Source organism: Amphiura filiformis, chromosome 9 (genome assembly GCF_039555335.1).
Source record: "Amphiura filiformis chromosome 9, Afil_fr2py, whole genome shotgun sequence".
Taxonomy (NCBI): Eukaryota; Metazoa; Echinodermata; class Ophiuroidea; order Amphilepidida; family Amphiuridae; genus Amphiura; species Amphiura filiformis.
This window is the reverse complement of record NC_092636.1, coordinates 19,617,087-19,689,175: the sequence shown is the minus strand read 5'-3', so window position 1 is coordinate 19,689,175 and position 72,089 is coordinate 19,617,087. Positions and strand designations below refer to the sequence as shown.

The 72,089-nt window shown below is 36.4% G+C and overlaps 1 protein-coding gene across 1 annotated transcript; it reads right to left on the bottom strand.

Annotated features, from left to right (window-relative positions):
• Positions 1-23,288: 23,288 nt before the first annotated feature.
• LOC140160727 (uncharacterized) lies at positions 23,289-71,512 on the bottom strand. The gene is made up of 31 exons (XM_072184027.1): positions 71,378-71,512; positions 68,769-68,861; positions 59,223-59,333; positions 58,580-58,797; positions 57,022-57,078; positions 56,008-56,164; positions 55,698-55,805; positions 54,872-55,089; positions 53,669-53,731; positions 52,855-53,014; positions 50,742-50,930; positions 48,949-49,140; positions 47,492-47,757; positions 46,854-47,000; positions 45,066-45,149; positions 44,438-44,569; positions 43,688-43,928; positions 43,155-43,294; positions 41,943-42,197; positions 40,649-41,245; positions 39,586-39,813; positions 36,698-36,871; positions 36,264-36,424; positions 34,775-35,444; positions 33,040-33,148; positions 31,751-31,986; positions 30,503-30,668; positions 29,059-29,763; positions 27,451-27,734; positions 25,314-25,575; positions 23,289-24,110 (listed from the first exon to the last, which is right to left on the bottom strand). The coding sequence occupies exons 1-31, from the start codon at positions 71,418-71,420 to the stop codon at positions 23,815-23,817; spliced, it is 6,762 nt and encodes a 2,253-aa protein (XP_072040128.1). The 5' UTR covers positions 71,421-71,512; the 3' UTR covers positions 23,289-23,814.
• Between the last annotated feature and the right edge of the window lie 577 nt (positions 71,513-72,089).

Sequence of the window (72,089 nt, the reverse complement as noted above, 5' to 3'; positions counted from 1 at the left end):
GACATTTTATAATTATGGATCTCTTTCCATGTCTTTGAATCGGGTTGCGATGAGTGTTTTGTACAACAGTCATGACAGATCTTTGTCATTGAATCATGCTATCACCATAGCTACAACGTTTAGGGACACAGTAGTTTGCAACAGGACTACCAGTACACATGGTATACATTACCTATTGCTTAACAGCGACCAAACGTATTGGAACATTGTTCAAAATTGGAATGTTTAGGAACACATTGAAGAATGCTTGTGCTAGTGCATCATTGTGTCATGAACATGTAGAGAAGTCTCTGTGAGGCAGATGGTCTAATACTGTCCTCCAATAAACTATGTTTTACAATGGACACTGCACTGATGCCTATGCATTTATTTGGAATCTTTTTTAAAGTCCCATTCAATGATTCCAGCAAAAGTATGAAAAAATTAAAATTGTTTATAAATCCCTTAAAAGTGAAGGATAAGTTGTTAAAATTTGTCATTAGGTTTTTCTGAAATGAAACATTTGGGCAAAAAACAAGAAAACAGCATTATTGACAAAGTTGAGCCCCATTGATTGAAATACATGTAGCTAATTTATATACGGTCAGTAATAAATAGATTCATGTAAAATGTCCTATTTTGTCTTTCATACATGGCTTTCGGTTGAACTACTAGCAGACTATGTCAGCACATCTATGACAATGACAAATGTACCAATATCTGAACTGTGAGGATTTTTCTGATCATCCGGATGAGCAAATCACTGAATGGGCCTTTAACACGGTGAAGAACGTACAGAGAGGCTATGCTCTGAAGTGGATCGTGTAATAAAGATACATGTAAGATAAAATGTAACAATGACCCTTCTGGACAACGTCCTCTGTAACCTGTGTTTCACAATGGACATTAACACCTATGCATCGCGCCATTCGGTGTCTTTATCAACACGGAGAAAAGGGAACTGGTGTAACATTGTGCTGTTTGGATTAGAAGTCATATTCTGAGGCAGATATTCAATTAAGACAAACACAGGATATTGTAAAACAACGACCTCCCTGTACAACGTCCCCTTGTAACCTGTGTTTCACAATTGACATTGACACCTATGCATCTTTTAAGAAAGTACTGGTGTAATATCGTGCCGTTCAAGAGTTGAGAAGTCAAGGTCTGAGACAAAGTATCTAATAATGTGCACGCGTACAATATTACAGTGACCTCCTTGGATAATGTCCCCCTATAACCTGTGCTTCATGATGGACATTGACATGATCAATGTGTGACAACACAAAGAATGCACTGGTGTAACATTGTGCCGATTGGTCATTATTACACCGTAACAATATCCACAAGACCAACTTCAAAAACTATATAATGATGCAGGGTTTTGTTTCCTCCAACTTGTCAAAAGTTTTATGCAACATGTTAACTGTGAATTTGGGCACTTAAAAGTTCCCATTCAAAAACACAAGAAGCTAACGACACTGACATAAGTAGATTGGGAAAGGTTGCACGTATTACCGCAAAGTTTTAGATTGAATAGTTGATTTGGAAGTTACTGTTAATGATTTAAGAATGAAAACGATTTATATATTATGCATTTCATACGTTCTCAGAATATTAAAAACATGTAATTTCATAGTTATACTATGTTTATGTGGTGGTTATATCAATGAACTTAACCTACCAGGATGGTTACCCCAAGTTGCAATTATTTCATCGTACACCAAACAATACAAATGGTATACGATTTTTTTTAATGAGAAACTTACTTCAGTAAAATGTACGTATAGGAGTAATTTATCAAAGAAAAGCAGTAATGGAAGAAAATGGAAATTGTGCGAGCGGCTGAGAGGGAGATAAAAAATTAATACAATATTGGTTATCCATACTAGTTTGTAGACATAAATAACCCTGAATTTCTGTTTCCTGTTGTTTCTCAAGCCAAATATCTAAAGCATAGCCTGACTGATATCCGGATATTCCAATTTACAGGTGCACTCATAAATTCTTACTATTCATTATAATCGCATCATGTAAGGAAATCCAAGGACTTTAGAGCCATCATGTATTCCCACGTCGAATTATTACTTAGCTTCGAAAACAATTCTAACATGCTTACGTGTCTGTTCCTGTTAGCTATTGAAATTGTGTTATTCATATTCGAGTAAAAAGCTTTCACCGCTTTCTTTATATGCTCAAATATATCTTTTGAAAGTTTTTGAAAATCTTGTTTATCAAATTCGAATAAAAAACCGGTTTTGAAAGAGAAAAATATGCTTATCGAATTAGATATATGTGATGCGATCAAGCAAAATCAGTAGGAACTTGGAAATACTGCTTTTGAGATAATAGCCAAACAAAGGAGATATTTTCTTTTGTTTCCTATTGTTTTGGAAACTCTTTAATTGCTCGTATCTTTGGAACTGGTTGTTCAATTTTAATGGGATTTTCTGCAAAATGCAGCTTTGTAAATGCTTTTAACTATCCTATAAGAAACTGAAAATTTAAAATTTCCGAGTTCCGACTGATTTTGCTTGATCGCATCACATATGGTACAGTTTTGACAATTGTGTTTAAAAATTGATTGTTTCCACCTGGGCCTCCTGGAAGAACAAGAGATTACTTCTATTATTCATGGAATGAATAACCCTGTTAAAGAAATCATTGAACGAGGATATTAAATTGCTCCATACCTTCTTCTAAGTTATCTTTTTTCCCGTCGCTACAAATCTATCATATTATTTATCCCCAGACAGAAATAAAACAACACGATGACAACCATTTGCGACTCATGTCGACATTAGAAAAAGATCAGTGAATTTATTTACCAAATGTTTTTTAACAAAGAAAACTGGAATCAGCCATTACACAAGCAGCCCAAAATTGGACAAGCGGTTGCTGGTACTATACTTTTCTGGTGGATACCTAAAAGTAGCAAAAGGGCAAAGCAAGCAAGAGACAACTAAGTTGACTCATAAAAAGCAAAAAATTGGACAAGCGATTGCCGGTACTATACTTTTCTGGTGGTTACCTAGAAGTAGCAAAAAAGGGCAAAGCAAGCAAGAGACAACTTTGTTGATGTGAATATACCTCATGACGAACTCCGCCGGGACATCCTGGAGTCCATGTAAGTTGACTCATAAAAAGCCCAGATAAATATTAAGGAGACAACTTTACCCTGTATGAAAATACGTGGTGAGCTCCATTCGTGATTACCTATAGAGCCGGTTGCTCACTAAAATGCCGCGGTCTTTGCATAAATGAGGCCTTCAAATATAAAGATAATTGATCAAAGCATGATCTCAATAAAAAAGCAAACATTGACTGGCTGAAACCTTCGTTTTCCATATAAATACATAGCATGCTCCACTAGACTACTGAAGCCATAATTGCTCTTCAGGAAGATTACCTGACAGAAAATAATGATTGTTTTGAAATAACTGGTTAAGTTAATGTAATAACTACACTATTACATTAAATATCAAAATTCGGACAGAAAAACTGCCTCTCACGCACTTCATGTATCAATTATACTATAAGTATCAAGTAACATTGCCATCATTTTGTGGTGAATATATCTGCTTGGTTGGCTTTGTTACTCGACTATTAATAAAAATAAATACCCACTCTACCTATTCACGAAGCCTCATCTATGACAATGATAATTCTACTAATACTGGAAAGTATTTCAGATTTTGTTTTAAATATAAATAATATCTTCAATCAATATATTCCCTGCCTCCACCATTAATGGGTGTGGTGGGTGGGAGAACATTTTTCACCGATCTTCCTCCAATGCTTATCGACAGAGAATGACATTCTCGCTCACAAGCATGGCGTCGAGCACGCAATACCGACAGTCGTGATTGGACCCTACAAACGCACCAACGAATCACGCCATTGGCCAAAGCTAGTTACCCGGGAAAAACCTGACCTTTGACCCGGCCTGAAACTTTCTTTCTGCAGGTGATAAATTGAGTTTCACCGCGATATACGCAATGAAACTGTATTATCACAATATATATTTTCATTGGGTGCTCTATGGATGTCTCTATTGCTTGATACATTATAACTGTACTCGTCCATAAATACAATTCTACTTCTATTTGAAATCTACGCTTAAATGGATTATGGATGTTTTTCTTTTCATTACAACGTGTTAGGGAACTTTTGAGTAGAAGACAAGAGTGGCGTTTATATTTACCGTCAATTTCAAAAGTTAGTCGTCTTCTCCTGAGTATAAGCCCAATCGCCATTCTAACTTCCGGTTTTTGAGAGCAGTTTTGGGACACTTTGACCTCTGACATATCGGGAAAATTTACGTAATTATTATTAATTTTCTTATTATTGTTATAATGTTGATCATTAAAATACTAAATAATTAATTTATAAATACTAATATTTTTTATATTTATTTTAATTATTGTAAAACATTTTAGATTATATTTTGTACGTACAAAAACCCAATATTTCTGAATTTTCTGAAAGGTCAAAGGACAAAGTGTCCTAAAACTGCAAAAACTGTCCTACAATGCATTGCAAACTTCCAATGCAGATTGGGCTTATTGACCTATGAATTACATTTTCACTCAACGTCTGTCATGATAAACTATTCAAATCACCGACAAATTTTTGGCCGGCGGCTGATTTGATTTTGTGCTAAAGGTGAGAGTGTGGCCAAACAGTCAAAAGGACTTCAAAGCAGGTAAAGCAACACAAAACCCTAAAATAAAGCAGGACACATCTGAGAAGTAGGGCGACTAAATAATTATTATAATTCTGAACCATTTCTAACAGTGTTCAACTACAGCAATATCATACTAAAAAACACTTACTCCTGTAAGAATAACAAACTCCGCCTGAAGCTTTGTTCCGGAAAATTTTGTTAAAAACAAAACAACCTATGACTGAACAGTCGTTTGTTTCAGTATTATAAAGGGCTACTAACTGTTGTGTAGACAAGAAAAGGGCATCACGAATGTATACAAAAACAACACCACACTTTAAGCTGTTCAAATAGTCTACCATGATGTTGAGCAGAATAAATATTATCCTATAAATAGTGTATGAGATTCATGTCTATGAAATTATCCGGCGATTATATATTCAAAGCAATTTCAGAATAAATCTTATAATGACAAAAGCGTGACGCAAGTTAAAGCTGTGCAGTGATACAAACAATAGTAAGGACAATACAAAAAGTGTAAAAGCGAAATGATGAAACAAAAGCAACTTTCAATCGACATAAAATATATAAACTCTTCAACAAAAAAAGTTTAGAAACTTTCCAAAACGGATTTATATCAGATATGTTTGAGACCTATTTCCATATTGTTTCATATCAATACAAACATTGTTCTTTCTTGTCAAAATGATACCAAATTTGTGACCATAACTTATTCCATGGTTGAGTAACTGTCTTTGAAAGACGAAACAAAATGAATAAGGAATATCACACTGTTTCATTAAAAACGGTTTCAAAGTGCTGCCAGCCTGATGTACCGGTCTTCTGCAGCCGTTGTTTTTCTTGGTTTTTCTGGGTCGGGTCTGTCTTTGACATCTCCGGTCTGACAAAACTTGGCTATTCATACTGCGGGAAACTACAAAAGTTGCCGTACTTTGATTCTGAGGTATGCAAGGCTCAAGCCGACCAATAGCTCGAGCCTTATCCAGATCTGATAATCAAACCATGGTTGATTAAAACGTTCTTGAAAATAACCACTATGAAGACGTGACCAGAGAGATTGGCTTGCGCTGATCCATTTGAATGATCCAGATGTAGAACTGTTAATCCCACCCTAGCACTTTTCATTCAACATGATGTATTGAAAACAACTTTTTATTCATTCTTTTATTCATGTATTAAACCACTCGTTCATTCATTCAAAGCAATAAGATAAGCGCAGACAATGGTCAGTTTGACACATTTTCTTTGAGACCTCTCTGTCTTTCAAAGAAAGTTACTCAGCCGTGGAATAAGTTATTGTCACAAATAATGAGGTGTCATTGTTGACAAGAACATAGGAGCATTTCTGTTTCAGAATTGTGATTTCTGGTGGAATGTGTGAAAATGAATTTTACTTTAAAGATGTCCCACGTTCGATACAGATGCTGTTTGTGCTTGATTGTCGGGGATTATGTATTGCTATATTGCAACAGGTGATTTTGTACCCTGGTACTGTGTTCGTTGAATCATGCTACAAGAAAGATGTTCAGTGATCGACTCCGACGTTCGTAGCAAGATTTTCGGTATACAAACACAACACCGCACACATAAACTAAAAACTGTTTACATCGTCTGCAATGTTGTTGAGCAGAATAAATATTATCCTATGAATAGTGTATAAGTTTAATGTCTATCCTGCGATGGAATATTATAAAACGATTAAAGATAAATATTGACTGAAGTTGTAATGTGATATAAACAATGGTAAACCCAGCTAACACACTACGTATTCACGACATTCGCGGACGTAACACTTAGGTTTTCATCTACGTTGTAAATACGTAAATCTGTGAACTCGTATTCGTGTTGTGACTACGTTATTTTCGACGTTGACTTTTGGACGTTAATATAACGTCATTATGACGTTGTAATGACGTTGTTTCGACGTTGATGCAATGTGCTGATAATCACCTTTCTGTATAGGTAATAAGCTAGTATATTTCGTGTACCAGTTGGTTATAACAAAAATTAGTATCATATTAAATATATTAAATGTATAAACTTTGAAAGTTACATGAATTTGAAGAGCAGAGCTTCGAAATCTAGCTAAGTCAGGTGATGTGAAATTCTGCTGCGTGACCCCCTCTGCGTGGTAGAATTATATTCATAAAACATTGAATTTAACAGATATCATGGGCAGCCAACCACGATTTATCAGCATTTAAAATATATGTTAATTAACAACGATAAATAATAAAGAGTACAAATGGCAATTAACTAGTAAACAAGCCTGAAATCTTAAAATGTTGCCACGTGTTTTCCCGAACACATGATATGTCTACATGTGACCACTATTCAGATTTACCGTAAATATTTGGAGTATGCTGTATACACTGTGCATTTCTTTACCTTCGTATAAAATCAATAATTCATGCTGGGAGCCAAGTAACATTGTCTGCTCACTGCAGATTGGTATTTTATTTTACTTGCGAGCATAATAGAAATACATAAGACGAATCATGGCGCCATGATGGAAGGTCAGGTCGGGTATCAAAGGTTATTATAACTTAAATACTACTTGTATTTCCCACCTTGCCTCTGTCACATATTTCCTTCATGTTATTGACAGCAAGTCCTAATTTTGACTTTGCTATTGCAAAATGTCATTTCATATCAAATTAGTAGACTTTCTTTGAAAAAACATATCTCTGGTGCCTGATGGGAATACCCGTCCGCCATTTCATTAAACTGGATCGTTTTCGCCTGGTTTGTGCCCAGATGTATTGGGGCGCGCTATACTCTCATTGAACAGGCAAAGTTCGCAAAACTAACAACGTTGTTATTTGCCAAACTCAATTAACATGATCCAAGGGGTCGAACATGAATTATTCATAACGAGCTATAACGGATCGACAACTGGCCTCACTTTCTAGCTAGTAAACCAGCTGAATTTTTCATAGATTTTGCGTTGCTAATAGAACAACCGTGAATTTAGTGTCACCCCCTTGGTGAAACTCAGAGTATAGACTTCTATTCCTGAAGTTCTTAACTTGAATTTTCATAAGCTCTCCCTTTTTGGGATTGAACATCATTGTTGCCGGATGTTAATATAATATCATAATCAAGTTGTCTCGACGTATAAAGCACGTGGTTAAAACGTGGTTAAAAAGTCATGAACTGACCCAGATACAACGTCATCTACGGACGTCGTTAGTACGCAAATTTATGACGTTGTTTCGACGTATAAAGCACGTAATTACAACGCCGTATAAATGTCACGGTCTGACCCCGATACAACGTAATCTACGGACGTCAACATTACGTTAATTTGTGAACTCGTATTCGCGTTGTGATAACGTTATTATCGGACGTAGCTGTAACGTCGTAGTGACGTTGTTTTCGACGTTCACAACTTGACGTCGAAACAACGTCAAAATGACGTTACATTAACGTCCGTGAATAACGTTGTCATTACACGAATACGAGTTCACAGATTTACGTACTTACAACGTCCATATGTTACGTTTATTCCACTTTATATAACTTTTAGACGACGTTTTAACAACGTAAAATTGTTAGCTGGGAAGGTAGTACAACATGTGTGCAAAGAAAAGGTTGTGTCTTTGCATGTGTCTGAATTTGATTGCAATGCGTGAATTGTACCACCGTTCTGTGTTCATTAAATCATGCTAAAGGTTGAGGGACACCGTAGTTTGCAACGAGATTTTCAGTACACGTGGTCACTGGGTTCACATAGTACACAAGGGGTACGGTGGCGCAGCGGTATTAGACTTTTTCGTAGTCCACTTGCCCATTGTGCATACTCTGGATATTGCATTTATGCTTTAAACTCCGATTTAATTAATTTGTGCACAATTGATAGATTTTCACAACTGATCATCTTTTCAGTCACCGTACTCCCTCTGTTTGTTAGGTTCCCAAGTGGACAACTGACTTTGGATTGCGGTTTACATGCTTAACACGGCTGTCTATGAGCTTCTATGAATGAGATTGTCAGATTTCTGGCCTACTAAAACTGTCCATGATGTAAATGCATTTTAACTGGATCTGGCTTGTGATTGGTCGCCCAGATCTCGTTATGTTTTTAATTCTTCGGGCACCCACCATTACCATTAATAACTACATGGTACACAACTATGCGGCCTTTGTGTTAGCGGGAACATGAGCGCGTCTTGTACCATGCTTGTATTTCCAGGCTTTGTGTGTGCGGTTAAATTGGATTGATAAACAAGTATGATTGACAGTGTTGTGTTAGGGATCAAAGTTCCGTTTAAAATGCAATGTCCATAGTCGATTTTTAACTGGGCCTTTCGCGATTAATAAACTCATTCTGGTAGATTCTAAAATCAGAATTGTTCAGTATTGAAGTGCTAATATAATTATGGCATTATGATGTTGCATTCAATAATATAAGCCTACGTATACTTAACTTTTACTGTCACTAATATAATTATATAAACTTTTTCATAACAATTTTATACTAGTATTTTGATGTAATAAATATCAGTATAATTTCGAGTTCAACTGAATGCTTTCATCATGATTAATAACATGTTTTATTTATCAAAAATCGACTATGGCATAGTCTACAGCGGTATGGGATCTGCCTTGTAATCGGTGGATTGCGAGTTCGAGCCCAGGTGGTGCCATCGAGGCAAGACGCTTTACCTTCTTACCTCTTTCTCTACCCAGGGGTGAAATGGGGAGCTGTTATTAATATTATCCATTGAGCGTGGCCTAAAGGTATAAACATTGCCTTGGGCATTGTATGGCAGATAATATATTCTTACGACAGCGGAATAAATGTAAAGCGCTTTGATACATTACAACCAGACACAGAGTAACATTTTCTAAAATTAAATTAAAGAGGGATTTTTTGCATGCCATTGTTTGAATGTTTTTGAACACAGTCACGGTGAACAACGCGTGTACTATGGTGCAAAATTGTGTCATGAACATGTTACAGAGTCAGTGTGTGAGACAGAATATCGAATATTTTACCCTATAACTTGTCTTAAACAATATACTTTGCATTTTTCAAAATCTGTATTAAAAATCATGGCCATAATTGTCGAGAAGTTATGTTCTGAGGCGGAAAATGTAATAAAGACAAATGCGAGACAAAATGTAACAATGACCCTCCTGGACGACGCCCCCTGTAACCTGCGTTTCACAATTGACAGTGACACCTATGCACCAGTTGGTGTCTTTATCAACACGGAGAAGAGCGTACTGGTGTAACATTGTACCGTTAAAGGTACACGACGTATTGTTAGTAGAAGCAACCAAAAATCGATTTTCGTAATTTAAATCAATATATTATTGAAAAATAACTCTTTGACGTTTTGCAAAGTTCATTCTACAAATCATATACTTTAAAAACGTACTTGATGTATTGTTGTTAATGAGTTGTGTACATTTTACAAAAGTGTTGTTGTTTCAGTCCTCTTTACAACATAACTCAAGAACTACAGGACGTACAAAAGTATATCTGTGATATTTGAATTCTTCTACACACTCGCTATGAAATGATAAATGCAATTTTAGCCCAAACTCTCTACCATTCGCAAGATGCTGAGAAATCGCAACCGTTTAAAAAAGTTGCTAACCTTAAACGGTTGAAAAGTCATGTTCTGAGGCAGAATATTCCATCAATATAAACGCAAGACAAAATGTATACAGCAAAGATATCGAATTGCTATTTTAATTCCCTAAAAAGGCGAAGACATTGTATATTTATATATTTATTATTGATTTATGCTTTTGATCATATTCCAATTCAATCCATGACATTTCAGTCGTATTTATTATACTTTTTTGCAAATGGCCTTGTGAAAATTGAGTATGTTACGGTGCTATGACTCGATTAGATAAGATCAGTCTATAGGTGTCAGTGTGCATTGTGAATCACAGGTTAAGCTAGGTTACAATGGGACGTTGTCCAGGGAGGTAATTTAAGATATTGTTTTGCGTTTGGCTATATAAACTATTCTGCCTTGGACTCTATAAAGACTTTCAATGATGCGTAGGTGTCAATGGCCATACAAGAGGACGTTATCCAGGTAGGTAGTTGTTAAAAGATGTGGGACAATGGGGACAACAAACAAACAGTGGATGTGTGTGTGATCAATTTGTGTTGTTTCCTATCGGACTTGTCATTTACATGCAATCTTACTTGACTTGATGCAATCGCATCAGGTAATTCTTATTTGAAGTTTACATACAGATAAGGCGTATGTTGATGCGATCTGATTGTGATGATTCACCATTGCAGCGAAATTACAGCGCTTTGAGTCCTCTAAGATCTGGAGAAAGGCGCTTTATAAATCCAAAATTTATTTTATTTATTTATTTATTTATGTTAATGTTCGCATAAGAGCTCTTCAATCTGCAGTTAACAAATCAGCGATCACAGACCATTATTATTCTAGAATAGAAAAATACCACATCATAGACTGGGAGGAGCCTAAGATTTAGGCAGAGAGACACACATATAAACGTTGGATCACAGAGGCAGTAAAAATCAAACAGCAAGGCACCGCCATGAATGGAGATGAGGAGCAATATACACTAGTGATAATCTGACTCGCGTATTTGACGATCACCTGAAGAAGAAAACAACTGGCAACCACGTTGTTGAGCACTTATTGATAAACAGAAAGCCGCCAGAGCAACATAATCAGTATTGAAAAAGAAATCTGACTAGATTTCGAAACGTCGTCAGTAAGTGCTGCTTTACTGGACTAGAATTGTGAATTTCGTGTTTAAATTTCAAATATTAAAGTGTTTATTCGTTCAATGACACAAATATTTTCATTAGGTGAAATATAAAAGGTTCCATTAGAACCTCGTTTTGGAAAAGTCTATATTTCACCTCATAACAATATTCTTACCATTGTACTCATAAACATTCAATATTTGTTTACCATTGTCTAGGAGCTTAAGGAACAAGTCATATATACCATTATTATTCATATTATTCTAGCTAAGAGCTTAATGCAGATAAAAGTGATGATTTCAACGTCTCATGATGATGAATGAATAAAGAAGTATGAACGGTATAAAATGTTGTTCAACGATGTTTTAATATAACAAAAATAAATTCAGACGTTTCGTACGATTGCTTGTACTTTATCAATCCGACAAAATAGAGACTGTCTGCGAGAGCGGTAAACAAACGGAGAAACACGATAAACAGCGTAAAAGTACGCAAATTAAGAGGAGGGCGAAAGAAAGAAAGAAAGAAAGAAAGAAAGAAAGAAAGAAAGAAAGAAAGAAAGAAAGAAAGAAAGAAAGAAAGAAAGAAAGAAAGAAAGAAAGAAAGAAAGAAAGAAAGAAAGAAAGAAAGAAAGAAAGAAAGAAAGAAAGAAAGAAAGAAAGAAAGAAAGAAAGAAAGAAAGAAAGAAAGAAAGAAAGAAAGAAAGGAAGGAAGGAAGGAAAGAAATAAAGAAATAAAGTTTTTGTGGTGAGTCTTTGAAGACCTCTTTGAAATCCCAGCATTCCTGGACTGCGATAAAATGGTTGAAGTGTATACGAGAGAACATTGATCAAGGTATTTGGAGATTTGCTAGCTATGTGAGGCACTTACGCGCCAAAAAAGTATTTTTGGAAGGAGGTTGAAGCGCTGGGTTAGCGAACTTGTATGCAGTTCAAGACGCTCATCTTTCACTGTTTGTATTAATGTATTTGCATTTCAGATATAACTTTTGTTTGTTGGCGCTGAAGCAAGAGTACCTCGCCGTCTTACCTAACTAATCCATAAAAATTAATGAGTATCTGCATCTTTTATTTAATAATCTTTTATGTATTTTATTTATGGTTTTTTGCGCTTAATCATGTTCCAATCAATATTCAAGTAAATGACATTTGAAATTATATCTATCATATCATTTATACCGGTGGATATTGTTACAGTGAATAAATGACTTGATCAGATAATAACAGCATTATAGGTTCTGATTGAAAGTATTTTTGAGAACTGGTTCTTCTTGGTTGAACTGGGTGGTAAGAAGAGGAGATGGCGAAGACTCCCGAATGGTCAACCACAGGGAAGCGTGCTTGCATCATTATTCTTCAACATATAAACTAACGACCAACCAAGAATTGAAGGTACATGCCGCTTCATCTATGCAGATGACCTTGGTGTAGGTGCCCAAGACAGCGACTTCAGTGCTGTTGAAGAAAGACTCGCAAATGCTCTCAACGAACTGACACCATATGAAGAGATCCCCCTTTGTGCAGCTCCTTCGAGGACGCGAGTGGTGCTTGCCAACTGCAACCCGAGAAATCGGGCGACAGCTGAGCGTCGCCTGGTATGGTGCTTCCCTTAAAGACTGCGATAGCCCACTGTGTCTAAGAGTCACCCTTGACTTTTCGCGGACCCATGTTGAGATGGCAAAAGCTTAAGTTTGCAAGAAACAACATTGTCAGCAAACTTGCTTGAATAATATGTTGTGCCAGGCCAGACACTTTACTATCAACTGCCTTAGCCATTTGATACTCATCTGTCGAGTATGCATGGCGAGACCTCAGTACCACCTGTTGCCTTGTCGCTGGATGTCTTGGACCAACATCGACTGACAGCCTATGCGTGCTCTTTGTTGTGGCACCAACAGGTTTCCATCGCGGTGAAGTAAAAACAGCACGTCTTCGCCTGGTCATAGATTAGCGATATCTCCTATTCGGCCATGACCCTGCAAAGAGTCGGTTGAAGTCTAGGAGGGTCTAGTTGGCCCGGGTGCTGAGGCTGAAGGTGCCAGAGCATGGAGGTAAATATCAGGTGAAATTCTTTTTATCTAGGTTTGCAGCTCCATTGTTGTTGCAGTTAAAAAGATCTCAAGTGCTATTTACCTGCCTGTGGCACAGTTGCCTTATGGGAAGAGAGGCCGTCCAATCTTCCGTCAACAACATCCATGCCGTGCCAAAGAAGAACTTCCCCTTGGTGCCGACTCAAGCTGGGCTGAATGGAAATACCTCCATGTACCGAATGTTGGTGCTGGCCGATATGAAGTGAATCTCAAGAAGTGGGAATCTAAACACCGAAGATGTAACCTGCGAAAGTGGCACTGAACCACAAACCATGGAGCACTTATTTAGACGTCCTCTATTGGAGCAAGAATGCAAAGCTGAGGACCGTGCAGAGAACTGTGTTTTTCCTGCGCTGGCTGAAAACAATATTGTAACATGATATAATTATTAAACGTGGGAGTACAAGATGGCCCTTAGGATAGATTACCTTACAAGATATGAATAAACTTATACATGTATAAGCTTGTTTGGTTGGAAATAGAAAAGACATGATTCCGATCAAGGAAAGGGTAATGGTGAGCAAATTTATCTCGTGTCCTAATTACTAAAAGTAATTTCAAATGGCTAATAAATGAAAGCCCTTGATATTATGATAAGATCTTGAGATGCATCTCATTCGATTGATAAGTAAACAACTTTCTTGCAACGCGCTAATGTAGTCATTGAACAAATATCTAAAAATACACTGTTCTCGCAATTAGAGAGAAATTAACTGCAAATATCATTAACTTATCTTGGAATAAATGTGACGTGTCATGTCAAAAACAGACACTTTTGGGCAGGTTATTAATTTTGGAGTTTTTACATATCCTAAATATAGAGGTATTTAGCTCCACAACGCCGTTTTCTCCAATGTAATAGGACATTTCTAAGTAGTAGATAAAGGGTGAGAAACAGACCATTACCATAGATAATCGGTGTCTTGTTGAGGTATGGTGAGCATGTTAGTCGCTCGGAAGGCGAGACCCCGAAGGGTCGAGCCTTCGAGCGACTAACATGCGAACCATACCTCAACAAGACACCGACTATCTATGGTAATGGTATGTGTGTAACCGTTTATCTTACATATATGGTGAGCCAAAATAAACGAATTTGTTGTTATGGTTTATTCATTTTCCAAAAGACAAACTGGAAAAGCTGATATGATTATTTTGTGTAAGTTTAGGGTTTTCCAAAATAAAAACACACCGAGACAGTGTAATATTCTTCCCGTGTGTCCTGCGTTTGAGTCTACGAGTCTTATCTAGTGTCAATTGAAAGTGATTTAATCAAATCAATACAGCATTGATTTTAACCGGAGATTCTATTCAATTCACTTGTGGTCATGTCCCACTCGATTATACATATTCGTAATATTAATAATGAATATGTAAATAGTTCAAAGGTCAAAGTGGGTGTGTTTTACCTAGACATGGCGGTAACTCATTTAACACCATAGAATTTATATTTATCTTTAATATACTTATAGAACAAATGTCCTGAACCAAATCAACGCATATTCCTGGGTACCTTCCTCGACCTTTTTTGGTTGGGGTTAGGCCGCAGATTGTTGTAGTTCTTCTACATCTGGTCTTGTGGCCTGTAATGTACTGCATTTTAGGTGCAAAATATCCTTGGTTGAACTTAATTTGTAAGACCTCATGGCTCTTGTTTTGTTACCTACTTTGTCGGAATCTGCGTTAGTTGGGAGAGGGGGACAAAGGTAGATTGACATCCTCGTCCTAATTATACAGGCTTTAAGACATAATACAAACTAATTTGCATTATTCAATAAAGGTGTTCTTGGTGTCATTCAATACACACAAGTATTGTTTACCATCTTCATTTAAATCTAATATGCATAAACTTGCATAATAATTTATGCTGATCGTGTAAAATATATTAAACTTTGATGCATTTTAAGTTTGTTGAAATGTCCAAAAAGTCAAATAATGTGGCCAGTGTTTCTAAATATGAACATGTATTTCTCTTGTTCAAAATTTATTGACCTGACCAAGATTATCTTGACCTGTCCAGATTATCTTGACCTGTCCAGATTATCTTGACCTGTCCACATTACTTGATATAATCGACAGTTGACCAGACTTTGAACAAAAGAAATACAATAGATAATGGAACAAAAGAAGAGGGCTAGACGTATATCTGAAGATATTGAGTTCGTAAGTTATGGTATTACAAAATAGGAATGACTTGCAAAATGTCTGAAAAAATACAAGATGCTAGTTATATTCCGATCTGAAACTATCGGACAATATTTTTAACATTATTAGCATTACAAATTTGCACACAAAAAAACAAACAAATTATGACAAATCAACCCCGGGTAGGTTTTTGGTTATTTCTCCATTTGCGATCCTGTCCAAAAGTATCTGCTTTCGACATACCACGTCACAAATATCTAAAAATACACTGTTCTCGCAATCAGAGCTAAATTAACTGCAAATATCATCAACTTATCTTATCTTTCTTAACAGAAATGGTATTGGCTAATATTTAATCATTTTTATTACAAGCAAACTCAAATGTTTATACTTGAATTATAATGAATCTCTTTAATATATTCCCATTAGTACGGTTTGTACGCAAAATCTAGGTCGGTAGATCCAGGAAAAAGAAAGTAGTTTATCAAATCAAAAAAGCTTTACACAAACATTATTAAGCCATTTTTCCCCTGTTGCGAATCAAAATCAATTTCGAAATGTCTATTTATACAGACTTTTTGACGTCTTACGTGAATCTTCTGAACATTGTATAAAATATCCGGTTGAAAAGTAGGACGGCGTCACATAACAAGAACTTTTCGCGTGAATTAATGGACGGTTCCAGAAAATAGATATTATTCACATTTCCAAAAAACTTTTCAAGTTTTGAAAAGGTCGAACGTGACACCTATGCAAAATATTTTGTGTTTGTAATATAATAATCCAATCAGTTGCGATGAAACAAACTAAAAAAATATCTGCTGGAAACAAATTTGGGATTTATTGTAAAATGTCCTCTAAGATTTGGCATACTTATGCAAACTTAACACCTCTTCAAAATGCTTGTATTTTTTCCTACCTCTTTCAAAGGAAACAATATGTTGCTTCTCCAAATAATGGCTCTCAGAGAAGCTCACATGTTTCTTTGTTATTTTCAAGTTCTGACCCAGATATACCCATATTATCTACTCGAATTTCAAGCTTCTCTCGATGGTAAACGAGGACACTTTACTTCAGAACTCCTCTCTTTTAAACTAATCTTATGCATTTAACTTTATACTAGTACTTGGTAACTTTTAGTATTTAATCATTTTAATATATAACGACACAAGTTGTTAAATATCAAATCACTTTACAGTAAGTTATTAATGGCCCAAAATATATTGAAACAATGTATAAATACAACTTTGGAGCATTACTTTCAGCTAAAATTTTATGTTCATTTATATAACAGAACAAATTTTATTCATAATATTTTACTAATAGATATTAATTTTATGACTACCTTTTCAAAGATGAAACTTGATACTGATTTCATTCACTCTCTAGTCCTCTCTCCCGCAATTTCCATTTTGTCTATTAATGTTTAATTTTTCTCCTATATATGAATTGCGTCTCGACCTATATTCTATTAAAGTATCTTTCTCATTTCTCAATTCATCTGGCTATAATCATAATGTACAAGATGGAATAATGCAAACTTTTGAGAGCCGTACTGGTAAAGACTTTTCGCCAGTTGTTACACCATGGAGATATTTATATACCTCCATGGTTACACATGCTTCTAGAACTTTAGTCACCAGCTTCTTTTGTTATGCATAGTCGCGCTAAAAGTCGATCGATACATGTTGAAATCAGCACAATTCAGAGATACTCCCTTTTGCTATAAAATTAATTTTTTCGTTCAAATATAAATCAATATTTTTTTTCTTCAGAAATGTCAGTTAAAAACATAGTGCTTGGATATACATTTAAAAAAATCCTGGTGTTAAAATTAGGCATGAAATTGTGTCTGTTAGTGTAAGATTTTTTATTTTTATAGGCCGTAACTTCGCCTGCGAGCTTTTTTCGGATTTCATTTTTAGTAAAGAAAGACATTTCCCACCTCTGTAATGCACATCGTGTGGGTCTATATATTATAGTTTTGCCAGAATATCCGTTTTGGTTTCACCTTTTTTCACTTGTGACTGCCAAAGTGTCCAACTCAGTACTTCATTTCTAATATAACTAGCAGAACTAATCGATATTTTCAATTGTGGCTTGCAAAATCATCCATCCATGGGTATATTCTTGAGTTGATTTTGACAACATTGGTAGTCGGAATTGAAAAATGGTGCAATCAAAACCGAAATTCTGACAAAACTATGATATTATAGCTCACAGTGATGTGCGTTAGAAAGTTGGCAAAAATCTTTCATTAGCGAACTATATTACTTTGACAAGCTAAAAGGTTGATCAAAAAAAAAAGCTCGCGCCCAAGCTGAAGCCTATCAAAATCAAAAATCTTACACTAAATGACTGAATTTCACGCCTTTAACACTAGGATTGGGGGAAAAATAGAGTATCAAGCATTATAGTTTTTCATGACATTTACTGAAAAAATGAAAATTATTGTTTTTTATTTGGCCGAAAAAACTAGCGTTTCTGTGGCTTTGGATTTTTACTAGTGTAGTGTCAGTGTATACCTCCGTGGTATAATAGTTTTATGTCCCCACATCAAATTCGTATGCCTGGCTCGAATCTTTCTGATGATGATATAATAATATCATGCTGAATGTGATGGGACGAGGCTATTGTCAGTGTTTCTTCATTAACCACCTACTTCTGTATCAACAATTCAAACGTCGCTTTTGGCAATCGTCTTGCTTAGGCCAAGTAAAATAAAAAACATGTATATCGTCCATTCCCTCGCCGATTTTTGGAGATTTTCAAATATATTTTTAATTTTTCCTATTTGCTTCCTTACTTTGTTTTTAGAATTGTTGTGATGAAAAGACATGTTTAGAAGTTCTTGGTTATCATTTCTAAACACATTGCAAACACTTTCTTCAAGCTAGGGGTAGGGCCTTGGGGAAATAACAAAATTATTAGGGGCCTCCCCGATTTTATGATGTGTTGACAAACATTTTGCAATTGCAATTTTACACAGAAATTAATAGTAAAAAAATAACATAATAACAAATAATAAGGACCTCCCTCACCGATTTTTGAACAAGTCCGGACGATATACATGTTATTTTTTTTTACTTGGCCTTACATATTGCATATTTGCATGTTATATCCTTGTGGGAAATGTCTAGTCATTTTCCCAACGTCTAACCTAATTGAACCAGCAATACTGGCAAGTCATACAAATGTAGGTACCGATATTCATATTTTCCATTGTCTAGGAGCTTAAGGCTATAACTGAAAAAAAAATACAGATGTGAAAATGAATGGCAAACGGATCCTACATACGTAGTTCTATAGTAAATAATAGAATACACCTGTTGGTGTTACTCAATTTCCATGGGAAATGAGTGAGAATTGCTCAGTTTGAGTTTAAGTAGATTCTTGAACACTAACGTTCCTGCAATCTTATTGGTTCTTACCTGTGTGGTATGGCACGATATCAATTGGTTATTTGAACCAATCGGAGGCGCACTGGGTAGTTCCATGTAAAGTGTAGGATTCAATTTGATTAAAATGTGTAATACTTATAATATTTTTATTTGAATTGAAGTGTTTAAGAATGAGAATAAAGGTATTGTTTTTAGACGCTGTCGTGCATCTATCGTCTCATATAACACGAGCGATATCATTATTTTGGCGTAAAAATAACTTAAGGCTACATGCTCTTTTTGGTTGAAATTTTTGGCGGGAAATAATCCCGCCAAAACATTAAAGTAATCTTTTCCCACAACTAAATATCATAGTCAGGAAGTTAGATCATAATTTTCATTATACTTAGTTGCAATTATCCCAGAAAATTCTTGATTTCTTTGTACAGAGTCTTGAATTGTCGATGTTTTTGATCAAAAACATCACTCGGAGTATTTTGATCCTCGAGATTTTAATGCCTCGAGTTTCAAATTAGCCCCAAATCATAAGTTATTATATGCACGTGTAGCAAACACCAATGGGAATAATTGGACGTTGTTTGCGGAGCCTAGCCTAAATTTGGTTCGATTTTATTTCACAATAATTCTAAGGTGAGAATTTTGACCTGACGTTTCCTTTTTGGATTTCCAATTTAAATTCATTGATATGTGATACAGTAACACGGATGTGTGTGGTCCTCCCCAGGTTTTGACATGAATTACAAAGGACGTCGTGAGTGACCCAGCGTTTTCATTTTATTATTACAAAATTAATCGTCGTTTATCACGAGTCCTAAGAGTCGTACCAGTTCAATTCATCAAAATTAATTTGTATTAAATGAAAAACAAACAGACAAGTAGAGTCATATGTCTTTCTATGACTGTATTCCTACCAAAATCGGATTTTCAATAAATAAATCTGTGCAGCTCCCCAAATTCCATTGGGTGAAGGAAGTTTTTGATAACCAAACAACTAATCACCGATTTTTGCGATACAGGAGGAAACCGGAGATCCCGGAGAAAACCTGCGAGAGCGAGCATGGAATCGGGATAAACCAAGTGCACATGAGTCCTTGGGCCGCGCCGGGGCTTGAACCTGGGACCTCAGTGGTGCAAAGCGAGGGAACTACCGCTGCGCTAACTCGCCCTCAATACACTAGAAACGTGTTGATATGTATATCTTTGAAAATCGCCGAATGTTAACCACAGTCACCGTGGCACAGTAGGCATCTTTAGCATTCATAGTGCAATTGGCAGTGGTTCGAACCCTGGTGAAAATTTTAGTATTTTTTATTCTTTTTACTAATGCGCTGTGCCGTTTTTCAAACACGCCCCTGAATGAAATTGATGGGCAAGTACCCTTAAAATAATGATGTCGCCCGTGTTATATGAGACGATAGATGTATTCCAGCTGCTAAAAACAATACCTTTATTCTCTAATTATTGTGATAACGGTGCAAACTTTTCTGCTGTTTATCATCATGATCATTCACTGTTTGAATATGCATTTCAAATATGTGCCACGATCAAGGGAAATGAGTCAGATGTCGCTAATATTGATTTTGAGATATTAACGAAGAAAGTGTTAAAATGCTTTTGTTTATATTGTTTTCAGCGATTGATAAATTGATGTAACTTTGCAAAGAAAAGTTGTATCAACATGGGGTTTTCACCGGGGGTTTTCAGTCTCTGAAAGCTCTAAATGTCCTCATTAGAAACATGAGAAAAACTAATTTTCCGGTCGACATGTGACTCATTCCCCTTGATCATGTCACATATGCAACTTTCGTTTGTTGATACTGTTCAAAGTACTATAATGAAAGACAAAGATAAAATACTAAATCGCGTCTTACGTCACTAGTGCGCAGAACGGCATTTTTGGTCTAGTTGCCAGAATTTTGGACGTGAACTAGTCTTTTTATCTCTGACTTTCATTTATGATTACCTCGCTTTATTATTTCCAAGTTGAATAACTTAATACACACAAATAGTCTCGTGAAGTATGACATCTTTTATTTAATCTGTTCCGGTAATATGTACACCTTTTATTCAAGGAAAATAAACTTTAACATTCATTATCTCTGTACTTTTCAGAATCCCGTCTTTATTCATTTGTAATTAAAATATATACCTGAATTGAAAATTTAGGACAGTGATACAATCTAATATCGGTGTATTCATCACCGTTATAAACATTCTATGGATGGCCGACATCATAAAAAGACGCATAATATAATACGCCTAATTTTGGACATCTCAGATATCTGATCACCCCAAGTTGATATTAGCTATATAAGCTGTATTTTTTTGTAAGGGTGACAATTTTTATTTCCACAGACAACTTGACCTTTTGAGGTTATCTATGAACTTTCGTACTTAATGTGAACTTCGACGTACGTAATGCGAAAATTCTACCACCAGCGGTGATCGGTTTTTTGTTTGTTTGTTTTTTAGCTTCCTGGTGTTTTTTCTGATCGCGTGGCTCGGCGGAGTCTGAAAACCGGAGGGGTAATGACATGGGCACTAGCATAACTGCCTTGGGATTTCATTGGTCAATTATTGAATACGCTTAAGATGATTGGCTGTTAGCTAGTGATTTCCGGTCCTGTGATTCTACCGCATAATTTTTTGGACATCCAAGATTGCATTTACACTTCCAGGGTTGCATCTTGGACGTCCAAGGCTAGGCGTATAATCGTTGGCATCTTTTGATGCTGTCGGCCATCGATACCATTTTGAAAAATACGCATAGCTGACAGTGTCTATTGTAAACCACAAGATACGGGGACGTTGTAGGAAGTATAAGTGGTTTTAAAAAAAAATTTAATCTGTTTTATATCTGATCTGTTTCAAAAATAGGCATTCTGGTAAATCGGGCTCACTTTTAGTAGGTAGTAAACTGTGCTTCATTGAAGTAAGACATGCTCTGAGCTTATCTTGTTTGCTACTGAGTTCTATTTGAACTTGCCTTCAGTTTTTGACTTGAATTTGTTTTTAAATTACAGCATGTAGTTTTCGTTGTTTGCTTTTATATTTTGTTGTCTGTCCCTGAAGAAGAGCAGTTTATCTGCTCGAAACGTCGGTTGTTTTTTGTCTGTTTAGTGTTTGACTGCTATGTACACAGTGATTTTCATCACTTCCAGTGTACTGTTTTCCTGACACTTTTGTGGGCTCTGGAATTGGCAATTTTGGGCCATCGAACTTTGCTTGTTTTGTGCCTACTCTGGATGTTTGGTTTAGCGTGTCTGTTTATATGCACAGTGATTTTCATCACTTGTTCTAGTGCAATTTTGTATTACCATTGATCCTTGTTGTTTTTGCAGGTTTAGCACTTTTGTGAGCCTTGGAACTGGTAATTTTTGGCTATCGAACTTTGCTTACTTCCTATGCCTACATTTGCTGGTTTTGCCCCCCCCTGCATATTGTCTAGTCTGTATTTTACTTGTTTCCCCACGTCAAGTTGGTTTACCTTGCTCGTTTTCCTTTCTCACTTTTATAGTCATACAATCTTAGTGTCCAGTAATACTTATTTTACAATTTATTTACAGAGAATTACCTTGAAATTTTTTTTTCCATATGATTCCAACCAATAGTTTGATATCGTTTGATATTGTGCTAAATATTAAATTATTAAATATTTTATAAGAATATTTTGCATTTTAGTCAATTCCAATTAAAATCCACACTACCCCTGTGGAAGAGTTTGGAAGTACCTTCCACAGGGGGAGTATGTTTTTCAAATGTAATTAGCCAAGATTAATTATTTTGAAACCCATGCTCACCCTGTATGATGGCCTCACTATCTTTCACAACTGGAGTATTTCAAATGGAAGTTACCCAATCGTCTATTCTATTCAAAACTAATACTCCCTCTGTGGTAGACTTTAGCTAATTCTTCCACAGATGGAGTAAGGATTTTAAATGGAATAGCCCATTGTGTACATGTGATGCCTTTAAAACTTCTTCATTGCAATAAACCAAAATCAATTTAAACTTGGTATATCTTTACCCATGAATTAGAAGTTCCTAAAATGAAATAAAATAAAATTATAAATTAAAATACCACCAACCTACTTGTTGATGACAACGTTTGAAACTAGCAAGTACAATTTAGCTAAGCTTCCACGTCACTTTTTAACATATCAATGTTCCTTCCCCAGGGGGGGCACTCAACTTTGGAGGTGACGCGTATGTAGGGCTGTTAAGACCCCTTTTTCAGCATCGCTGTCACCCAAAGACCCATATTTTTTACGAACACATGCTCTGTCACCCGAAGACCCCCATTTTTCCAATTGATCTGTCACCTAAAGACCCTTACAAGTTCAATAATTTAAACAGCAACTTTCATTTATCACTTATTTTGAAAAAACAAAGAAATTTGAAGCCATTTAGAACTAGAAATTTGATTCGGTTCTCACCCAAAGGATTCCCTTTAAAAAAGGTCATTTTCGAACCCAATGACCCCATATTTTTTACATTTTGCTCTCACTGAATGCCAAAAATCATGCTCTCACCCAAAGACCCATATTTTTTACATTTTGCTCTCACCGAATGCCCCTTAGTGCGAAAGTGCCAGCCATACACCTATATCCATTTCAAATTGAAGTGCCTCCCCCCCCCCCTCCGGGGTTCCTTCATATCCTATTCCAATTCTAAATTATACATTTCCTATACTTTGTGTACGAACAATACAAAACATACAGATATCTTTATGTTACAATAAAAACTACAAAAGCAAATCAACCTTTTTCATATTTACATAATTAGATTCAGTAATTTACTAAATACGTTCTACCGTCTTTTCCATCTTTTCCAAGGATTCCATAGCCCTGGTGAACATAAGGTCAACGCTTTTAGGGTCAGGTGACGGAGTCCACTCTCGCAAATCCTCAAGATAATCAAGTTGCTGCTGCAGTGGCGGGTCGTGCACACCGTGATATGCAGGTGGCGGGGACCTGGATGGTAATGGCATGGCGTCAAAGTCAGCTCCCCATGCAACTTTCACTTCTGGAATATCAATATGTACTGAACCAAGTTTCTCCGTTGATTTGAATTTATAGGCGTCACTTCGTTTTCCTGGTGCAATGAAATAAAAAGTAAGACACTGTCATTATGGAAGACGCCACGCCATATTCTTGTTGGGCCAATTTACAAGAATATCACGATTATTCTTTCCTATAAATTATTAGTTTTAATATAATAAAATAATACGTTCGATTGGCTAGAATCACGCATAGGTTAATCTTTGGGTTCAATTGCAAAATCCAATCATTTTTCTCAGACATCGAGTATTGACACTTAAAGGTGAATCCTACACACGGGCGTTTACCTTATCATGATAAGGTGTTAAGAGTTGTGGAATTGTGAGGGCTTCTCAACTCAAGACGATGAAGTTAAAATAACATCGGAATGACTGCTTATGTTATTTTTATAAATTATCCAAAGACGAACGGGACATCCACCTTTTGTTAATGCGAGATGTAAATCACGTGATGTGCTAACGCCTGAGACAATATTATCTTCTTTATTAAGTTATTGCCAATAATTTGCAGAGACCTCCCGAGGCTACATTAAAGCCTTAATGTACGATCTTTTTTCAGAATATACCTTTATTTTTTTCAAAACCGTTTTTTTTTTTTGGCATATTTGTAATACTTACACATGTTTCAACTTAAATCTATGAGCAAACTGTCAAATTCGCCCTATTTGTAGTAAAACGGGATGATTTTCTGTTGGTCCGACATATTATCATAATTTCCAGATTATGATAATATGTCAGAACGCAGTCGCAAATCGTAGTCTCCTACGAAGCCAGTTTGGTTACGCTCCCTCCACATGTAGAGGGAGCGTAACCAAACTGGCTGCGTATGAGACTAACTCTGAGGCCGCACTCGCCGTCCAAAACCAAAAAGTGCGAGATATTTCGAGTGCTAGAGGTGAACTTTATGATGTTGTTTCTTTGCAAATTCCCAATGTTTTTCGCGTCCAAATGTATTGGGAACTTTCATAATGATTGCATATTATTATTTAGGAAGAAAAAAGAAAAATCTAAAAATTGAAAAAGATCGTACATTAAGGCTTTAAAGATGATTCTAAAAAGAATTTAAATTCTTTAAAGGAACTCGACAAATTCAGATGCAAATTTTGAAGTCTTTGAACAACAATTAAAACACATTTTCCTTACAAGGAACGCATCAGTATTTTTTAACCGGTTTGTTTTATTTTGATTATATTGTGTTATTTAGCATCCGGTTCAAAAGCACTTCCAAATAGTCTTACTGTTATGGAGAATACCTCTGCAAGGAAACAGCTCTCTGAACTGGCGCTTCAATTCGCTACCAATGACTTTTTCTAAACGCACGCCGTCCATGGCAGCCGCATCTTCTTTCTGAGTTTCGGTGAAAGCATCACACACAATGGCGACGAATATACGACACAGGATAAACCCGATGACTACGCAATATATGATGAAGAACGTTTGACTAAATATCGCCATTGAACCAGAGTATCGGTGAACTCGGAATTGACCCAGAAGAAGAACCTAAGAACGTAAGATTAAAATAGGATTTGAAATTACGCTCCCACAGAATCCTCTTTCTTCCGCCACAGAGAGGTACACTGCTGCCCAGCTACTTCATTGGTACTTTAAGAGTAGGCCCTCGCATGTACTCTAGAGTAGACAAATCGGAATGTGTTCTGCACTGGTAGTCTAGAGCAGTCACAAAGTAGCTGTATGGGCAGCGGCGTACCTCTGGGGTCAGTAACAATAGGAATCTGGTATTGTACTTGGTGTTTTAGGGCGGTAAACATTTTCGAATTTAGCGAATGTCATCTCAGCTGACACGACACTCCCTTTATAGTGTATGAGGTTGCCTCCTCAGATGGGGTGTTTCCCGTGGGAGGGGGGGCAAAGTTGCACTTTTACCATAGGTAGTTGACATCAGGGGCTCATAAAAACGCCTGATAGCAATTGAATCGGAGTAGCTTTTGGCGGGAAAAGGTCATCGAACTTTACACAGGGTCAAATTGATCAAATTGTGTTAATAACCATTTAATTGTAGGCCTATTCCTCTAGTCACAAGGATTCAGAAAATGTATAGTTTGACCTATCTAGGACGTACCGATCTTGAGTTATAACCGAAAAGGTCAAAGGTCATGTTTTTGGCTCTATGGGGGTCAAAAAACATCAAGGTGCTCCGATTTTGACAAAAGAGGTGTCAAATTGTTCGTTTTGATAAAACAATTCAAATAAGAATATCATTGCACCATCTAGGATGTTTCGTTACCTAGGTAACGCAACAAAATAGGTCAAGTACAAATTCGGAGCACTTTGATGTTTTTTACTCCCATAGAGCCAAAAACGTGATCTTTGACCTTTTCGGTTATAAATCAAGAACGGTACGTCCTTGATAGGTCAAACTATACATTTTCGGAATCCTTGAAATATACCCTGTATAAAGTTCGATGACCATTTCCGCCAAAAGCTACTCCGGTTCAAATGCTATCAGGCGTTTTTATCTAGCCCATGATGTCAACTACCTATGGTAAAAGTGCAGCTTTGTTCCCCCCCCCCCCTCTCAAGTGGTACCTCCCAATCCCCCGAGCTCACACACTATTTGGACTTCTCTAAGGAAAGATAAAATTCTACTCATGAAGTCAAATAGTTGATGTTATTAAAAGTTGTTCAGTTTTGTTGTTGAATTTTTTTTTTTTTTTTTTTTTTGTAATTACAGTATTCGAAACATTCACACTTTTTCACAAATGCATCTCTTTTAGAATACAAAATGAATACAATGTCAACATAATACGGGAACTATTATACAGCGCCAACAGTAACCAAAACAATTTTGAAACGTTCTTGGCTTGATGGCGCCAGCCCATCAGTATGATTGTGCTACAAACTTCAGGTTACTTGTGAATGTGATATTATTTGTGTACAAAAGAAAAAAATACTGATATGATAATTTCTAGTAAGTTTTATTCGATATATGAAATTTTCATCATGGGTCGGTTAATTCCTCGTTTCTTTGTAATGCATGAATGAATTTCAAATTGATTTTGAGCATGACATCCATGGCTTCCCAAACTGTGGTTCGGAAGAACTGCATCCTCGGGTTGCGGACGTTTACTATAAGAGTAAAAAGTAATAATTATAATAAACAAAAGAAGACATTTGGGTCCACTTTCATATTCTTGGAAGCACACACATAAATAGGCACACCACCTATAGTTTAGTAAGTAACAACATTTGTATGTTGTGGGTCCCATTTTATTTTATTTTTTTCTCAAGACATTTGGGTCACCTCAAAAAAATGTTTGGGAAGTGCTACAGTGATCTAAAGAAAAATTGGTATTCAAATTGATATAAACTCATGGGCCGGTATTCAACTAATATATATATAATGTTGCACTTTACCAGTAAAGTTTCGGTGGTTTTCAAGACGGTGCTATAATCTTCTACTTCCGACCCAAGCACAAGTGCGTTGACTGCCACAAACGCGAACAGAAAAATGAAGAAGTATATTCCAAAGGCCATCAAATCCAAACTTGCATAGGTCATGGTACGTTTGAATTGTGTGAAACGTTTATCAAACGATAGCAGAATGTTGACCTTAAGTGTTGAAAGAAAACCTGCCAGCCCCAAGATGACACTAAACACTTCGTCCATGACAGCGATGGGATGAAAATTAACGTAATCTCCTGCAAAATTACACGAAATAGGTGTTTACAAATTGCAATATGAAGATCGCAGAAATAAAATTGAACCGGTCACATAATTGTTTTTAAACACGACGTCCAGGTGGTCTTAATGGCAAGCTGGGTATCGGGATGTGCGGCATTTTAAAAGAGTTAGTTTCGAAGTACAAATTTCATAAAAGTGCTTTAGAGAGGGACATTTTTCAAACTTTGGCACTATTAGTATACCGTAGAATTCCGTCTACAAGCATATATGCCTCTAAACGAGGTATTTTTTGACGAAAGAGACGAAAGGCAAAAACCTTCACAAACACATTACAATAAATTAGTCTTACAATAATACGTGTTTGTACAGTCGCCTATATCAGTAATATAGTTGTTCAAACTCCAAATAATGTTTTTGTGGAGAGTTTCTGCCTCTCGTCTCTTGCATTAAAAAAAAACCCGTTTAGAGGCATATATGCTTGTAGACAAGGTTTTACGGTATGGTGTAATATTTTTTCAATTTCATTTTCAAGAGAAATACGTTAAAAATCCGAAGAATTTGTCTATTTTTCATCACATTTGGTATATATTTTCGAGCAAGTTCTTGGTGTACCGGCCACATATCCCCCACCCAATCCAAAATTCGTGAACCCTTGAGCACTTGCAAAAGTGATTAGGGCAGCAGTGACATTATACGAGTAGGACGGGTTCCTTACGTGATTTGTATGCAAATTAGACTGAACCTGAACAGGCTTATCCAAATAATGATAATCTGGAGACCCACCCCAGTGTGATAAACCGATGTCGATTCCACGTTGGCATATCAACTCGTCAATCACTAACCTGATTTTAACGTGATTACAAACTACAAGCTGATTTAGAAAAAAAAAGTAAACTCCACAAACATAAGTTTACTTCTTTTTGAAGCAGCTTGTATGCATGGCCCGCATGCATGGTTGAAATCAGGTTGGTGATCAACGTCGATTCGACACATTAATTATGTCGAATTTTAACTCAAACACCATTTTAAACAAATTTTTTCTTCGTTTCAACCGGATTTAAACTTTTACCTATGAGCTGCGGTGAAATTATTCTATAGTTGATTATAAAACTGTCAAATCCGACCGTCATTTCAACCGTTCAAATTTCAACATCAATTCAACGTTGATTTATCAGTATAATGAAAGACAGAGATAAAAAAAGACTAGTTCGCGTCTGAAAATGCCGTACTGCGCAGGTCAGCAACCAATCACGGCGCGCCTTTGCCATGACGTCAGACGCGATTTGGTCTTTTTATCTCTGTCTTTCATTATAACTGGGAGCAGATGATCATGTGTCTTACCTTCTTCCTGAGCATCTTGCAAAGCTAGGCTAGTTGAATCAGCAGACACTTTGCGTATCATGTAAGCCAATAATACCGTAATGCTGCTTATAATGATGCACAATTCCAACCAGTTGCTGACGGAAAACAGGTACTTCTTCCCAGATCGCTTCATATCATCAATTTCCCGTATAACGAAATACAGTAGCGATAACACAAACAGTACGAAAGTTAGTGTAGTCGTAATAGCTGCAATATCTTCAGCACTGGTGTAGGCATACAGACGAAACGTTTGAACAACCGGATAAGGCTCGATATTACCAACAGCAGAAAACTCCAGAACGTAACTGACGTAACTAAACAGATTCACGTTGGCGTTATAGACTGTGAACTCCACAAATACGGCGATGGTATATTCATCCAACCAGTTATTGTCTTTGAGAATCTGCAGTTGGCTTTCTGCGTTTTCTTGGGTAAAATCCCACTGTGCAATGTACCCACCGCCAGCGTATGTTGTTCCTGTTTTTCCAAAGAAGGTTGGATTGACAAGAGTAGCCGCTGAATAGTAGCTCCAAGGGCAATAACTTTCGTCCGATTTAGAACATGTCTTGTTGGTCCAATCCATCCAACCCGTTCCGAATTCTGCCTTTTCCTCTACTTTAAAGGCATATGGTGGTTTACAATGTACGCTTAGCATGGTGGCAACATTCATATGTTTGCACGATTCTGTAAGATGTATAGATATATTATTTTGATTACAGCATTCTACATTTTCATTGTCTTTATCTGTCAAATTGGCAAATAACTCTAGAGATAAGTAATTATTATGTGGGCTTTGGTATACCAGATTGGTAAACAATCAAGAACACAGGGCTCGCAGGTTTTTGCCGAATGAGGAAAGAACACGGTTTTAACCGCTTGGCAACAACAATTTACTAAGTTACGATTGTTTTAATTGCTCAAGTGCATTTAACCGTAATGTGGCATATATCAGATGCTCAAGTGCATTTAACCGTAATGTGGCATATATCAGATTCAAAACATTTTCATTTTAGTAACTTGATAAGACAAAAATTATGTTGAATGATTCATTAAAAGTTGTGTGTTGCTGTTTATGAGCTTTCCTTGTAATTTTTTAATATTTGAGTGACTATATGTGAGTTTTTGCCATTTTTTGTCATTTTTGCCGGTTTAAACCAGGCAAAAACTGGCAAAAACAGGTTTTTGCCACAGGGAAACGGCAAAAACCGAACCCTGCAAGAACACTATATTTTCATATTGGTGTTTGCAATTGTTGGATTTAATATTGTAAAGATAGACCACTATTGGCAGAACTTATGCATGACTTGCTTCATTCAATACACAGTGTCGGCAATCGCAAAGTTTAAATCACTCGTGACTTCCAGTATATCCCGATACATGAAGATTAATATTTCTTTAATAGAATGAATACAATGGTAATTACCGTCATGTTGAAGCCTCAACTGCCTAAACCGTACCGGTCCCGTGAGAAACATTGTCCCCTTTTCAACTAATCTTTCTTCGTCTATCACAGGCAACGTATCGCTTGGAAATACGGCGGGTAGAAGAATATCGTTCGTCCACTCCCAAAAGCCTTCTGTGTTTCGAATCTTTTGGTTAAACAATACATGATATAAACCGAGTTAGAATACATTTCTACACAGGCTGAGGCCTGTAAAGACTTACAACTAATCGAGTACCAATATAGAAGAGCCACGCAGGGCATCAAAGAAAGATAACACTGAGGAAAACAGCCTTAAGAAGATCGTAAAAACACGCAATTTTCACAAAAATGTTGGCTAAATAATCTGCAAACTTATAATTTTTTACAAGGTCATATCTTAAAATCCTGTCCATCAAAATGAACCAAAATTACACACATGTTTACTCAAAAACTTTACTTTTAACACATGTCAGTAACCAAGCAGTTATCCAACTGACACAACAGTCAAATGCACTGACATGGAACAGCTTCCTGGACCATCTTCACATCCCAATAATTGGCACCCAGCACAAGAAATCCGTGAGAATGATTACAAGATCCTTTCACACATAATAATTCCCAAAGAGTAAGTGGAATAGTGTGGAACAAGACCTGCTTCATGAAAAAAATGTATGAAAAGCAGAAAGCAGCACCGTTTCATCATCTGTACAGATTCTCACAGATTTGTTGTGCTGGGTGAAAGTGGTCCAGGAAGCTCTCCCATGTCAGTGCATTTTACTGTTGTGTCAGTCGAACAACTGCTTGGTTACTGACATGTGTTTTAAGTAGAGTATTGAAGTAATCCTGTGTGTAATTTTGGTTCATTTTGATGGACTGGATTTTAAGATATGACCTTGTGATTCACAAGTTGTAAAAAATTATAAGTTTCTTTTTGAGCTGAGTTTATAAGTAAATTATTATTAAAATCTAAATGTCACATTTGAAATTATACTAGTACCTTTTCATAAGAGCAACAAAGATTATGGTTAAGGCCGCCCTTACCCCGGGTGAGATCGTAAGTCAATTATTTCTTGTTAAAATAAGCACAAAATAATCGAATGGGGGATTGCATCCTCACTTCAGTAGATGATGGCTCACCATGGGCTAGTCATCGAGTATTCGTCGGGAAACCAAGAGCTTAGAGTATTAAAGTTGAGAATATATAATATTTGAAGATGTTGAAGACAAATAAAACAAAAAACGATTCACCTCTGTAAATTCCTCCTCTGCCCCTTGAAACACACCCTGCACAGTCTCAGTCATGTAAAACGAATCCACACTTCGATGTTGTAGAATGATGATAATAGTTATTATCACAAATGTGATATGTGACACAATTTGACGAAACAGAGAAGCAGTTGCTGTCTTCTTTTCCCATTCTTCTAGATGCTCCTCCACTTTATTGTTAGAATCTTTAATATTTGATTTCACCGCTAACCCTGCTCCTGTTTATGTTGAAAACACATGTGTTTTATTAAAAAATTGTTCTATTATATTGCCTGTTAAAATTTCTTTATTTCTTTATAGTGTGATTCACTACAATAACAAACCTCCAAGATGTGTTTTCGTTCATAAAACGAAGCCGTATTAAATTTACTCTTTACAAAAATATTTTTTTAAGATATTTAAAAATATTGCCTGAAGTGTGTAACTCGACTATTCTATTAACATTGAACGGAACTCTTTGAATTTGATTGCCACTCTTTGCCATATCTAAACACTCCCTCTGTGCTTCTCCAAATTGTCCTATTTCTCAATTTTTATCCCCTTTTTAGTCATTTTAATGAGACTTGACTGTTTGCCGTCCCCAATTTATCCCTGAAAATATTTGGTGGGGGAAGTTTTCCCCCACCCGGCTACGCCGCTAGCTGCTCCCACCCCTTACGCAGACTCTCTTGGCAAATCCTCATTACATCCTTGCGCACCTATCTTGGGGAATTATCTTCCTGAGTCAATCGTCAAGTACAGCACTATTACTTCATTCTAAGTCGCAGTTTAGCCACTGTATTTTGTAGTCAATTTTTAACCCTTTTCTGGTCCTTTATTTGTGTGTAACTTTCTGTGTCTTATAGGGATTGCTTTAATTTAGTGATCTCTAAGCCACTATTAGGTTTTGCCTGGCTTCGGCCTAATGTTAAAATAATTAAGCAAATAAATAAATAAAACGTTTTGCTATAGAGATTGATTAAGTATTATTCGTTTTTATTAGATAAGGTACAAAAAGGCAAAAATTATGACGCTGCAATTCAATACAAAATACCCATCTGATTGCTCTTTTGTTTGGCTACAATCCCCTTTATATGGTGTCATATGGTGCGACATTCCTCCCAGCACCATACATTGGTACCCATTTATATTCCCAAGTAGAGAGGGACAATAGTCTTGCCTGATTGCATAACACTTCGAGCCAGTAACATAAGCTAAAGCCCCTACCGCTGCACCACGGTGATTTCTTAATAATTATCAAACTAAGATAGGATAAATTAATAAACTGTTACCTGATGAAGCGTCTAATTCATCTTGGTATACAACAGCTTCTGGTTCGTGAAAATTAGCTTTCTTCTTACATTTGATGATCATTAGTATGATTAAGGCAGCTCCAAATGCCTGCATAAACATAAGACACCGGTATATCGAGATAACTTTTTCAATGCATTCATTAATCGTCAAGTGTAATGTTGTTTAATACAGACGAATCCATTATAACTATAAACTGGCTCTTTGTATTATGCTGACTGCAGAGGGTGACGTTATACATACAACAAAAGAATAAGGTACTAGTTATGTTCACTATTATATATTTTCAACAAAGCCAAATATAGGGTCCACAACTTATAATAAGTTCCCCCTGAATAATGTTTTGAATAAATCGAAAAATATTTGATGAAATGCAAACCCGTAAAAAGGTATGAGTATCCTTATTTGTTTTACACATATGGACCAAAGTATAGCGTCACGCGTCATTGCTTTCAATCACAATGGGTTATTATGTAAAAGAAAAGACCGTTTTTAACAGTGTTAAAAGTTGCATCTGAGTCCATAGGAGTCAACTCTCATACAATACACTGAGTAAGTCTGGAATATTCATGTGTTTGTTAAAGAAAACTTAGTCTTTGGTATTCTTCATTTTCAAAAAGTAAGCAGGTGTTTAAATTTTTTTTAAATGATAAATGGCTGAATTGGGCGGGATATGTACTGCAGTGAGAAAAAGACCAAACATCGCCAGTAGTTCATCACATCTGAAAAGTCACATTTTGCCGCGTTTGCCGGATTTCCTTCGCGGTCGAGCAATATGTTTACTGGATGAAAATGTACCAGTGAAAACATTGCTCGTCGTATGGGAGTTGCCCTTAATGCGATTCGAAAATTGAAAACAAAATTTCAGGTGACAGTAGAAGTGAAAAAAAAGCAGAGAGCACCTCGTCGACATGCCACGTCTGTTCGTTAGGAGATGTCAATAGTAAATCTGGCTGAAAACCAGCAACGGATCCAACTTTCATAAATAGCATGCGCCGACGTTGTAATGCTCATGTTAACAGTATAGGAGGACACATTCCCTACTGAACATTTTAGACGTTAGGTTTATTTCCATTACAAACACATGAACAGGTCTGACATACTGTATTGTTTGAAGTTTGACTCCTATGGACTCAGGTGCAACTTTTAAAACTGACTCTTTTTTACATAATGAACCACTGTGACCGAACGCAATGAGGTGTAACACTACAATTGGTCGAGATTTGTAAAACAAATCAGGTTACTCATAACTATTTAAAATTTTACATTTCATTAAATATTTTCGATTTCTTGCAAAAAGCATTAGGGGAACTTATAAGTTGTGTACCCTATATGTCAAATTTAAAACCGACCACCAATACCCTTTACCACCGAGATTTCATTTGTTGAAATTGGTTGAGAATTAAAGGAGCGGTGATCAAAAACCCAAGGAAATAAAGAAATCAAAATGTATTTTAATTTTCTAATCCTTGGGAGGTTTCGGCGCTAGTTCTCGTGTTCGAGAACGCTTTGTATACAAATCAATAGGGCGTCCAATGAGGCAAACTGCCACTTTTGAATTTGCATCTTGCGATTTTGGATCACGGCGTCTTTATTATTGACCGATTTGAACGAATGAGATCTTAAATATGAGTTAAAGGATGCAGCTGTTGGCTGCTTATTATAAATATAACATAGCTGTCTTAGTTATTTTAACCATTTATAAGTCTACTATACCTTAACAGGTTCAAAGACTAGCAGCGATTCCAAAAATGAAGTCAACATCGACATGAGCCATGATTTGGATTTCTCGTGGCCCCACATCAAACTGTATAATACCACAAAGAAAGCTGACAAGACGATAGAAAGGAACACCAATGTCCAAGCCACATATTTCATGATAGGCGGAGCTCTGCAATGTCTTTTAAAGTTGCCTTTTAAAGTGTCTTTCGTAATCACGGCCAGTTCTTCGTGTCCCTCATACGACATCTGTACGCTCTTAAAGAGGGCTACCAAAATGAAATTCACTGGCATGATAATCAGGATGCTTATGGTACCAATATAGACTTGTTGAAAGTCAATTTCAAATGGTCCCAAACGCACACTTCCGCCTTCTGGTAACTCTTCCTGTTCGTCGTCCGTTCGGTAAAACATTGCGTTTGTAATCATGAACAGGAATAAGAAGGTCAGACAAACGGATAAGCGTTGCACGCGAGAAAAACTGCTTGGTGTTGGCCGCGTGAAGAGGGACACCCATAAATTATCGTCAGCGAAAGTTCCTCGAAGAATACGGAAGAAATCGCCTTGTATTTTGGCGGCATCTCCCTCACTTGCTGGCTTCAGTGAACGGAATATTTTGCCTTCACCTTTGTTCGTGGCAAGCCAATCACCACATATGAAGGCCCACCTGAAGTAGATAAAAAGATAATGTTTTAATATTGGTTATTAACCCAGTTCAGTTTAAGAACAATTATTATCCGACCATAATATCAACTGATATAAAGATAACAGGTATGGTCTACTGACCACATGGAAAAGTAAACCATTTGAGCTGCAATGTCGTTAGTTTGTCATTTAGCATCATTGCACGTCTGAAAAGGGCGAATTATGAACACAATGAACACGTTCAAAACCAAGACTTTGAATTTCAAACAAATTCTGGGTCTTACGTTTAAGAGGTAAACATCTCAAAAAAAGTAACTAACCCCCCTTAAATAATGACCATTATTCAAAACGGGTGATTGTATTTACAATCTGTAAAACGCGTTGAAGCAGAATTTTGACACCTCATTTGTAGCAATTGACTAAATATTGACGTCACAGCGTACATTTAAATCAATGTAGCCCAAGATTTGAAAGTAAATTCTATTGATTTTGCATTCAGTGTAATGGAAGGAAATCTGTGTAATGATATCTGAGTGTTTTTGTATTGGAAAAAATTGTAAGTGCAACTTTCAAATCTGAACCTCACTACATTAAATTGATCGGTGTTTTATTGTTTTCTGGGCTGTCGTATCAAATGAGGTGTCAAACTGCGCAGAAATAAATTCTGCTTCCAACACATTTTACAGATTTGTAATACAATAGCCGCTTTTTGAATAATGGCCATTATTTAAGAGGGGTTAGTTACTTTTTTTGAGATGTTTATTTCATTTATATGGATGGGTGTCTTTTCCTTTTTACTGATATCGTGCAGTACTGCCATATCACATTATAATTCTCTTACTTTTCTCCAGTTTGAAGGTCAGATATGAGCACCCAGTCCAGATACCAGGAAGCAAATGCTGCTTCTCCTGTGTTGTCATGCCATATGAGTAAACTTTCCAGTTCACCAATAGATCGAGGCAGTTTTAACACATAATGATTCAGAGAACCGTCATCGTGGTGCTGGCAATTAAAGAACAACATATTTTATTAGAATCATTAGACACAACGTTACATCATGGTCATTAGCAACAACTTTTCTGCGTATATTAGCTCTATCAACGTGCATTATTTCAATGAGTCATGAAAAAACGAAGGAGGAGGAGTCCTGGAGGAGAAGGATGAGGAGGAAAGAGAGAGAAGAAGAAGACCAAGATGACGACCACGGCGATGACGAAACAGAAGAAGAGCACAACAAGAATCAATTAAATATGATTTATGTAATAATATACTTACTAAGAATCCATCGGTATCACAAAGCAGTCTCTGCCCTGTACTACCACGTTTGCCAACCATATCAAATCTTACGGTGGATCTAGTGCCTGCATTTGTTGCAAATCCAGTGTGTACAGAGACTGTATAAAAATAGCCCTTGCCATGCGTGTTATCCACCAGGGGATGTGCAGACCACTGATGAGAAAGAGAAAAGAAGATTTCACGCTTTTAAAATCAGTCTATATTTCAACATAGGTAAACTAATGGATAACAAGATCAGAAGTAACATATGGTCATCAAAGTACCCTGCAATTGTTGTTTTAATTGTCTTGCATATGGCTCGTAGTGAGGGTTTCTGATCATGCAAGGGTGCATGAATACAATATTTCATATACACGAAACTTTCCAACACTTAAAACAAAAGCAACAACTTAAAGACACTAACTTACCTAATTTACCAAATGAAGTAGTCAATAGCTTAAGAATTTAGTTTTACGTATTTTGATACTTCATTCAGTACGATGCGATTTATCTTTCCAAATTATCTAATTTGAATTTTTTTTAAAGATCGCATTTCAAAGGTGACAAATTTACAGACTTTTCTTACGACGAGTGAGTGTTGATCTGTCATACTATATTAAAAAGCCCATAGGAATCACCATGAAGGAGGAAACGGCCCAAATTAGTCAGTTTTAAGATGCTCTCTCTTTCCATTCAATTCGGGACAACTTGAGGAAATAAAGACCATTAGCCAAATGAGGTATCAAAATACGCAGAAGAAAATTACCCACCTAATGATTACTTTATTTGTGCGCAGTATAGTACAAGAAAGTGGCTCTTATATCCTCCCATTTCAAACTCTACGTAGACTTCTAAGGGATTATTCCTCAGAAAAGTGCAAAATGTGTGTATACTATTACTAGTAAGCCCTTGAATGTAACAAGATAAATCTAAATCACAAATGACACCTTATTTCGCGCCATGATATATCACATTAAGCAGGTTTCAATGTGCATGGACCCATATTTCTTTGTAAGGCCTCGTATCCATAGGCTGTTCCCTTGGTGACATCCCGCTATCTCTAAGGTCCGCTATCTCTAAGGTACGCTATCTCTAAGGTTCGCTATCACTAACGTGCAAAGTCTATGGAGATCAGAATCCCGCTATCTCTGGTTCGCTATACCTAAAAAAAGGTCCGCTACTTCTAAGGTTCGATATCACTAATTTAGAATAAGGTTCGCTAGTTCTAAGGTTCGATATCACTAATTATAAATAAGGTTCGCTATCACTAATTTAAAATGAGGTTCGCTATCACTAATTTTGAATAAGGTCCGCTATCACTAATTTATTGAAGGTTCGCTATCTCTAAGGTTCGTTATCACTAATTCCAATAAAGGTCCGCTATACCTAAGGTTCTGCTATCACTAATTTTGTTTCAGGTTCGCTATCCCTAATTAATTAAGGTTCGCTATCTCTAAGGTTCGTTATTACTAATTTCGATTAAGGTTCGCTATACCTAAGGTTCGTTATCACTAATCTTAAATAAGGTCACTATCTCTAATTTTAAATAAGGTCCGCTATCTCTAATTTCAAATAAGGTCCGCTATCTCTAATTTTAAATAAGGACCGCTATAGCGAACCTTATTTGAAATTAGAGATAGCGAACCTTATTTAAAATTAGAGATAGCGAACCTTATTTAAAATTAGAGATAGCGAACCTTATTTGAAATTAGTGATAGCGAACCTTAGAGATAGCGAACCTTAGAGATAGCGAACCTTAGAGATAGCGGACCTTATTTAAAATTAGAGATAGCGAACCTTAGGGATACCGGGATTGTTAAAATTAGAGATAGCGGACCTTATTTTAAATTAGTGATAGCGAACCTTAGAGATAGCGAACCTTCAATAAATTAGTGATAGCGGACCTTATTTAAAATTAGAGATAGCGAACCTTATTTAAAATTAGTGATATCGAACCTTAGAAATACCGAACCTTTTTCAAAATTAGTGATATCGAACCTTAGGTATAGCGAACCTTTTTCGTAATTAGTGATAACGAACCTTAGAGATAGCGAACCTTAGAGATAGCGAACCTTAGAGATAGCGAACCGTAACCGTTCCCTTGTGGCGTGTGCCCTTGTTCCGTGTTTACTTTTTCCCATGTGACCTGCCACACAGACAACGAACCTTTGTTTTGCTTAGTGGCCGTATCCATAGGTTGTCTGTGTGGCAGGTCACATGGGAAAAAGTAAACACGGAACAAGGGCACACGCCACAAGGGAACAGCCTATGGATAAGAGGCCTATGGCACAGGGTCAAATTTGGTCCTGTAGCGTTATCGATGCCCCGGTACCGATGAGTCTTTCTATTGAGCACTGAACATTAGCTTAGTGCTTTTGTTTTGTATTTAAATGAAAAATGGTAACACAGCACAAATGTTAATCATACTCAATACAATTTATTATATCACCAGGGTATGATAGGAAGTCACCGATATCGCTATGTGACCACTTTCGACGAGGTGCCTAAGGCCTAAGAGGGAATTGAAATCCCGATTATAGTATGTCATGTAATACTCGGCCGTCTTCGACCTTTTTATCATTTTTGAGAAAATTGGTACATGCCTCAAAGTAGCTTAACTAGTAAGATATTAATTAATTTAATTATGTCGTATTTGAAAACCTTGAAAATCACATAACAAATATTTGAAAATCACATAACGACGTATTTGCCGATCACCTATACTGCACAAGCCCAGTATGTTGTATCTGCAATTTGAATAATTTGCCGTTTCACATAGTGACGTATTTGCACGACGTATTTGAGCGACTTTGTCATTGCACGGTAAAATTGCTGTTTTGTCAGCAAATACGTCAGTATGTGATACGGCCGACGTATTGTCCTCTTACCTTAAGCATATCATCTTTATCCTTCTTCCTTAACCATATGAGCATAAGAACGTAGAAAGCCAGTAAGCAGATAATGGCAGTGAACACTGTGTGGTTTTCAGCGAGATTAGCATTGGCAAATACATAGGCGAAATCAATCTTGTTAACTGGCACGTAGAATGATGATGCAAATGACGTCATGTGGTTACAAATGCATTTAGTGTTGGTGAGAGTAGAGGCTGGGTTAACCTTAGTGAAAAATAAACATTAGACACAATTTTTAGTGATACCAATTCTAAGTACAAGTGCAAGCAAGCATTTTTCTCGTATTTTTCTACAAGGGGAATGTTGCATCGGTTCTAGAGTGAGTGAAGAAACATTAATCCAATATAATACGTTAGGCGATGTTTCCCTTCAGATGCGAACAATACGATCAGACGGAACTCACGGAAGGATTATACCAGTTGTCCAGACTAAGTAATTTCTTAAAGTAAGCCCAAAACTACCTTTCTGCACAAATGTTTACAATATGTCAAGGAATTACCATGCTTGAGTGGTCACGATAATCCCATTTGAAATATTGATCGATCGATATTGCCCAATTATGTCGACGCAATTACACGGATTTAGAGTTTCTCTACCGGAAGTCAATTTGTGCCGAAATTCCTTCCCACAATGCATTAAGCGTTTTGCATAACAACAGATACAGTTTGGAGGTTAATCTATATTCTTTGTTATGCAATACGCATATTGCATTGTGGGAAAGAATTTCGGCACAAATTGACTTCCGGTAGAGAAACCCTAAATCCGCGTATTACGCACCATGTGTGACCGTTATCACTATTCCTCCTAGCTAGTAGTATAACTGATAGCAACAGTCCTTGAAGGTTCTTCTTGTCAACTATACCCTTCGACAATAATATTTCACGCACCAAGTATTATTGGGTAGATTGCTGTTCAGTGATTATTATTCTTGAGGAAGGCAAGGGATTCAAATCATTGCGTCTGACCCAAAAGCGTATCTAAACGGGAGCCGCCCCTTATTGTTTCTGATTAACTTTTTGAATTTAACTCGAGAACCTACCTTACATCCTTTACCATCCCATTGCTTGGTGCTGATATCTCGAAACATACACGAGTGTACGTAAGTTTCGAAAGTAACATTCAATGGATCTTGATCTTCAACAACAGCAGTTGATGTCATCTCAAGCTCATTTGTAATATTACTTATCCAACATTTAACCACTTTTATCCCGAGGTAATGGGTTGGTGGATTTGTTCGATCGCCCATAGGTAAATCGGTAAATGTGACCTCATGCGCAGTTCCATCTGCCATGAACATTTTCTTTTCATGATGTCTCGTCATAGAAGGAGAACTGGTCTTCCTGGAAAACACCCAAATACAACTACCATCTTGCTCTTCGCTGTTCAGTAAAATAACAACTGCAGACGCACCTGGTTTGGTCAGCTTGAAACTGATAATCATCATATCAATGTCCGATGGGAATCCTTTCTTACTCTCCTCAGCTTTTAGTATTTGTGTACGTTGAAAGCCAACATCAATATTGACATCAGCATCTTTAATGGAAATGACCCTTCCATTTTCATCACGTGCTTCTATGGATTGACACGATGAGTAGCTGCAGCTTTGTGGATAGGGGTTCCTATTGCGACTTACAATCTATGTAAATAAAAAATTGAGATAATTGGGAATACAAGTCATTAGAGAATGAATTTGGAGATAACCTTCTGATAATTCTGAGCAGCAAGACCTTCCCTCTAAGCTTTTAATCCGATAAGCTGATTATCTATTTGTTTTCATGAATTGGAAGACATTATTTGATGTATTACTGAGCTCAATCATCTGAAATTATTGGAGCGTGAGCCGCCTAGGCTGGTGGCTCAGCATAGTATTTTATTTACAGAAGGTTTTTTCCAAATTCGTTTCCTAATGTATACGCGACTCTTAGCCAAGCCAATTAAATACAGGCAATTATACAGGCTATTTATCCCGTAAGGCATATATAACCAGCTATACGAATGGTATGACACCAATGGCTTACCACACACGGAAAAGGTAATGCAGTGCAGACACGATAATGTTTATGTAAATTAATAAATCCACCAGCATACGAAACTAGGGGTCTATCGGTGTAGAAATTTTCAGAAAAAGGGGGGGTCGTCCGGTGTTGGCAATGTCAAAAATGGGGTGATTTTGTATGAGAGCACCCAAAATGTTACATCATTGACAATCAAAAATAGCTTTTTACCCAATTTTACAGTACAAAATAGACCAAACTCGTTTATTTTGCTCAAAATGACAGAAGGACACAGGCTTAAAGGACAGATATTTGACCAAATATTGAGTCAATACTCACAGAGGTTCCCATGACATTGTCTGAATTTGCAGAAGAAAGAAATATATTTGGAATCCTGACATCATCTGCAATAAAACCGCTATTGCCTGCCTGTAGTGTTGAATGCTGTCTGTCAGAGCCAGATGTTCTGTAGACTGTGATTAAAGCAAAGGCAGTACGGTGGGATTGAGGAGGCTCTCCTGGCCATAGTGTCATTAGGATATTACCGATGACGAGTGATTCCAGATATTCAAAAATCTCGTTATATTGCTCGGCCTGGTTAGGGATTAAGAATAGCAGAATGAAATTGAACGAGAGTGTAAGGATAAGGAGGAGTGTATGTGGTAGGCCCACTGTTATGTACCACAATTAGACAATGGGGCTATTTCAGTCTAAATCCATATACCCCATACGGAAGACATGACTTTAATCTTCCACACAGGGATGTCGATTTCAACTGGAGATGACCTACCGTATTAAGGTAACTCCATTTGATATTTGCATTCCCTGTGTGGAAAATTAAGGGAATGTTTTCCTTAGGGGGTATATGGATTTAGACTGAAATAGCCCCATTGTCTAGTTGTGGTACATAAACAGTGGGCCTACCACGTACAACACTCCTCCTTATCCTAATTGACCCTGTAAGTAGTTAACTATGCACATCATCCCTAAATTGTGGTCAAATTGTAAGGTTAAAACTACTTACGGGGTCAATTTTACCACGCTGTTTTAAGAGTGTAAACATTATTGGTATAATCAAATGCAGTAAACCTTTGACGAGCGCGTATTTACTGCGTTGGACGCACTTGTCTCTGATTGGCTGCTGAGGCGATCTGCTGTTGCCGAGTTGAAATTTATGAATGAACTGTGCGCCGTACGCGTTGTTAGCTCCGAATTTGCAACATCACGGTAGTCGCGCTCGTCAAAGGTTTGCTGCATTTGATTATAGTACCAAGATCCGTCTCGACAACTGCAAACTGCTGATAGACATCATTTATACAGAGACAAGATTATAAGCGGGTCCTAAAATCAAGGTAAGGATCGAATGGTAATGAAGTTAGAGATGCTGCTGCTGTCATTTACAACATTCGCTTGCATATTTTGGCTCATGATGCTTTACTGAACATAATTAACCGATATAGGCCTAATGAACACATTACCCCGCAAATTATCAAGATCTAAATTAATTGTATTTCTTTCATTTCATGACACATAAGTGCCTCTTTTACTTGCCGTCAGTTTAATTTCTGCAGTACCATTGACATTCGGCGCTAATGCCGGTGCTTCTTTGGGTGTAGCAGATTCATCGCAAGTTTGTTTCTTATCGACATCAACAATGGCTACGTTGACGATATGCAGCAGAGACAGAACGCCTGAGAAAGCAAGTATCATTCAAAGTATTTGTCATCGTTGGTTTTTTTCCATAGTGCTGAATTCGTGACTCATACAAACCACCATTCTTTATTATGTCAAACGATGAGTGCGACGTTATTGTATTTTACATAGCGGTGTGCCCTCATCGCGCAAGGCAATCCATGGAATAGGGCGGCTTATATATTAATTTTTGTGATCATTTGATTTACTGTGTACTTTCCGAGATTAGTGACAAAATATAATTATTACGAAATTATTATATAATGCACTGGAAATTAACCCTAAAATGTGGTATGTTTCTACAAACGAGGTTATTTTTGATCTAAAAGTTTACTCTGAATGCGTATCAATAACAAAGGCTAAAATTGTCTATAGTTTACGTATTTACTTACCAAAAGAGAAATCACGATTGTGTATAGTTACATTTCTACTGGCCGTTTGGGCGCTACCGTCAAGCTCAGTTTGATTTCCTGACCCATCATCATCATCATCATCATCATTATTATTATTATTAGATCCACTATCGGAACCAGTGCCGGAACCAGTGCCATCCCCACTTTCGCTTCCTGTGTTGCCATCACCGTTTTCGTACAAAATATCAATAGCGATTTCTAACGATGGAATCAATGAAACCTGTTTAAAGATATTTAAAAACAAATTAGCAACAAAGTCAATAATTTAACTTTGATATTACGCTTTCTTAATTACAACACTAATATCACCATATCAAAGAATTTTAAATTACAATTAAAGCCATAATGTACGATCATATAGCATGAAATTGTTTTTTGCATGTTTGTAATGTTTACATGTCCCAACTTGCACCTAAATGGAATCGGACAAATTTGTTCAAAAAAGCGAAATTCGACATGAAGTTAATTATGACTTTATGTCCTCCCATAGAATTGCATGTTAAATGGTCAAAATAACCAGTGGGGTTTCTTTCACTTTACCTTGTTATTTCAGCTTAAAATGGACAGCAACCCTTCTCGGCAGTTATTACTAATATTATTTCAACATTTCGAATAAAGAATGACAAAATAATTTTGACGGAAATCGTACATTAAGGCTTTAAACAAAGTCTTTATTCTTCATATTACAGTAAAGAGTGAAAGAAATGAAGAAATATGAAATGTTCTTACCAGTGATCTAAAGGTTAATTCCTCCTCTACGGCCGTGGCATATTGCATCCCCGTAAGTACTAGCTTAGCATCAATTGTTGAATTCACTCGTTGCGCAAATACATTCAAAAGGGCTATCAATGCTGAACGCAACTGCAATAATATGTAAAATGTATAATATTGATTTTAAAAAGGGCATTTTCCTGTCAGAATCTCATCTATAGGGCCTATTACTAATTTACAAAAACATTGAAACACCAACTATTTTGACTTGTTGCTGTATTATAGTACTCTGATATTTAACTTACGCAGTGATGTTAGTGAAATAAGGTTTTTATTATTATTATTATTATTATTATTATTAATATTAAATACTAGAGTGAACAATAGCCCAGTGAGGAGTGACACAGGTCAAGAACATATAGGCACTAAAAGGCAACCACATGGGCCAATCAGTGGTTCACAGCAGCTTAGAGTGGGGATTGCTGGCCCCTCACCCCAGATACACACCTAAGCGGTGCGGCGGGGGTGTGCACTATACATGACCTAAACTGAAAGCATCATGATATTCAGAACAGTTCGGGCATCCAGATGGCAGACGAAACCTCTCGGTCAAGGATATTGCCGGTTTGTTTTAATTTCATATTACCTGTACTCGTTTCTCGAGTGAGCTTCCAAGTCCAGTGCCAGACGTTCCGTCCGTGGTATTACCGGTATTGTTACCCGTTTCAGCCTGCAAATGCGAAATAATTCTTCTTGATGATTTGTTATTTATACAGATATTGTAAACCAACGTATTTTCTTTTGTTTTGTTTTGTTTCGCCAATTCAAATTATGCCCAACACCAATATCCTTTTGTTTTGTCATACTATCAGCGTATGTTTAAGGGTAGACAAGGTACTGTTGGTCGAAGCAGCCTAACAATATCGATTTTCATTATGTAAATGATGTAAATCAATATATTATTGAAAAATAATACTTTGATGTTTTGTAAACGTTCATTCTACAAACCATATACTTTCAAACCTTTCTTGATTTATCGTTGTTAATGAGTTATGTACGTTTATGTAAGTGTTGCAGGTGTTTCAGCCCTCCTACAACATACCTTAAGAACCACAAGACCTACAAAAGTATATCTGTGATATTTGAATTCTTCTACACATTCGCTATGCAATGCGATTTTTGCCAAAGCTGACTGCCATTCGCAAGATGCTGTGAACTACCAAATCGCAACACTTAAAAATAGTGTCAAACCTTAAAGGCCTATTCAGTGATTTGCTCATCCGGTGGATCGTAAAATTCTTCAAAATTCAGATTTTGGCACTTTTTCTAGCGTCATAGATGTGCTATAAAGCCGAGCATTACAGACAAATAAGACATTTTACCTAACTAGAGACATTAGATGTATTTGAGTAAGGCTTCAACTTTGTCAATACTGCTGTTTTTCTTGTTTTTGCCAAAGTTTTCAATTAAAAAATACCTTTAATGACTTGTCCTTCACTTTTAGAATATTTATAAATAATTTTAATATTTTTACACTTTTGCTGGGATCACTGAATAGTCCTTTAAGACAAATGTATCTATCTTTCAAAATACTACCAAACTGGAGTCTCGGCTTAATGGCGATAAATAATAAATTTTAAGTAAAGTGTACCCAAAAGAAACAGTTTAACCACTGGTACTGGTAACTTTTGGACAGCACATGGGTATTTTATTTTTAACCCTAGAACTACGAGGGAGGTTGTACTACCCCCCCCCCTCCCAAGAATTTTTATCCGTCATAAAAAATGCACGCGTTTACGCCCAAACGACCTAAGCTAATCGTAGATACATCCTTTGCGCTCATTTTGGTGATACAACTTTCACCCCAGCACCTTACCCGGGAGTAGGACCGGCCATCAAAGATGACCATAGAGGGGGGGGGGGGTGAGGCCCCAATGATTTTCATTCCGCTCTTGTGAAATTATTTCAAGAGTTACTGACTTTTTACTTGTCAGTCAGGTGCAAATAGTCAATTCCTTTAATATTTAGCAGAAAAGTTGGTGAACATTTTTGAAGAAATTTTTAGCCGAAAATTAATTTTGTCTATACTTTTGTACATAGCCAGAATTTCCCAAATTTCCATGGGCGCCCTCACATTACGAAGTCATAGCGACATTATGTGGGGAATGTTTGTGCTTATTTGGTTTCACTGGATAGAGGAGACCCATAGCTATACATTAGTACCAAATATGACGTTTATAATTGACAATTAAGAGGGGAGCAAAAACCACATTCATCGTAGTTCGTGTTACACAATATGGCTCAGTATTTCTAGGGTTAATCAATCTGCGTCAAACATTCCCCCGAGTCACCACAATAATAGCAGATCAAGTGTGTCTAAATCCGAGTTTCTAAATTCCAACATAATGATTACATTTTTATTCGAACCACTTACCATTTGGCTTGTATAACTTATAGCATTAACAATAGAGAGAAGCACGTTGAGGGTCTGCAAATTGTCAGATACCGAGTCACTTTCTGACGATTCCAAATAATCCAACAGTACCGATGCATTCGTTAACAATGGCAACGGCAACTTGACCTATGAAAAACAAATTACTCGTAATTTTCTTGAGTTGGCAAAGTTAAAGAGGATAATGAGCAATGCGCAGATCGTAAAAATTAGTCATTTCAGCTGATAAATGGCCATGCTGCATTCGTAATGGGGAAGAAGCGTGTATTTTTATGGAAACCGGTGGTCTGCTTAGCCCGAGTCGATCTCGAACAAACTCGCCATGTGTGGCTGTTGAAGAACTAGTGGATTCGCCCTACTATCATGGCCATTTCTGGCACGAAGATAATTATAAGGATGATGACGCAGTGTGAGGCACTAAACATTTGGATGGAAAAAAACCAAGAAAATAGGAGAGAGGCAAAAAAACAAACAATACTTAAAAACAGGTGAAGAATGTTAATGTAATAGGATTCCTGTATCTCGCTGGTTTATATTACTAAAAGGGTGCATAATCTACGCCTAGCCCAAGGGCCTAAAAGGCTAAACCAGGGCCTAGAACCATGCACTGCTCAACTCACCTGGACTGGATAAATACCCTCAGCAAAGCCACCATAAGAATCGGTAACTCTTACAACGACTTCCAGTGTGTAGTTATCCGCATTGTTCCCAACTGGTAGGTCCAACGGAATCTCATGACAAGAATCGGTCTCTGTTAGCTGTCTCTCAAACCCCACACCTTGTTCTCGGTATCTGGTTGAATACTGATATGTTAAGTCAGATTCTTCAGATTGTAAGTAACTGGATGATTGGCATAATGACGTGAACGTTGTCAACGCGGCAAATCCTGAAGATATAATTCAGATTTTTTTCTTAGGTTTCATTATGTGACAACAGAGAACGAAGGAAATTCACAAGTTTATCTGTGTGATCTTACGGAAGCATATTTAAGGGTAGACGAGGTATTGTTGGACAAAACAGAAAAAAATTCGACTTTCATTATCTAAATCAATATATTATTGAAAAATAACACTTTGATGTTTTGCAAAAGTTCATTCTACAAATCATGTACTTTGAAAACTTGCTTGATTTATTGTTGTTAACGAGTTAGTTACGTTTCTCAAAAGCGTTGTTGTTTCAGCACTCTTTACAACATAACTCAAGAACCACAGGACCTATGTGATATTTGAATGCTTTATACACTTGCTATGAATTGATCAATGCAATTTTTGCCAAAGTTCGCTACCATTTGCAAGATGCTGTAAACTACCAAATCGCAACAGCTTAAAATAGCTGCTAACCTTAAAAGTAACATTGGCTCGTGCAATTTGTCGATGGGATCAAAAAACTGACCAAATATTATAGGCCTAAGCCTATTATTGCTCTAATATTCGATATTTCTCTAATAATCCCATTGAACAATCATTGCTTAAATTTTGACCTTTTCACTCCAAAAAAGTGTGGAGTAGGCTATAAATATTTGCACTAAAAAAAGCATTCACATTATATGAATGTTCAAGCATGCGAAATATCTGACAACGGCGCACCATCGTTCAAGAGCAGAGTACATTAAAGCATCTCATTTCATGTGTCTGATGCTTAACAGTACGCCTTCACTCTTGTTATTACTAAGCTGCAGTGAACCTTTGGTTGGCCAATGTGGTTTACTTTTATTGTGGCTAGGTGCCTATATGAGTTCTTGACCTGTGTCAGTCCTCATGGGCTATTGTTCACTCTAGCATTTTATAAAAAGAAAGCATACATGGGTTTACAATTGGAGTAATTACGGTCAGTATGTCTGAGATTTTAGTGAAAGTACACATTTTGTACACTTTTAGTCTTAGCATTTGGTAAAGGTGAATTTATAGCTTTTAAGCTAAGCGACAAGCGGTTGGTTTTTGAGCAATTATGAAGAACACTTTTCCAAAGCACCAAAAAGCCCTGTACCTCGTTGGTGAACACCAATCGCTCACCGCATATCGAGCATTCAGCATTAAAACTATGTGAGCTATTTTCAAGAATATTTGATGTAAAATACCATATGTAGGTGATATATCTATGTGTCCCAGAGACGGTGGTGTATTGGTTCCGAATATAAATTGTTGTTCCACCATGTAGGTGTCACCATCGATGTCAGTGCCACCATCGATGTGAACTTTGACACGCAGCCGATATGAGCTACCAGACTCGAGAACATTCTCTTTGAGACCAATTGCATCACGGTTAACACCTACAAAATGAAAAAGGGAAAATCTCATAATATATATACGTTAATACGTGGGCTGTTTTAGTTTCTGGGCGTTTGTTTTTCTCCCTCTCTTTAGCAAAGAAAATGTGCCCGCTGAAATGATGCCAATTGTTGCTAATTTGAAATTTGCGGCATTAAGGTGGTACTACACCCCTGGCCAATTTTGTGCCTATTTTTGGATTTTTCTCACAAATTATAGCGCATTGGTGACAAGTAAGATATGTATATTATAGGGGCAAGGACTACAACTACTGCACTGAAAATTTTATTTCAGCACAGACAAGAAATGTGGAGTTACAGTCAAAAATGAGGGAAAACCAATATTTGATCAATAAATCAATAACTACTTGTCTTGAGTCACTGAAATTCCAGTGCAGTAACTGGATTCCTTGCCCCTATAATATACATAATTTTTATTACCAGTGTTTATTAATTTTTGAGAAAAATGCAAAAATAGTCACAAATTTATCAAGGGGTGTAATACCACCTTAAACTTACATTAATGATCATAACAAAAAAAGCCATTAATTATTTGCATTTTGAATCCCATCAGCTTCCAGTGATTATGGAGAAGACTACCACATCAAAATATAACATAGGGGCTACCTTATTTATAGATGAATGTTATATACGTTCATAGTATTATAAATCCTATGCATTTCAAGAGGATTCAATGTTGCTTATGGAAGAAGCATGCTTGTCAATAAACACGAAACACGGATGGGTACCAATCATTTTGATACAGCTTGTATCACATATTGATGAATCAGATAACAATAAACAATGATCCTTTGTATTATAATTACTATAGAGGGCGACATTGTCAATTTGTTTTCAGCGCAAAGCCACTTTTTTTGCTACTCGCGGCTCGCGCTTGACGAATCAGATAAAGAACTTCGCGGGTTACATTTTTCACAGTCACGGGTTTATATTGATCTAGTATTTGTCAGTATGTGGAAATCAAGACGATATAAAATTCACGTTTCTGGTGTATCAAATGTGCACAGTGTTATTGCCAACGGTGAACTGTGCGGTAAACATACGCCCATTAACATTGACGTAATAGTTAAGGTTAAAGTCATGTAACATTTGCTGAAGAGGACGCCCTCAATGTTTTACAAAATTCAAGATTTTTATAAGATTTTAATGTACTTTAATAAACTAACATAGCATACCCTACAAAACTTAAGGCTTTAGGCCATCTTAATTTAATATATTGTCTCACAGCCCCCGCGCGCATTAGTAAAATAACGCATTCCGCATTAGGTTTTCAACATGGGAATGAACTAGCGAATGAATGTCTTTGTTTTGCCACATTTGTTCAGCTCAGAATGCATTTCAGAGAGTGACAACTAACGTTTGGTTTCTTATGGATATCTTACAATATGACTTTGAATGGTAATTAATATATTTTTTATTACACACTATTATCGCTTGAAATTTTTTTTTTTTTTGATGAAAGTATCATAAATATTTAAGTGAGGTACTTTATTTAGGCTTTTCTTTAATGCCCATGTTCGATTAAGAAATGAATACTATAAATACCTTGTGCCTCCCGATGCGAGGAATAAAAAATGTCTTACCTGTTGCAGCCATTCTTGAGAGCATTTCTACACGTACATATTCACTAGTTTCCAAATCCATCCTATCCAATATCCATTCATATGTCTTTGTCATATCTCCAAAGATATGGGACTTGTTGAATACAGTACGCAGACCAAGTGACAAAGACGGCGTAACCAAATCACGACAATTGGAAAGGCATCGAATTCCTGGAAAAAAATACTTTTTAACATTATATCTTTTCAAAACAGAGTAAGCATTATGTCAAATTATTCTTTTTCTGACTTTTTTGTGGTCATTTTTATTCTATAAACTTTATACACGTGTCCACCCCTTGTAAATATTCAAACGAGATTGAAGATATCGCCATCAGTGTTCACATTAATGTATTAATCTACACGGTTGTTTAATGGCATGTAAAACTGTAGTCATTTTAAAGGAAAGTTGAACAATGATGGCGCTATTTATCTTAAATCTTCTGTGCACCTTTACAAGGGTTAGAAACTTGTACAATGGAATTAGAACATCACAAAGTAGACTTTTGGCAAGGAAATAAAATATATTATCAGGAAATGTAAATAATAACTCCTATTATTGGGCTTATTTGAATTTAAAGCATATGTAAATAACGCCCTCAATTTGCACACAAATGTACAGTTTATATTATAGAATAAAAATCACTACAAAAGAGAAGAAAAAAACGAATAATTTGATACATAAACGAAAATCTATGTTTAAAATAGCTAAAACAAATATGTGTATTAGTGTGATAGCTGTTGGTATTGTCCAGGTATAGAATTGAACATTATATAATGTTTAAAGAACAAAGTATACAATCGAACAAGATGAACAATATTATATATAGCTGCATCAAAATAGAAAAAATGACCCTTTTTGTGTTTTCTTCGAACAATTACATTTTGCACAATGTAGGCATGCTTACAATTCCATTTCAGGTTATATATATGGTATATGGATGTATGCATAGCGTCTTTTTAGAATAACAATGTGCAAACCACATTGAATCAAATGAATACATGAATACAAAACCCACCCAAGTCCATGGGAAGTGATTTTGAGAAAAAAACCTGTGAATCATTTTAATTCCTTCAGTTAGATATACTTGGTCTATATGGTAAGTTTTACGTGCAAATGAGTGGGTTAAACTGTATTAGGTATGACGATTAGTATTTCAGGGACTTCGTGGGGTTCATTTTAAATGCTGGTCTTGGGTCGTTTTTTGAATCATATACTCATATACAAAGACAACAATGTTGGAATGAGATTAACACTGGTAAGATAATACAAAATAAAGCACACAGGTATGTATAATGTTCATAAGCATTCTGCCATGTAATATAAACCACACACTTTCCTTGATTAAACTCATTTTTTTTCAAAAGTCACTCTCCAGCAATGAATGTGTTACAAGTGGACTTTTATACATACTGGATTTCAATCAATGTGTTAAAAGACTCAAATCATGGACTTGGGTAGTTCTTTCATACATGCTATTTTTCACATGCTCAATAGACACAGAGGAGGAATTTGAGTTGTTCTTTCATACATATGACTGGCCTATGTATAGCAACAACTCAATTTGGCCAGTATGGACTTGGGTGGGTTTTGTATTCATATATTCAAATGTTAGTGTATTTGTTATGTACAGCCTATTACGCTAATTGCCCAAGTCATTTTTTGTCATTTTGAGAACAAAGTACAAACTAAGGTTCAAGCAGTTTTTCACCAATCTTTGCATAAGAACAAATGATATGATACAAATTAAATGAAATAATCTAAAATAATTAGGGTAATTACATAACTGATACATGCTTGAACCTCATTTTGTACTTTGTTCTCAAAATTATTTTAAAAAATGACTTAGACAATAAATAGGCTGACGATATGTAAGATCAACGGAAAGAGCATGGTATAGGCCTAATACCCATTAAATACCAATTGGAAATGGTTCGATGGTCAAAAATGATCAATTCTATAAGCCAACAAAGTGTAAACAAAAAGAATCTGGAATCATAGCCTAAATATGACTACATTCAAGCATGATTGTACACCTGAGCAGACACATTATACCAAACAGTTTTAAGATGAAAAAAATCAAAAATCAATTCTTACCTACAGGACTTGGTAGGGTGTAGCCTAAAATGTCAAAGGTCATGTTAACGACACTTCCGGGCAATGGCCTAATCTCGATATACGGGGTCGTCATTGGTTCATCTACAGCTGCAACTAAACGACGGTAGTTTACGTGATCTGGATCAGGATCGATGAAGAACTATAGAAAACAAAAGTAAAAAAATTCCAAAAATTTCAGAGATTAACAATGATTTATTTATTTATTGTATTAATTCTATTTATAATTATCCTAATTCAGTCAAATTACTGTCGTAAGTTCTCATACTGACAAACTCGCAGATAGTGTAAACAGTCCTATTGTATTATTCCGATTGTAGAGTGCAAGGTGCAATATTTTGCCGTTTTAGTCGTTACTGGTGCTCGACGAATCATGTAAGACATTTTTAGACACGGTTTATAGTAATCTCGTGTTCGTCAGTATGTGTAAATATTTCAAATTCCGCCCGTAATGCACCCAAATTCCCAAAATTCCACTCAAAGTTGGTCCAAGATTGCCCAAAATTTCAAAAATTAGCCAAAATCCTACCAGAATCCGCCCAATCTTGTAGAACGCCCCCCCCGAAAACACCCCCACATTTTTCACATGTTCGACCAAAAAGGTCCACTATTCCAAAAATAATTCCTGGTTACAAGGGAGGACTTATGAAGTAGTGACTTGTACAGAGGAGAATATTCTAGAAATCTATCAAGTTGACATTTTAATGATAGTTTCATGTGACATTTATTTAGACATGGCAACACTTTCAAATGATTCACAATATAGACGAAACAATACATTCATAAATCTACTTACACATGAATCAGTAGAGTTCATCAAGTTCTCCGAACCATAATATGCAACCGAAAATGAACTAAACTGTACGTAAGAAAATACATTTCGATTTGATTTTTATCAATAAAGAAATTTGATTTTAAATAGGTTTACATGTGACAATTCCATGGGTGATTTCCGGATTCTAACATTCTAGCATGATGCGGTTCAATACATATCCACTAAAGCAGCTTATTTCCAAATTTTCAGATATTTTGTACATTGCATTGACAAGTTCCGCATAATTGCGTGTATTACGATGCCCCGTAGGCCAATGTGTTGTAATTTGAGGATGTCGACACCCCGAAAAGACATCTGGAAAATGTCTTTGTCAACGACCGAATGTACAAAAATATGGTGTAGTCCTAGAATTTTGATGGCTGCGGATCACGAAGTGCCCCCTTTTTAAAGTCCTCTCAATGAAAAGTTAACAAAGCGTGGGTCATAATGTGCTGAAACTTGGTGGTGGTTTTTTTTGGTAGATAAATGAATTGCAATGCCCCTCATATTGTTGGAATATCTTGCAATTATGTTTTTGACGAGTCACTATTTGACTCACTTCTCTGTCTTTCAATATATTGTCCGAATGAATTTTTACATAACAATCAGTTAATTTCAAGTGAATAAGTATAAAAGCATATATAGGTCCCCATATGTGTGAGTGGTCATAACTATAAGCACTATTAATTAAAAGCATTAAAGTTGATTTGAACGTGAGTGGAATCTTTTTAGCTAAAGTATGATACCCCACTTTTGAAAAAATGAAATCGGAATCGAGATCCAGAATTAACATAGTTAATGCCGGGAGTTAATGATTAAATACAATTCAATGGCACTTACAAATTTCAAAATTCAAATTGATTATGTTCATATAGCCCAACATGTTCCACCCACCTGAAGTGAATAGCTGTCAGCGCGCGTTATCAATCGGTATTTAAAAAAAAGCAGAATTGACGGCGGTGTTTTTAATTTGGAGAGCAACATGCATGGTCGTACTAAAGCGTACATACTTTTCGAGTTGTCTTTCAATCATTAATTTCTCGATTATTTCAATTTTATTTTTACGCAAGTGTGGTATCACATTGTAGCTACTAAAATTCTGCACACGTTCATAACAATTTTATAATTGTTTCATTATTAAAGTTATGACCACTCAAGCAAGTGGAGACTCGTGTGTTTATTTACATTGCCTGATACTACAAGTCCCGTAACATTTGTGACCTTCATCAAATTCACTTTAATCCACGGGTTAGAATCATCAAGAGCAGGTATCCAGCCAGATCCGACACCAATTCGACTCTCTGTGGCAGTGGTTACGCTGGATGAGGAGCTACTTGCAGACAGCTGCGAGTCACGAATTACTCCGGATTGCATTCCTAAAGGTTGAGTCTTGTTTCTCATATCTTGACACAGTAAAATAATTCCAATTGATTACATTATAGTGATTTTGAAATTGAAAAGAAATGTCGTTTTTACTCAAATTTAACTATGGCTTATACACGTAGAATAGAATAATAATTATCATTATCAAGTCGTGTTGCCCTTTTATATCGTTATGATTTTGGTAGGGTGCAGGTGTGTCACTGCGGTCCCGGGTTTGAGCCTCGACCGTTCCCAGACAGGTACCAGAAAATGTCGCAAATTGTATGAATATAACCGATAAGCGCCAATAGATCCAAGAACCCAACCCAATCTCATGATTTGGGAAGAAAAGCGAATAGCGATTCGTCTGTTTGCCAAAATCAAGTTACGCATGAATTACCTTGAATTAGAGCTCAGGTATCAGACGACGTTAAATATGTATGTCACCTTCTGTAGCTCACTTAAAGCGCTACTTTGTTGTTAAATATTTGATACGCTGCCCCTGGCTCTTTACCGTCTGATCACTGTTATCATTGGTAACATGACAAACGGGCGAATCGCTGTTCGGTATTTTGCGAAATCCCGACGATATATATGGCTCCAAGATACTCCAGAACTTGAAAACTAAATGAACTACATCTTAACTTACCATTTTCACAAAATTCTCCATCCCAGCCAGGAACAGGACATATACATCTGGTTTGAAGTCCAGAACGAAGGCAAACGCCACCATTATGACAAATATTTGTCACACAAACTAAGATATGTATTTGAAAGAAACGTACATGGTTTATAAATATGACTCAATAAGACATTTGAATTAAGAGGTCTTTTTCGTGATATTCTGTGAAAGTAAAACACAAAAGATATTGAATATTTCCAAATAATAGAATAGTTTTGATTAAATTTAGGCCTACTTCGAAAATATATCTGATCTGCCCTCGTTCGGTATGACTTACGTATCGGTGGATTGTAGCCTAGGATCTCCATCGTAAAGTTAGTCTGTTTGCCGGTGGTGGTTGGGTAAATACTTATAAATTTGGTAACAAGAGGCTCATCAAATACCACTACTAAACGACGTTCATATTCGGCTTCGGGTTCAGGGTCAGAAAAAATCTGTAAATTGGAACATTTAAAAAAAACAGGAATTCTTATTTCACAGCCTGAACCTTATAAGCGGCATCTATTAATTATTATCACCATCAACAAGAACATAATATGACAGAACAAAGTGATTGAGATGTTGTCATCGCCCACCACGTCATCGTCTAATAATATTTGTAACTTTCTGGAAATCTGTAAAAGGCTAGGAGACCAAGAAATATGTCTACAAACAACTTGTTTGAACAAACAAAACACACACTACGATCGTAGCTTTAAAAGTTAGTAAGCTTAAAATATACTTTTACAACAAACATGGTAAGACACGGTTCCCTTTTAGATTGAGGGACGTTTTCAGCCCCTTAAGGAAGATGTCATGCTGTCCTCAATACTCATATACAAGAAACATTCTGTGTGAGGATCACTTAGAACGCCAGTTCACTTGGAACTCAAGTCCTTCCTTTGGGAGTTTCAAGCCTCAACCCTGCCAGGCTTGCGGTCTTGATTTAAGAATTTATCGATCAAATTCTTTTGGTTTGGGATACTTCGTAGAATATGACTCTAAAGGTCTGATGCAATTGAGTTAATATCTAAAGGGGAGCATCGCCTAAGTCCACTCTTAGACACACACCAAACACACAACAAAACGACCTCACAGACACACACAAACCAGGACGTCCGCTTTTTATGTGCTTTTTATGCCTCGTGGAGGCTTCCAGTAACCGAGAACATCCTTCGGTTGGAATGTCTCCGCATTTATGTGAAGTGTATCCTGGCAAACGTCATGGATGCAGGACGATACCAACCCACACACGCATCAAGTTGACACGCACTACTATGAACTCCGAGAAAACAAGTTTTACTTATTTTACCTCAATCAAAGTATCAGCCATCTGAAGTTCTTCAAATGATATGGATAGTGACTCAAACTGGATGGAGAAAAGGAAATAAAAACCAAACAAACGGACTCCGATTATCAAGACTTATATACTACCTTATTATTATTGGTTAAAATATTGAAATGAAAAAAAAAATCATGTACAGCCTGTCTCAAAAAAAGTTGTGCAAGTGAATAGCGCCCTCTTTGGCGTTGTGACATAATGCTTACATCAACGTCAAGGGCGTAGTCTTAGGTCCCCAATGCCGTTTGTTCTGTTCACTTTGCTTGTTTTAATCTTAAGATATGCTTACTTAACAACGAAAGGGTAAAATCACAATTGTGCCACTTTTACTAGGAAAGTGGGCTGTACATGTAAATCAATGATAGCATCAAGTTTATCAAGAGTTCCTTCGTGAAATCAAAAGAATGCATCAATTACACAACAATACAAACTTGTTTTACTGTTTTTACTGTTTTATCATGATACAGGTATAATGATTCTCTTTTCCACTAACGACAAGTTAAAAGAAAAATAAATATCTCACATTCCGCTGTAAAATTAAATACATGTGCATGATTTTATCATGGTAAATACTGTTTTCTTTGTCACTCAAGACATGTTAAAAGACAAACAAATATTGCACACTTATAGGTTAATGAACTTAGACAAGTTCATGAAATTTGACAAATTAATGAAATTAGACAAAATAATGCACGCTCGCTGATGTGGATGCGTCTAATTCACGAGCCCCGAAGGTGGGAGTGCATTAGACGCATCAACATCAGATATCATTGATCTATATGTACAACCCTATTTCCTAGTAAAAGTGGCACAATTGTGATTTTACCCTTTCGTTGTTAACTAAACATATCTCGAGATTTAAAAAAGCAAATTGAACAGAACAAACGGAATCTGACAGGTAAGACTGTGCCCTTGACGTTGATGTAAGCATCATTTCACAACGGTATTTTCTAATTGCCAAAGAGGGCGCTTTTCACTTGCACAATTTTTTTAAGACATGCTGTACAGGGTTAATTACAGCACGATAATGTAGACATAAAGGCTCGTTGTGGTGCCTATTTGCAAACAATATACCTGTATGACTGCTTCTACCGTAGGCATTCCTTTGGTCATAAATCTCCATCAAAGCCGTAATGTACGATTTTATTATATAAAATTTGGGTAGTTTTTCTATATTTTGCTATAATTAATTTTTATACACATATCCCAACGTACATCTAAATGGAATCAGCCAAATTCGTTGGGTTTGTAGGTCAAGAGAAATTTCAATGTCTAGAAAGCCGATTCAGATTGACAATTCTGTCCATAAAGTAATATGCTATTCCGGTTGAAATCCATACAGTGTGAATTCCAAATGGTGTTACTTGAATGAGTGACACCATTTGAAATCTACACCCTTTATGTGAGAGATATAAGCCATGTCTTTCAAATTTTATTTAGGCCTACCGATACATCTTATGATCAAAATAAATGGTCTTAGTTTGGTTTCTGTGCATCAAGCTATCACGAACACACGCAAAGAACCTACCATGCCTTCAGTGATAAAGCCCATAACATCCATTGTCTCCGCGAAGTCCACTCTAAGCCACATTGGGTTTGTGTCGTCAATACCAGGTATCCAACCAGAACCTACACGGAGTCGACTATCCCCTATGGTTACCTTTGACGAAAGGTTACTCGCTGAAATCTGCGAGTCTAAAATATCTCCAGATTGCATGCCCATATGGTGTGTCATCCTGGATATATCTGATAAGAATGCAAATACAGAGAGTCCAAAACAATGTTCCTTGGGGAAGTTCTAACACAATTCTCAAAATATAATATAAAGAAAGGGAAGTTTGATGAATTATGGGAGGGCTTAGAGCAAGAACTAGCTATGTCCACAATTACATGTTACTCATTTCGGCAACAAATGGACGGTTAGTTCTGCCCTCTATAATATAATGTAAGTGGCTTTGGGGGTATGTACATGGTCACTTGCGTCTAAATAACCACGATAACTGTTTAAGTGACCATGCATATACCCCAAAGTCACTTGCATTTATTATGGAGGGCAGACTTAACCACCCATTTGTTGCCAAAATGAGTAACATGTAATTGTGGACATAGCTAGTTCTTGCTCTAAGCCCATTATGTTGTCTTTTGAAATAACCAAACAAAACAATACTTACTTCTGTCACAAAACTCGCCAGTCCATTTTGCCACATCAGGACATATGCAACGTGTGTCAGTCCCATTCGAAACACACACACCATGAAGACACACTGTATCGCAGCTACTCTCTGAAAAAATTATTAGGGCAAAATATCAGACAATTTTATTGCATTTCAAGGTTGTTCGAAGGTACGTGTTTGGAAATTGTGTTTAAGCAACATGAAGACCCAATGTATCGCAGTTACTCTCTGAAAGAATTAATTAAGGCAAAAACATTAGGTTGTTCAAAGATGCGTATTTGGTAATTGTGTTTAGACCAAAGCGTATAATGCAATGTAAAATAACGATATTTTGTTTCTCTTTAGATGATTAAAAATGCCATATATGGCTATGATGTTGGCTAGCTGCAAGCACTATATGATATACGGAGCCCCTAACGTATCTTATCACCCCCTCAGAATATTAATTCTCGATGTCTCCACGGCGCCAATGGGGCGTGGTGGGTTTGGGGCTTTATTAAAATGGATCATATTAATAGTCAGACTTTCCTTTGTATGTTCAAATCCTTGATTGTCTTTAATATACACTGTAAAAAAATCTTGTAAATTTTACAGTAAACGTGTGTGCAGCCAATCTGCCAACAAAACCCTGTAAAATTTACAGTATCCTGTAAAAATGAACACACTCAAAATGCTGTAAAATAGGTATATTTGGCGAGTTATTTTAGAGCTTGAGAATGTGTTTAGGATAAAAAATGCTGACTGACTTCAAAAGTCCACTCTTCCCATAGAACAGTGTTTTTACATCGCCTAACAGTAAAATTTACAGTTTCCTGTCAAGAAAATACAGTTGAAACCTGTAAAATTCATCTTTTTTACAGGTTACTGTAAATTTTACAGGTTTTGGTTGGCAGATTGGCTGCACACACTTTTACTGTAAAATTTAGTCACGTGATATTTAGTACTTAATCGTATAAGTGACCATTCTTACAGTGTAGTGATGATATTGATATTGCTTAAACGTTGAATTATAACTCCAATTTTAATTTCAGCTTGATAGGCCTAGATAATTTAAACTAAAAAATACAGTATTTGCCTGTTTTTATCAATTACAGCCAAATACTGTAAATAATTAGCCTTTTTTACAGTATTTTACTGTAAATTTCACTGTTATTTTTTACAGTGTATTGTAAAACGGACATTTGTTTTTGTTTTCTAAGTTGTCCGCGCGTACATTTCGTACGTACAGAATCTTCAATACCGCCTAAATAAGCAACCTTGCTCCATCATACAACAGTAATTTTGAATAGTTAGACGGGCATTATTTTTCAATCATTACACTTCTTAACGTCAATGAGATATATAAACTTCTCATTGTAGCAACAATTTCTATTTCTATGGGGAGGAGTGTGTGGATGAAAATTTAACCGGACCAGTCATTTTGTCTAACAAAAACCTATCATTTATTTTCAACAACCCTATGCAACTTTGCACTTAAACTTAATCAACCTCTCATTAACAAATTATAGGGAAATAAAGAGCCAAAAGCATATACAGATTAAGTGCAAGTTAATGAATAAATTCATTAATTTATGATTAAGTTAATGAATGAATAGCTTCATTGCTTCTACCGGGGGTAATTGAACTTTTGCAAATGACTGACTACGTTATAAGACATTTGAATACACTACCCCCTGAGCACTACCTGCCGATATAACATTTCCTCTGATTGGTCAATTACATGATATCTTCATTTTAATCACCAATCAGAATAGAGCTTTGCAAATAATTCACTCGTGGTGAAATTATTCTAACAATGTTGCTGATTGGTCCAATTGATAATGAAAACTTATTTTTGGCTAATCGGCAGGTAGTTCTCATGGGGTTAAGGCTGGTTCAAAGTGTATATTCGAAGGCGAATATTCGGCTTCGAATACTTTTTGGTCGTCAAAATATATGCGGCTTCGAATATAAAACTATGAACCGGAGAAAGATATATTTCTACAATTCACAGCGTTGCCCGACTGTTAACAAGTATTGCCCGTTGACCTAGGTAAGCAAAAATTAGAGAATTTCTATAACGTAGTCAATACAATAATAGGTAAACTCAATATTGAACTACTGTCATGATTTAATGTCTGAAAATAAAAATTAATAAATTAATTAATAAGTTATTAAAGAAATAAATAAGTCAATAAATAAGTCAATAAGTGACCATGCGTTTTAAGTGGAGATGTAACATTTTGGGGTTCATAATATAGGCCTACCCAGGGGAGGCCTACAGCCTATGTAGTTAAATTTGGTGTCAAACTAAAGCTTGTGATGAGACCAATACAGTAAGCATAATAAATATTGTAAACATTATTAACATTTGCATAATTTGCGGGGTGGAGGATGATCAGGAGGAGCAAATTGAATATAAGTGACCCCCAGTGGTCATATAATGCAAGAGGGCCATTTCTTTTTTCACATTTTGTTTACAATTCACTTTAAACTGCATTCTTTAACACCATACAATCATATTCCAGGTAATTTAATTTGCTTTGAGAAGCAATTTTGCATATTTAATTTTCTGTAATTATCAAACACATGGCTAATTGTTATCTAATCAAGTATAACATTATAATTATAATTATAGGCCTAGATAGTAATGCGTTGAGTTTTTAAAAAGTAATATCCGCCTTTTTTTTCTTTCTTTTTGAAATGACATACTCGTTATAAAAACAAATCAGCATGGAAAACATTTTTTTCGTCAGAGGCAGATATTTGGTCTATTCAGTGTCATAAAGCTACAAATAGACGATCTTTTAAATTCATTTTTAAATGGCTTTTTCTTTTCAACCTTATTGTTTGTATTTGTAATGTTCACACAATCTGACAATGTCCCAACTTATACCTAATGTGAATCGAGCCATTTAACATGTGCTTGTAGGACAACGATTTTGAATGAAACATATTAATTGTGATATTTTAATTCCCCTAGAACACCACAGTTAAGCGTCAAGTCCAAAATTGTAAGTGGGTTTTCTTTTATTTTACCTCATTATTTCGTTAAAATTACTCGAAAACCCTCCTAAGAGTTGTTACTGATATACATTTCATAATTTTGGGCAAAGAATAGCCAAATAGTTGACCGAAATCGTATATTTGCACCAATATTTGACTGAAATCGTATATTAGCATTACCGCCCCTTCGTGACTTTATTGCTGCTAAATGTGAAACGAGATTATATTTCAAGAGTTGAACAAGTTTCAACTCTACGAATATATTTCTGAAATATGTCTATCTGATTGGTTGATGGTCAAGAGGATTACGGCATCCTCAAAGTCTCTTGCTGTAATTCTCTAATCGATATCTATTATAGGACCGATCTTTTGAAATCCATATACAACCGTGTCAAATGAAATAGTCTCGGATCATAATTTGTGCACGATACAACGTTGATACTTCAGATTTCGGAATTTTATTTAAGGGGGTACTACACCCCTCGATAAATTTGTGTCTATTTTTGTATTTTTCTCAAAAACTAATAACACACTGTTATGTATATTATTGGGGCAAGGAATCCAATTACTACACTGGAATTTCAGTGACCCAAGGCAAGCGGTTCGTTATTTATGATAAGAAATAAGGTACCGCTAGGATGTAACTCATTTCCTATCGTATATGAAGAACCGCTTGTCTTGAGTCACTGAAATTTCAGTGTAGTAATTGGATTCCTTGCCCCATAATATACATAACTTTTGTTACCTGTGTGTTATTATTTTTTGAGAAAAATGCAAAAAATAGTCACAAATTACCACAGGTGTGTAGTACACCCTTAAAATAGGCATAAATCACTTTGAACAGGTTGAATGCTGGCAAAATTTAGATAAAATAACTATGGGTCGAATTTACATTAATCAGTGTCCTGGGCCAGGATAACATGTAGGACTCCTTCGCACTCTAAAACAATACTTCACCAAATGTTCTTGCTTTCATTTTCTCATTTAATTTATTTTTATTTTTATTAATTTCTTTATTCACTGCCTATGTGGTCAATCCGGTATTGCCAAACATTTCTCGTCCATTACCCGTGTTAATCTATTTATTTATTAAAATGCACCATCTATTAAATTCCTGTAATACAATGTATAGTCCTAGTGTATTTTGATAACAAAGTTGTTTTTATTTTTGATTGGAATTTGGGGTTCCATTCGCTACTTGCACAGTTCCGCCATTATGCACTATGTGCGGGAGAGCCTCGAACTGGCAGCATACATGAATGGGAATTGAACTAGTCATAACGTTCTGTGTAAGGTTACATAATTCTTCCTTTCATGTATGCTGCCAGTTCGAGGCTCTCCCCGCACATAGTGCATAATGGCGGAACCGTGCAAGTAGCGAATAGATTTACAAGGGGTCAGTTTTTACACGATTTCATATATAAAATATGTTTGGGCATGGCGGAATTAATATATGATTAAAAATAGACATACTCTTAGGCCCCATTTTTTTTAATGTTTGTACATTATTAATATTAATGTACAAAATGCAAACGAATGTATATATATATTTGACTGTTTTGTAAATATTAATTTTGATGTTTACTCATAATTATGTCTGGAAAGTCAGGGGAAAAAAAGGAGTATCGATATTTCCTGGGAAAGTGGATCAGATGAGCAGTGAGTTAAAACATTCGCTCTAAATGTTTATTTGATTTTTATTTTTTTTATAAATTTATTAGGCCTACTGGTAAAGTGAAGAAAAAAACTCCAAACGCACTCTAGGATTTTTCATCAGCAGGAGTAGAAATTTCTCTTGCATAGATTTTCGGGTGATCTCGCTTGGATTTAGCAAACAATGAACCGTTCACTTGTACATTTTGTAGGTTATGTTTGTAAACCTAAACATTACTCGTTGACTGCCGATAAACGTCCCAATAAATCGGACTTAGTCACCGGTCAGTTCTCATGATAGATATCCATGGCTAACGATGGTTAACTATGAAAACATGTTAAAGGACATCAAGAAAATTGTCTAAGTTATTTATTTTGAGCTCTTTCGAGTATCGACGAGTAATGGATATATTCTGTAGATTTATGTTTTGTCTGTGACTGCTAATGTGAGGCCGTCGTAGGTCGTACGGGGCTCAAACTCGGTGGGTGGGTGTAGCTCTGTCCTGGCAAGAAGAAGTTTATGTTCGTTAAGTCATCCGACCCCGGGGCCCCCCTCCCAGGGGTCATTTGAGGTCAAATGACTAATAACTGTCATATGGGCATGAAACTAGGTCGTACGGGACTCAAACTCGGTGGGTGGGTGTAGTTCTGTCCTGGCAAGAAGATGTTTATGTTCGTTAAGTCGTCCGACCCCAGGGCTCCCTCCCAGGGGTCATTTGAGGTCAAATGACTAAAACTGTCATATGGGCATGAAACTAGGTCCTACGGGGTTCAAACTCGGTGGGTGGGTGTAGTTCTGTCCTGGCAAGAAGATGTCTATGTTCGTTAAGTCATCCGACCACGGGGTCCCCTCCCAGGGGTCATCTAAGGTCAAATTACTAAAAAGTGTCGTATGGGCATGAAACTTGGTAGGTACAGTCAACATTTAAAGCAGCATTTTTGAAGGTCATTTTGGGGTCATCCAAGGTCACCACGGGTCATCTGAGGTCAAATTAGTAAAAGCTCATATATGGGCATGAAACTTGGTAGGTACAGTCAACATTTAGAGTTATAAGTTTAGGTTATTTGGGGTCATCCAATGTCACCCTGGGGTCATCTGAGGTCAAATTAGTAAAAATTGTCATATGGGCATGTCACCATCAGCCTGGTAATCGCGCTCAGCCGAGAACCGCCAAATATGGGTAACCGCCTAGTCTATTTTAAAACTGATGCATCAATGACTATGTTCATCATGTCATATAGAGGCCTTGCATGCGACGTATCATCCCGTAAATATGGCAGACTACTCAAATGCATTCAACAAAAGCATGATTGCAATCTACCGTGACAGTTCGTCTCACACACATAATCCTGCACTACGATCAAATAGGTTGATGACAACATTTGATTGAATGGACTGCACTCCGCCATAACTACGGTGAAGGACACCGGTTGAAAACCTTTGTTTGGAGCCAATCAATAATTTCATGCAGGGCCTCTATTGTATCATTCTCACATAGATATAGAAATACTAAATTCGTTCACTATCTATATTTTACTTCTAGTAGAGCTCCAATCTAAGGGTTAAAGTTATGTTTTAGGTTAGGTTAGGATTTTTTTAAAGTACCCAGTACAGTGAACCTTATGGTACAAATGCGCGCAAAAATTTTAGCATAGCTCCTATTGAAACTAAACTGGTGAAAAATATGGGACAAAAGTGGAATAAATTAGCGCAAAGCGCTAAAATGGCATTCTGTGGCTATAAAATGGCCAAATATGAGGTTAATTTCGACACAAACCAATACACAGGCGTCAATATTGGGGGTGATTATATTGACCATCCCCTGGCAAAATATTGTGGCATTTATCCCCCCCGATCTACGCCTATGTAATTTAGAGCCCTGTGACTCCATCGGTCTCCCTCTCCCTCTCTCTCCTTCCCCCCCCCTCCTTCCTTTTTTTTTTTCCTCCCCTTGGCGGAAACTCTAATAGGCACAAAGGACCAATATGCGATACGTAATCTATTTCCTCTTCTTTCTATATCTAACCTCCTTGGGCCTACATATTAGTACTGATATATCATACGCTGGCGAAATTACGTAATTAATCGGATTAATTAACATACTGAGCAATAGGTGAAAACAATTTTGACAAAAGGAGTTGTCCTTGTGAATTTGTAGACATGTACTTTTGATTATTTACATAGCTTCTTCTCCAATCACTGTGTAAAACATCCATCCAAAAATCTGATTGCTATTATTATATGGATGAATGGATTATCACAAAAGGATTGCTTATCTCAATAGGGCATGTACTTAAGCATTTTTTTAACTGACCGGCGTTATTGGGCGTTTTATCGGAGGTCACCGAGTAATGCCGAAGATCAAAATCGATTTTATGTATTGTGTATGTATCATAGGACGCTCGTATTAATTGTCTCTATGCGCTTGAGAATTCAACAATATAAATAATGGTAGCTCTATTATAATACACATTAATGTTTTAAGCAGATAAAATTCCAAAATATAATACGTTTTCTGCCTTTGCTTGTCACGTGGTAGGCCTATGTTGAAGTTGCGATTATATTTTTAAATAAGTTTCAGCTGAATAACAAGAAGACAAGTGGCCTAGTGGTCTAAGGCGCTAGGCTCATAGAGTACTAAGCGTTGCGCCGTGAGTTCGAACCCCGCCTCTGCCAAACTTTAAAAGAAGTAAATTAAAATTTGACTTTTTTTAATTTCATATTTGGGAAATGTGACTGGGAGAATTTATGTATGGTGTGGAGTGGTGTGATAGGGCATGTACTTTAACTGGCCGGCGCGGTCCGGTGACTAAGTCTTTATTGGGCGTTTTATCGGCAGTCAACGAGTAATGTATCATATTATTTGCATAAAACATAACTTACCATCACTACAGCATTGGAATGCTATTGCCTGCCAGGCATTTTCCTTTTTCTGGACGTCTTTATATAGTCCCTTACTTTTATGTCATATAAAATGGGTACGCTTGTACCGCACTAATAACGTTTTCTTTCAGTTCGTTATCAGCCATTTTGGAACTATCCAGACGTATTTTGCACAACTGTGCAGGTTAATTTTCATTGGGGATTTTTGAAATCATCGTTCGTCGAACGATATTCAGGTGACCTCGAGCCTTTCATATAAATCAATAGTATCTCGCTATCAGTTGCGCGATATTTAATCCGACTCAACTCGGCGTGTCATCATATTTTATTCGTTGCCGTATATATTTTGACGTCACAAAAAGTATTCGACAACAAATATTCGCCTTCGAATATTCACTATGAACCGACCCTTAGCCTATAATATTCAGTAACCGTAGGTGTGTTGTGATCCCGGTTGTGATGCCGTCCATATGTGAAAAGATTTTCTTGGTCGCTATTTCAATTACGTTATATTTGGTTAACATGTTACATAAAGCAATTCTCTCTATTGTCGCATCAAATCTACCATGGATTTCGACTATCTACGACTTATGGTCAAAACATGTCAAATGTTAAAGGTCAATAAATCACACATGGTCAAATTTTGCTCAGATTTCTTTCAAAATAGGCTCAAAACTTTCGGGGATCGTACATTAGACGCATTTAATGTTAAAACATTACAAGTGCATTATTTTTGTTTCCAAAAGGCGCTAAATCCAATAGCTGCCTTGTGTCACAATTTTCTGGTATATTTTAACAATTTTAAATGACATTTAACGATTGTAATGGATATGTTTGTAACTCTAGCTTATTTTTTTAACTATTTTCAACATCATTTCCTCCCCTAAAATTCTCCGATGCAAAGTTTTAAAATGGCTGCCAGGGTGATTTAGCTCCTTTTGGAACAAAAAAATTCTTTTATTGTTTTCTTCTTCGTAAGTGGGAGGTTTAGGCCAAGAAAGAAAGAATGTATGTCTCGACACCCGCGCGCATTGCTATGTGAAATCAAATTTAGCGCTTAGCGCTACGCGTGTTTTTTTTGTTTTTTGCCCATTATGATCATTTTTAAAATATATTTTTCAGTATCGTATAGCGATCCAATTTTGCCTTCTTTTTTTTTGCAGTTTGATTGTTGTTTTTGTACACATTTCGCCATGATTGAAAAAGAGACACATTAAACTATTCATTGTGTATGTATGTATATTACTATGTTTCTGTATTTGAATATCAAAAAGTACATAAATATTGTGCCTTGACTGTAAAAAAAATATCGTATATCGCATAGCTCATTTTCTTTTAAAAAAATTTAAAAAAGGCATAGCATATGTTACGTATAATATCTGGTAGTTATCGATTTTACGTCATCAGACATTCGTTAGAACGTAAACATTACTGGAAATAGAATGGCAATAGATTAAATAACGTAGATATGTTACATCAAATATTTTACGTCTAATAAAAAGTCTGCATACTGCTTTAGATCGTCAGACAAATGTCTATTAAAAATTCCACTATCTAATTATTCTCTGGGAGCCCGTGCTATTTCTATTGTTGCACCAAAACTTTGGAACTCGCTTAGTCTGAGACAATCAATTTCTGTTGATCAGTTCAAATCTGGACTCAAAACTTTCTTATTCAATGCTGCGTATAATGTCAACTAATGTTTGATTTATCATGCTTATAATTATACTGCTCTGGATTTGTGTTTTATATGTATTTAAGGATTCTTTGGTTCATGTTGATTGTATTTTGTATGAAATTGTATAGAGCTAACAATTTGGATAGTTGGTTTGTTTTATTCAGCTATATTTTTGTTAACTCTGTTTTCATGTATTCTTGTTTGTATGTGTATCTGTTTGGGTTTTTTTGCGCCTTGGATTAGATTTAAATTTCTAGAACAAGTGGCTCATTATAAATGCTTATTTATTATTATTTATTATTCCCGGTTATTATTATTAATAGGTGTATGGGTTCAAACTGACCTGCAGCAGGTATGGCCAGCGTAGCTTCAGGAGGTGATGTCGTTGTACTGTCAGAACCACCGCTACTAGATACTTGACTAGTCGTTATCGGACCTGAGATGACAGAAAGAACAAAGAAAAGGATTAAAATATTATCGGTGTGTTTAACGTTGTCATAATCAAATTCATTTTTTTTCTGAACACAATTTAAGCTCAAATTATACGGTATAATTAAAAGGGCATTTCGTGATCCACAACATCATCATCCCACTTTTCTCAAAAAAAGTTGAGATTCTTATACCTCTGCCTACATGGCCTACATATTGTTTATGTACAAAATAATTCGTGCAGATTAATTCGTTTAGCAAATATATCGTTAAATTTGTTTTACGTTCTGACTAACAGAACGAAATTGCAACACAGTGGCATATGGAGCAGTGTAATACACATAATCATGCATAGCTCGCGAACGCAAAATCTAAGCCTATTCATTTTTTTAAATATGACAAGACAATCTTATCAAATTGACAATCTTATCAAAATTTCTTGTCATTTTGATGAGAATATCCGATTCACAAAATAAACATCATTTTTTAGACAAGAATAAAAGGTGATCCACTCGGGAATCGAACCAATGACCTCAAGTTAACACTCGGCCACAGAAGCTTCATGATTGAGTTGCCTGTAGTTCAAACCCATAAGCGCTCACTTTAACTTATCTCCTTCCCGCACAGTGTCATCGCCTCGATATCTTCATGGCAGAAATCGCCATGGTAGGTTGAATCCACAGCCACGCATGGTCATTTTGTGCCGACCTGTTTAATAGTTTTGAGATGCATAATGGGATGAGGGACATCCGACTAAGGCTATTGACAATAGCCCGGTGACTGACTCTCTGTGTGGGAGTCGAGCATGATATGCGCCATTAGGTCATCCGCTTTTAGACTGCCTCCACGAGTGTCCTACACTGCGCTATAAAATATCAGAATTTTTGTCAGTTTTTGAGTTCAAGACGCACGGTTGTTTCTCAAGACGCAAGCTAACGACTATCATATCTGTTCAACACATATATTCAAGTGTAAGGAAATAATTATGGCTTCTTTAGAATAAAATATTACGGGAGATATTCATTATTTTCTACCCCGGTATCCAATGATTTATCGTCTGAATATCAAATAGTGCATAGCACATTCACGTGTATGGATCCCGGGTATTGATTTTAGTATCTCTGCTGTACCAGAGAAGATGAGGCTGTACCAAGTAATTATTAGCCAGGCGATGTCGGCGTGCCCGGTAATAGCTCATAGTAGCTAGAGCCGTAAATGCGAAAAATTAATTGTTTTTAAAAAAAAGTAAGGTTTTATTTCAAACTCTTATGGTGACCCGCAGGTCAAATTGCTAGAATTTACATTAAACACACCTAAACAAAAACAATGCAATTTGAAGGCAACAGCTTAATCAGCGCCAATATTGCAACATCGAAACAAACAACTATACAAACATCCATCCCCGCCCCCGTAGGCAATGAGGATAAAGTGCCTTGCCCAAGGACACAACACGTTGACACAAGTGGGGTTCGAACTCGCAACCTATGGATTATGAGCCGAGTGCCTTATCCACTCGGCCACACATTTTATCCTCCCTGTAGAAGAAATATAACGTCAGTGGAAAATCAGTGGCATGATCGACGGGAAATATATAAAATAAACATTTAAAATGACCGCTAAATGTGTTCAAATTTCAGCAAATAATTGAATAGATTTGTCTTGTCGAAAAGATTCTGTTATATCCTCCTCGGAATAGCCATACTTGTCAAATTTGAATAGATTCTATTCATTTGTGAGGAGTGCTTGTACATTAGAGAATGAATTTGGATTTTGGAGAAAACCTTCTGATAATTACAAACACTCGCTGAGCAGCAAGACCTTCCCTCTAAGCTTTTAATCCGATAAGCTGATTATATATTTGTTTTCATGAATTGGAAGACATTCTTTGATGTATTACTGAGCTCAATCATCTGAAATTACTGGAGCGTGAGCCACCCAGGCTGGTGGCTCAGCAAAGTATTTTATTAACAGACGGTTTTCTCAAAATTCGTTTCCTATGATAAACGAACTAGTCAACTGCGTATCGTCCCTTGCCTTCAACATGGTCAGCAAGGGTCTGAACTCTCAGCACTTATTCAATATCTCCGAACAGTTGCCCGTATAATGAAAAGAAAGGTTCTAAAAAGGTTCTTAAAGTTATCCTCTTAGAGGTTCTCTAAAGAACCAAAAATGGTTTCAAAACCGCCGGAAATGGCCCCATAAATGTGATATAGAACCGTTTTCGGTTCTTTAGAGAACCTTTAAGGGTTCTCCAAAATTAAAGAAACATTTTGAGAGGTTCAAGAGGTAGGGTTCTCCTGAGAGGACAAAAAAGTTTCTAGTTAGAACCTTTTTAGAGTGTAGGCAAAAGCAAGGGAGGATCAAACGTGTACAAAGAATTATTACTGCATGTCGGTTTATGCCAGAGTTTGAACCAACAGTATCATAAGAGCCACACAAAAAAAGATACTCAATAAAATATTACCGTATTTTCCAGTGAGGTTTTGTTTACGATGAGAACCATGTGTTTGTTAAATAACTTACCGTTAATGAGGGAAAATAAAACTATCACCCACATACAGTCCATTTTATGCAAGTATTATCCCTATTATATTCCAAAAGAATTTGATTGTGACATACTCGGTTCGCAATAAATCACCATGATTCCTGTGTTTAAATGTTTCCAATACAAAGGTAGTATTTCTCGATGCATGCAATAATAAATTTTTAATGTTCAAGCTTCATTTGAGTCGATCGAGCATTTTATTAAGAAAATACACTAGAAACACCACATACCCTATCTTAAATACTAGTATTTCCCATTAGCATTATTACTTACTATACGTTATTGTATACCGTGGAATTCCATCTACAAGCAATCAAGCATACATACCTTTTTTTTAAAAGGCAGACACCCTCCACAAAAACATTACAATTGATTGGTTTTACAATAATACATGTTTGTAAAGCCGCCTGTATCAGTAATATAATTGCTCAAAATCTCAAATTCATAATAATGTTTTGGTGAAGGGCATCTGCCTTTCGTCTGTTTCGACAAAGAAAAACTCATTTAGAGGCATGTATGTAGAAGGAATTCTCACGGTATTTATTAGTATACACGCAGTGGCGTAACTGGGGGAGCAGGGGGGGGGGCAACACCCAGACAAACAAGAAATATGTCTATGGGGCAACATGCCCCGGGCGCCACCCTTAGGGGCGCCAAATTGACCAATTCAGCATCGATTCTGCGCCCCCC

What these genes read in the sequence shown, in the direction of transcription:
- LOC140160727 (XM_072184027.1), bottom strand. Translation starts at nt 71,420, where the DNA reads ATGGACTGTATGTGGGTGATAGTTTTATTTTCCCTCATTAACG. An exon ending in TGGCTGATACTTTGATTGAG is followed by an intron (nt 56,165 to 57,021) that starts GTAAAATAAGTA and finishes TCCAATTTACAG; the next exon opens with ATTTTTTCTGACCCTGAACC. An exon ending in GACCTTCAAACTGGAGAAAA is followed by an intron (nt 35,445 to 36,263) that starts GTAAGAGAATTA and finishes TATCTACTTCAG; the next exon opens with GTGGGCCTTCATATGTGGTG.